This window comes from Vulpes vulpes, chromosome 2, assembly GCF_048418805.1.
Source record: "Vulpes vulpes isolate BD-2025 chromosome 2, VulVul3, whole genome shotgun sequence".
Lineage (NCBI taxonomy): Eukaryota > Metazoa > Chordata > Mammalia > Carnivora > Canidae > Vulpes > Vulpes vulpes.
The window spans coordinates 164,648,567-164,715,898 of NC_132781.1; the positions used below are offsets into that span (position 1 = coordinate 164,648,567).

The window sequence follows — 67,332 nt, forward strand, 5'->3', positions numbered from 1 at the left end:
CAGAGGTGGAGTTCAGTGGTTCATCAGCTGGATTTAACACCCAGTGCTCATTACGTTACGTGCCCTCCTAGTGCCCATCACCCGGTTACCCTGTCCCCCCTGCAGCAACCCTCAGTGTATTTCCTGTGGTTAAGAGTCTCTTACGGTTTGTTTCCCTCTCCGACTTCGTCTTGCTTTATTTTTCCGTCCCTTCCCATCCCTTCCCTGTGCTCCTCTGTTTTGTTTCTTAAAATCCACACAAATGTCAATGAGGATGCAGAGAAAGAGGAAGCCTCTTACCCTGCTGGTGGGAATGCAAGCCGGTGCAGCCACTCTGGAAAACAGGATGGAGGTTCCTCAAAAAGTCAAATATACAACCACCCTAGGACCCAGCAATTGCACCGCTAAGTATTTACCCCAGAGATACAAAGGTGATCCGTAGGGGCACCTGCACCCCAGTGTTCACAGCAGCAACATCCACAGTAGCCCAACTATGGAGAGAGCCTGAACGTCCATCGTGATATCTTTTTTTTTTTTTTTTTTTTTTTTAGGGTTTTATCTATATATTCTGGAGAAATAGAGAGGCAGAGACACAGGCAGAGGGAGAAGCAGGCTCCACGCAGGGAGCCCAATGCGGGACTCGATCCCAGGACCCCGTGATGAATGGATAAAAAAAGATGTGATCTATACATAGAGAATATTACTCAGCCATCAAAAAAATCTTGTCATTTGCAATGACGTGGATGGAACTAGATAGTATTATGCTAAGTGAGATAAGTCAGTCAGAGAGGGATACGGCTCTCCAGGCTCCGGCATCAGAACCCTTGGAAGCACCTAGGATTAAGGCTGTGCTGTCAAGTTCCCGACTTCCAAACGTCAACTGCCTCCACTCTAGCCACGTGTGACTCTGAACAAGTCCCTTAATCTGCGGATAACAGTATGGGGCGGCCCGAAAGCTGGTTTTAAGGTCGAGCTCATCCACGGGGGGCACAGAGCACGGCCTGGCAGGTGGTGTCGGGCTGACCCACGTGGAATAAGCTCAAGAACACGTGCTGTTCGGCCGAACCGGGCTAGTCCCTGTTGTGCTGGGTGCGGTGTGGGGCGCGCGGGAGGGGGAGGGTGGGTGGACGCAGGCTTCCTGCGATAGGGTATCGTGGGGCGCCCGGGGGCTCGGGGGCTCGGGGGCTGAGCGGCAGCCTTCGGCCCAGGGCGCGACCCCGGGGTCCTGGGTTCGAGTCCCGCGTCGGGCTTCCCGCGTGGAGCCTGCTCCTCCCTGTGCCTCTCTCTGTGTTTCTCCGGAATAAATAGATAAAACCTTAAAAGAGAACAAAAAAGATCGTGAACAAGAGACGGGCTGACGTTCACCGCACGCGTTCGAAGCCCCGGAGTCCGGGGGCCCAGCGCCGAGCGCCCCGACCCGCGGCGACGCTGCCTCCCTCGCAACAGAAGCTCCTCCCGGGTCCGCTGAACACGCGAGGCCCCAGCAGGCGCAGCACGTGCTCCCCGCGGTGAGGCCGCGACCCCGGCTGGGCCGTTAGGAGCCGGGGAGCGGACAGGTGCGGGGGGGCACTGGCCTTAGCAGGGCGGGAGCGCGGTCCCCGAGCCCCGCCGCGCCCGGACCACGAGACGTGGGGCCCCGCGGTGGGGCCCGGGCCAACAACCGGCTCGCACGCCCCGCCGCTCGGCCCCGGAGCCAGCCCCGCACATGCGCAGTGGCGCCCGGCGCGGCGGCCTCGGCGCTCTCGCGAGACGAGCCCTCAAGCCGGAAACATGGCGCCTCCCAGCCCGCGAGAGCCCGCGGCCCCGGCGGCCACGAGCGCGGCGCAGCCCGACGGGGAGATGGTGCTGCCGGGCTTCCCGGACGCGGACAGCTTCGTGAAGGTGAGCTCCGGGCCCGCGGGGGGCCCCGGCCGCGAGCGGGGGTCCACGGGCGGCTGCCGGCGCCCCCGCGGCCTCTCCGGGCGCAGATCGCACGCGGGCTCCGGGCGGCCCCCGTCCCAGGGCGCGGCGCTGGTCCTCACGTGCGCGCCAAGCCGCGTGGGGGTGTCGGGGGGCTGCCGACCCGGGGCCCCGCGCCCCCGGCCGGCCCTCGGCTGCAGCGGGACGCGCGGGGCGGTGTCTCCCCCGGCCCCGCCCCCCAACCCCGTCGGCGCCCCAGGCCCCGCCCCCGCCGCTCCGGCCCCGCCCCCGCCGCCCCCGGTCGGCGCCCTCCACCCCGGCCGCGGCCGGCCCCGCCCCCGGCGCCCCAGGCCCCGCCCCTGCCGCTCCGGCCCCGCCCCCGGCGCCCCAGGCCCGGGGCGGCCTTGGTCTCGGTGTCCCCAGACGAGGGCCCTGCAGCGGCGCCCTGGGTCCAGGACCGGCCCGTCGGCCCCGCGGCCGCTGCCTCCCCCCGCCTCCCCCCGCCTGCCCCCGCCTCTTAGGAACAAATAAATAACATCTTCAGACAGTAATAGTAGGGCCGGGTCAGGGCGGGGCGTCCACCTCCGTCCCGGGGTCAGGCCCCGGCCCCCGCCTGCAGCCTGCCCCCCCCCCCCCCCCCGGGTCCCATCAGTGAGCCACAAAGTCTCTTTTAAAGCAAATAAATCATGACGATGACTTGCCCGAGACCGAGACCGCAGTCAGCAGTCGCACCTGGACGCCCGCCCGGGCCGCCCCGCCTGCCGCCGCCGCCCTTGCTCGCGCTCCCCCGACTGCGGAGCCGGAGCCGGAGCCCCACGACCCGGTCGGGCCGCACCGATGCTCAGCCCGAGCCGACCTCACCGTCCAGCACAGTGTGCCGTGTGCGCCACATGTTTTTGTTCTTTAGATTTTATTCATTTATTCATAAGAGGCACAGAGAGAGAGAGAGAGAGACCCAGGAGGAGGGAGGAGCCGGCTCCATGCGGGAGCCGGACGCGGGACTCGATCCCGGGACCCAGGGTCAGGCCCTGGGCCGAAGGCGGCTAAACCGCGGGGCCCCGGGCTGCCCGGGTGACTGGGGACGGGTGTTTAGAGCAGCTGTTTCTCTGGGTTTTGACAGTTTGCTCTTGGGTCGGTGGTGGCAGTGACCAAGGCATCCGGGGGCCTCCCGCAGTTCGGCGACGAGTACGATTTCTACCGAAGTTTTCCTGGCTTCCAGGCATTTTGCGAAACACAGGGAGACAGGTTGCTTCACTGGTGAGTACTGTATATTATTTTCTCATATTGACAGATATAAATACAGAAAAATAGGTAATTTCCCCTGAAATTGGTTCTCTCTTAACTGTATTTTTCTGTGCTATAAAGAGCTATAAGGGTCGGTGGCTCAGTTGGTTCATCTGACTCTTGATTTTGGCTCAGGTCGTGAACTCAAGGTTGTGCATTTGACCCCGTTGTCAGGCTCCACACACAGCACAGAATCTGCTTTTCTCCCTCCCCTTCTGCCCCCCTCCTCCTGCAATCACACGTGCTTGTACTCTCTCTCTCAAATGAGTCTCAAATCTCAAATAAAAAAAAAAAAAGAGCTATAAGATATAAAAACGAGACAGTGGGCTGGCTTAGTACAGCATACGACTCTTGGGATTGAGTCCAAGCCCCTTGTTGGGTGCAGAGAGTACTTAAGAAAAGTAAAATCTTTAAAAAATAAATTAGACAATGTTTATTTGGGAAATGTTTTTTATTTTGATTAGGGCAATGTTATTTGGTAAATCTTGAGCTTAACTTTTTAAAACTATATTATTGACAGGGCCCCTGGGTGGCACAGACAGTTAAGCATCTGTCTTTAGCCCAGATCATGATCCCCGGGTCCTGGGATTGAGTCCCACATCGGGCTCCCTGCTCAAAGGGAAGCCTGCTTCTCCCTCTTCCACTCCTCCTGCATGTGTACTTTCTCTCTTTCTCAAGTAAATAAATGAAATCTTTAAAAAAATAAAAATAATAAATATATTGACTTTTGCACCTATTTGTGGACAGTGAATCTTTGAGTTAATGATGGGACTTGAAAGCCTAGGCCAAGATTTCTCTCACTCAGCTTGCAGAGCCATGGGTATTAGCTTTTTAATAAGTGTTTGAGGACAGTACACGAATAGTGATTTCGTTTAACTGTTGCATGACAGATTTAGAGCATCTGGGGGCGCCTGGCTGGCTCCGTGGTTGAGCGTCTGCCTCCAGCCCAGGGCATGACCCTCGGGGTCCCGGGATCGAGTCCCACATCGGGCTCCCTGCATGGAGCCTGCTTCTCCTTCTGCCTGTGTCTCTGCCTCTCTCTGTGTCTCTCGTGAATAAGTAGATAAAAATCTTTAAAAAAAAAAAAATTAGAGCATCTATTTTAGATTTTATGATAAAGCAATGAATGCAAAGCATATTATTTACATAGTATGTTATATTTTTTAGAATTTGAAGGAAGCTTTGAGGTAATTTCTTCCACCCTTTCAATTAACAGACGAAGAAAGGGAGTCTGAGTGAGATTTAGGGAATTGTCCAAGACCACACAACTAGCAATGCTTCTGCTATGACCGTACAGGTTTTATTAGTTTGATCAAAAAGTATCTGGGGAGGTGCACAGTCAGTTAAGCCTCCACCTCTTGAATTTAGCTCAGGTCACGATCTCATGGTTGTGAGATCAAGCCCTGCGTTGGGCTTCACGATCAGTGAGGAGTCTGCTTCAGGTATTCTCTCTCCCTCCTCCTCTGCTCCTCCCCTCCTCTCTCTCATGTGCTGTCTCTCAAACAAATAAATAAGATCTTAAAAAAAAAAAAAAATAGTGGGAACAGTCGGAGCCCAGCCTTTCAAGCTTTCTCTCAGATTGGGAACAAATGGAATAAAGTATATGAACTAACGTTGGTTTTTCTGTCCTTCCTAGCATGAGTAGGGTAATGCAGTACCACGGGTGTCGAAGCAACATTAAGGACCGAAGTAAAGTGACAGAGTTGGAGGATAAGTTTGATTTACTAGTTGATACCAATGATGTCATTCTGGAAAGAGTGGTGAGTGTTTCATCTTACTCTTGAGATAATTAACAAATAGGGGCTCCTGGCTGGCTCAGTCAGAAGAACAGGTGACACTGGATCTCGGGGCTATGAGTTTGAGCCCCACATTGGGCATAGAGATTACTTAAAAATAAAATCTTAGGGGATCCCTGGGTGGCGCAGCGGTTTGGCGCCTGCCTTTGGCCCAGGGCGCGATCCTGGAGACCCGGGATCGAATCCCACATCGGGCTCCCGGTGCATGGAGCCTGCTTCTCCTTCCGCCTGTGTCTCTGCCTCTCTCTCTCTCTCTGTGACTATCATAAATAAATAAAAAAATTTAAAAAAAAAAAATTAAAAAAAAAAATAAAATAAAATCTTAAAAAAGAAAACAAATGAAGAGCTTTTACAGTATTAAAATATGGAAAGAAACCGGAACATCCGAGGAAATGACAAGTTTAGCATTTCTTGTTCCAACAACATTCCCTTCCTGACAGCTGGCTGCTTTTTCCCCAAAGAAAAAACTACAGTTGTCTCCAGATATGTTACCTCAACCTGTCACCGCTCAGTGGAGGCCTGTTACAAATCTGTGTTCCAGATATGCAAATCCTATTGTATGGCAAGGGAAGAGGCCAACCAAAATATAGTCTTTTTTTTTTTTTACTGTTATCTACAATCTGCTAAACAGCCCGCCTTGTGTGATTGGGAGGAAATGCGCATCATATGATCTAGCTGACTTCTACTGCCTCCTCTAACTCTACAGCAGAACATTATTTACAGAAATACGTAGAGATCATCCAAAATAAAGCTAACCCCCAACCATGTCGGTCCTGCACATGTTTAAATCATGCTCTCCTGTCCCGTGAAGTCATCTCTTCCACAATCTAAATGCCCACAGGTCTTTCAGCGGTTTCTCATATTTTATGGTTTCAAGTCCTGCCATGTTACTCCTTGTGACCTGGACGCCCAAACCGATACCGCATGTCTGCTTCGATGGGACAGAGTAGATCAGAACACCCTCATTCTCACTCTGGGTACCAGCCTTTTGTGTTGAATAGCTACAGTCTAGGGTCTTTTTCATTCTTTTGGTGGGCCACAGCACACTGTAAGTCACTTTTGCTTTGTCAGCCCAACCAAGAGCTGTAAAGGGAGCTGATCAGGGGTGGGCAGTGGCCAGTTTCTGCCCCATCTTTGAGCAAATAATGCTTTAATTACTTTGGATGACTCTCTCAGGTATGTGTGTGTGTGTGTGTGTGTATCTGCTAAACATATGTATATAATATAGATATAATTAATTAATTAAATATAATTAATATAATATAGTATAATGTAATGTAATATAATATAAAATGTTCTTACATGTCATTCTCTGAATCTGTTTCTTAAGAATTTTAGGTAATTAACTTGTTAACCCTGAAAGGAAGATGCTAAACCATTTATGTCTTCTGCCCTTAGGGTATTTTACTGGATGAGGCATCAGGTGTGAATAAGAATCAACAGCCTGTCCTCCCGGCAGGACTGCAGGTTCCCAAAACAATAGTGTCCAGCTGGAACCGTAAGGTGAGGGCTTCTTTTCAGATTGGCTGGAGCTTCAGACGTCAGCTATATAGTAGGGCCTTTGCCTCTTCTGTTCTGATTTACTGGACACAGAACTGGCCATTGCACAACTTGTTCTCATAAACAGACACGACCTAATTACGTCTTGTCTCCTCTGTACCCCGCGACCTCACATACACATACTTACTTAAATGAATGCCCGCAGAAGGCATAAGTGGGAATTTACTTTTCTAATTCATCAAGTTGCTATGTTATAAACTCCTTGTTGTCACAGGCAGGAGAATATAGCAAAAAAACAAAATCTGAAACTTTTCGGTTGCTTCATGCAAAAAACATCGTCCGGCCTCAGCTTAAATTCCGAGAAAAGATCGACAACTCCAACACTCCGTTTCTTCCCAAGATCTTCATCAAGCCCAATGCTCAGAAACCCCTCCCTCAGGGTAAGGCATGCAAACTCTGCCTAAGGACAGAGGAAAACCTCTCCCTCCCACCTTTCTGTCTTCGAAAAGAGCCAGTTAGCCACTTTGTGACGAGTTAAGATGTGAATGTTTTCACCTCTTTTTTTTTTTTTTTTTTTTTTTTTTTTTTTTTAAATTTTTATTTATTTATGATAGTCACAGAGAGAGAGAGAGAGGGGCAGAGACACAGGCAGAGGGAGAAGGCAGGCTCCATGCACCGGGAGCCTGATGTGGGATTCAATCCGGGGTCTCCAGGATCGCGCCCTGGGCCAAAGGCCGGCGCCAAACCGCTGCGCCACCCAGGGATCCCTTCACCTCTTTTTTGATGGTGGTGTTGTCACTGCTTGGGTCTCCAGCACTCTCGAAAGAAAGGAGAGAGCGCCCACAGGATCGTCCGGAGGACCTGGATGTCCCCCCTGCCCTGGCTGATTTCATCCATCAACAGAGAACGCAGCAGGTGGAGCAGGACATGTAAGTATCTGCTGCTGGAACTTCCTGCTGTGGCTCCTGAACCTTTATGCCACATTCTCACTCGGTTTCATTTTTGTGAAATACGTAAATGAAACAAAGAATCTGAGGAATGGGTGATTGCTATCCTTATCCTAATGTGGATCTCTTTGGTAAAACCTCCGGCTTGTGTTCATGGAGGGCCTGCACAAACGGTGTCTTGGGTAACCCTCACTGCACCCCTGGGAAGCAGCCACCACACTCCCCCACTGTATAGAGGCAGAAACAAAACAAAGGGTGCTGACTTCCCATCCAACCAGAACTTGAACCCCAAGTGTTCTTAAAACCGTCCTTCCTCCCCTGCCGCTCTGCCTTTCTTACCGGGTACGACTCATACAGTGAGGGAGGGGCCCGCTCATAAACTCAGCAAGGAAAAGGCAGTTTTCACTGGCAGCATAAGCATCTTAAAAAAAAAAAAAAGACACTTGCTTAAAGTAGACAAATGGACCTTGCACGAGGGAAAAAGACGGTAAGAACTTTGCTAGTGTTGGTCTTTTCCTCACGCGGAGCCAGAATCGGCCTGAGCAGCATTCCTTCGGGCACAGCTCTGCACCATGAGGCCACAGGCCAAGTGCTAAAGAAATATAGGTGATGAGAGGCAGCCCTGCCCTCAAGGAACTCAGACTTAGGATTTTTCTGCAAGTAGAGACGATAGAGGAACAACAAAAAAATATATATATATATAGCATTTGGCATCTGCCCCACTGAGATATCTGCCCCACCCTCTCTCACCACGGGTTGTGTTTTCCAGACCACAAGAAATTGCACATTGCATGTTTTTGTATCATCCGCAATGGCAGCCACGCAGTGTTTTGAAATAGGAGCTCAAATCTTTATAGATGAGTAGAGTTTTAATGATCACATTATAAGCATGAACCAGCATGACCTTTTTTTGATGCCCTTGAATTATTAAAATAATGGTGCTTTTTATAGCAAGAAAATGTTTTCACAATGGTCTCTCCTCCTTTGCTTTTACAGATTGGATTAAAGCATCGTTTCTCCCTGAATCACAGAATTCATCAAAAGGATTTTTCTTTTTGTTTTATTCAGGTTTGCACATCCTTACCAGTATGAACTAGATCACTTCACTCCTCCAGAGTCAGTCCTTCAAAAACCACAACCCCAGGTTAGCACCCAAACTTGGCTTGTGGATGATATCCAAGTAGTCCAGGAAGAATCAAATCAGTGCAATTTTGGCTTTCCTTAAATAACTTTAAAGTAAAAGGTTGCAACCTCGGATCATTTCTTGAATTCCTAATTCATTTTGTGCTTTAGTGAAGGATGATTCATAACGTTCCTCTCTTTTTCTACCTGTGCTTTCATGCTCCAGTTATACAGGCCTGTGGGAGAGACGCCCTGCCATTTTGTGTCCTCCCTGGACGAACTGGTGGAGCTTAATGAAAAGCTCTTGACTTGTCAGGAGTTTGCGGTAGACTTAGAGGTAAGTTGACCTTGAGTGAAATTTTACATTCTCTGTGGGCTCACTCCCACCAGAGGATTATAAAACTGAGACTAGCAGATGCGTGTTTTGGTAAAAATTAGTCGTACAATTTTGCTTTTATAGCCGCCCTCCTGAAATCAGTAAAGGAAAGCCTGGTGTAATCATTTTTCCCTCTTCTCCCCTCTTTCTGGGTTTTAGCACCACTCATACAGGAGCTTCCTGGGGCTGACCTGCCTGATGCAAATCTCCACCCGAACAGAAGATTTCATTGTCGACACCCTGGAGCTTCGAAGCGACATGTACATCCTCAACGAGAGCCTCACAGACCCCACCATCGTTAAGGTCAGCCAGCCTTTTGTAGCTCATTTGTCTGTGCATGAGATTTAAGTGTTGCTCAGTTTACTGAATCATTATTTCAACACAGACCTGGTGAAGTTGAGAGAAATAATTGTAATTTCCTACTTTCCGGTCCCGCACGCTAAACTGCTTTTATTTCTAAGCCCCAATTAGAGCAGCTTAAGCTGTAGCTCGTTACCACCCGGCGACACGTTACATCATGTTAATGACTACGGCAACGAGCCCGAGCCATCAGGATCCTTTGGACTTAATGACTATCCTTGTAGCTAGTAGAGCTGCCTCCTTAGAATCACTGGCTCTTGGCAGTCTCAGACGTTAGGAGTGTGCAGTTAGGAGTGCAGAAGGCCGTTGATCCAAATTAAAAGGAGTTTTTAAAACTGCACCCATCTTAATCCTCCTTCTGGCCTCTAATTCCAATGTTGTAATAACCTAGAGGCAGGGTTTGTTTCAGAGCACAGTGGCCTTGTACACACTGTGCCGCATGGCTCCTGTTTTATCTCCAGGTCTTCCACGGTGCCGATTCAGACATAGAATGGCTACAGAAAGACTTCGGATTGTATGTAGTGAACATGTTTGATACCCATCAGGCAGCGCGCCTGCTCAACCTGGGCCGGCACTCCCTGGACCATCTGCTCAAGCTCTACTGCAGTGTGGAATCAAACAAGCAGTATCAGCTGGCCGACTGGAGAATACGGTGTGTGCTTGGTGGGGAAGTGTGGCCGGCAGCGGGAAGCGTGGGTGCTCACCAGCCTCTCGGCCCCACGGACCTCTGCGCAGGCTGTGACGTTTAGCTGAATCTTGAGTTGAATGTCGCTAGTCTTTCCTGCAGCTGTTTTCAGCAACATAAGCACAACTGGAAGTCTTAGGGTGACGTGTGGAGTGTGTGCTGGGCTATCACACCGTGCTTCGCGGAAACAGTGGTTGGAAGAGGCGTGCCTTGTCAGTATTTATGTCCCTGTTAGTCTCTCGTTTGACACTCGGATCCCTAGTGGACGGATGGGGGTGTGTGTGGTGATCTCCCAGAGGTCCGAGAGAATTCTAAGGTACATAGGTGATTGCACCTTGTGATGAGTGCGTAAGAGCGTGGTGTTCCTGCGACACTTTCTGGAGCTTGGGCTCCACTCGATCACTGTCAGGTGGCTAGCTTCCTCCCCGAGGTTGCAGCTGTCATATGAAGAAGCCACTCAACTCCCCTCCAGGTCCGCATGCCAGAATTTCTAAAGAGAATCTGATAAAGCAGAAATAGAAAATGAAAATTGACAGAAGTCTAAACGCCAGCCCCTGTTACCGAGCCATTGTCACGTGCCAAGCACTGAGCTAAGAGCTTCAGGGCTGTTGTGCTGGGTGGTCCCACGGCAGCCTGTGAGGTGCCTTTCGTTCCCCAGGTGAGGCAGCTGAGCCCAGAGACCTTAAGTGACTTGTCCAGGGACAGGTGTGCAGAGCTGAGGTTCAGACTCAGGATGGCAGGGCCTCCCTTTTCAGCCACATTGTTATCCTGCTGCCCTCTCTTCCCAGCTGTGGAAACAATGGCTTGTCATATTAGATGGAGGGTATATTGATATACCTGTACCATTGGCTGTGATATCAAAGGGATCATTACGTCGCTGCTCCTCGCAGCAAAATAATTTCCTTTGTTGCAATTCTAGACCTCTGCCTGAGGAAATGCTCAACTACGCCCGAGATGACACCCATTACCTGCTTTACATTTATGATAAAATGAGGCTGGAGCTGTGGGAGCGAGGCAACGAGCAGCCTGTCCAGCTGCAGGTGGTGTGGCAACGCAGCAGGGACATCTGCCTCAAGGTACAGCCTGGCCGGCCACGGCCTCTCTGTCTCTGACTGGGTCCTCGTTCTTTGCTCTGGTCTTTACGTTCCTGAAAAGAGCCAAGTGTTTTGAAGAGCCCAGGGCACAAGCCTGATGCCCATTGATCTTGAATGTCCTGTAATATTTTACAGAAATTCGTCAAACCTCTCTTCACGGATGAGTCCTACCTTGAGCTATACAGGAAGCAGAAAAAGCATCTCAACACACAGCAGTTGACGGCCTTTCAGCTGCTGTTTGCCTGGAGGGATAAAACAGCTCGTAGGGAAGATGAAAGTTACGGGTAAGGGATCAGACATTCTTTTAATATCTGCTCCTAGACCGAGCAGCTCGGGTAACAGGGAAATAAAGGCCTTTATTCTTTTCGCCATGAAAGTTGGTTACGTTTTCCCTCGGGTTGTAGCCTTTAATGGGGTTTTCTGGCAGAATTTAACGTGATCCCACTGTGTGTTTTGTTCTAGATACGTACTGCCAAACCACATGATGCTAAAGATAGCTGAAGAACTGCCCAAGTGAGCCTGAGAACTGGTAGCTATGTCCCGACTTTCTCAGCGGACAGATTTTATCCTTCAGAATCAGTTTCTCTGATAGTTCTTACCTCAAGGCTATTGACTCAGAGAAGATTAGTGCTCTAAGGAAGTTCACGAGTCCAAGGAATGTAGAATTTCTGCCCTCTGGCTACCCTGTAGGAACTAAACCTGAGCTGCAGCCATTTCAGTGGTTATGCCTCAGATGGGGTTCAGTGTAAATCTGAGCCTCCAGCTCAGAGAGGAAAGGATCTCAGAGTCTCTGAGCTGTAATTTGTTCCAAACCAAGACATCTTAACGATTGTGAATGCTTTTTGGTGTTAATGGAACAATAACCAAAGAATCTAAATTCATAATCTTCTGTTGACCCCGTTGCAGCACCATGTAGAGCTATGGGGCTCCTCTCCAGCTCTCCCTGCTAGCCGGAGGCGAGCGGCAAGAGGTGTCTACTCCAAGCTTGGTGCAGTAAAGCTCACCTAGAAGCCACTCGCCCAGGCTGCCCTGATAAGAATGTGTTTCCCGGGTCTTCATCTTAGTTGTCGTTCTCTGTTCTCGTCTGGAAACCTCAGGGGACCATGTCCCTAAATGACGAGTTGAATGTGTTCTTTCTTGTCTTCAGGGAACCTCAGGGTATCATAGCTTGCTGTAACCCTGTTCCACCTCTTGTGCGGCAGCAGATCAATGAGATGCATCTTTTAATCCAGCAGGCTCGAGAGATGCCCCTGCTCAAGGTAAGAAGCTTTGCTGCTAAAGGTTCCAGGTCGACAGGCCTGTTCTCTCTGCAGGCACCTGTGGTCTTCTCCATACACGATCTGGTCTCCATTCTAAAAAACCCCGAGAAAATCATAGGGGTTAGGAAAGGCAGTAGACATGTCTTCTTCTTTTTTAATCTTTAAAGATACAAAAAAATAAAAAATAAAATAAAAAATAAAAATCTTTAAAGATTTTATTTATTCATTTGAGAGAGAGCACAGGCAGTGGGAGGAGCAGAGGGAGAGGGAGAAGCAGGAGAAGCAGATTCTCCACTGAGCAGAGAGTCTGATGCGGGTCTTGATCCAAAGACCCTGAGATTATGACCTGAGCTGAAAGCAGATACTTAGCCAACTGAGCCACCCAGGCACCCTGACATGTCTTCTTCATGATGGTCAAAAGCTAAACGTACTCCTTGTTACTTTTTTTTTTTTAAGATTTCTTTTATATACTTATTTTAGAAAAGAATGTACGCGGGTGCACACCATCGAGGAGAATGGGCAGAGGGAAAGGGAAGGAGAATCTCAAGCAAACTGCACTGAGCCTGGAGCCTGACATGGGGCTCAGTCTCACGACCTGGAAGTCATGATCTGAGCTGAAGTCAAGTCTGGTTGCTTAACTGACTGAGCCACCCAGGCGCCCCATTCCTGCTTGTTTGTTTATGATCTTATCTTCGATAATCCATCATCAAGGAAAGTCTAACGACTAGGCCAGTTAGCTATCCTTTGGAGGCAGTTAATCTGGTGGAATAAAATGGATTGGGGGTCACAGCGCCTGGCTGGTTCACGCAGAAAGGCTGTGCCCCTTGGTCTTGGGGTGAGGAGTCTGAGCTCCACGCTGGGTGCAGAGGTTACTTAAATAAACTCGAGGGGCGTCTGTGTGGCTCTGTCAGATAAGTGTCCAACTCTTGATTCTGGCTTAGGTCATGATCTCAGGGTGGTGAGATTGAGCCCCACGTTGGGCTCTGCTCTCAGCAAGGAGTCAGCTTCTCTCTCTCCCTCCCCTTACCCCCTCCTGCTCCCACTCTATCTCACTCTTAAGATAAACAGTTAAAAAACAAAACAAAAACAACCTTCAAAAAAAGAGTGGAGTGGGGTCTCGGTACCAGGAGCATGTTTTGGAAGCTCTGATGTAAAATGATAAGGTCCCATGAGTTTGGTGGTCATGGAAATTGAAAGGAAAAGAAGGAAATGAGAAGCACTATCAGAAGAAGGGGTAATGTGACTTAGTAACAGACGTGAAAGTTGCTGCTGGTTTTTTGAGAACTTTGCAAGGTGACTCCAGAACGTTCTCTGAACAGCAAGCAGATTGGAGGATGATAGAAGTGGAGTCAAAGACAACCCACTCCCAACATAAAGCCTAGGTGGCTGGGAAGATAGAGCCTTGGCTAGAAATGGGGAATTCAGGAAGAACTAATTTTATGAAGGAGACGCTAAACCTCCGCAGACTTGGTGAAGGCAGGCTGTGCAGCTCAAAGTCCAGACACGCGTCTCCACGCACGCGCGGTGCACAGGTGCGACCAGCAGCCTGGGTGCACACGCGCACCTCTGGGGATGGGACTGCGTGCTCGGATAGATTTGCGTGCTTCAATTGGAATTTGGGGGGACAGTTTTATTGTGTTGCCCCGGTGGTGATATTGGTGTATAATAAATTGTATTAGCAATTTTTTGAGAGATTATGAATCCAGAAAGACTTAAATCAGTTCCTTTAGGGCGATAAAGAAGAAACTCAGGATATACACATTTCAGTCTTCGTGTTAACGTTGCTTTAAAAAAAATATATTTGTTTTATTCATTCTACAGTTTGGGCAAGTAAAGAGAGAAGCCCTGGTTTCTAGAGGAGACTCTCTTTCAAGCTCTCAGAAATCTGCATTGGGTCTTGTGATAGAGACATTCTTTGATTCATTCTTTGATTCAACAAATAATTGCTGAGCACTACGTGGTTACAGTGCCAGGCACTGTAAGGGATGAAGGACGGCACAACGTCTGCGGGCTCTTGTAAGGCGCGTCCGGTGGAGGGACGCAGTCTGTGCTGGGGAACTGTGGTCGCCACGTCTAGGCACCTTTCCTCAGATGCTCTTTTGTTTTTCCCCAGTCCGAAGTCGCAAGTGGCGTGAAGAAGAGCGGCCCACTGCCCGGTCCCGAGGTAGAGCGCTGTGTCTGTCGTCTCTGTTCTGGGGGAGGACACTGGTCGGCACCAGGGCGGGATGAGCCCCCTGTCAGAGCCAGCCCCCGGCCGTGCAGCAGAGCTGCCGCATGCTTGCAAGTCTTTCACGAGGCCTTTGGGTTTCTTTTTGCTGCAGAGATTGGAGAATGTTCTCTTTGGACCTCACGACTGCTCCCACGCCTCTTCGGACGGCTACCCTATGATGCCAAGCAACGGTAATGTAGAGGTCTCTGGAATGTCCCGGAAACCGCCTCACGTGCACTCCACGAGGCTTTGACTGTACTGACTTCCATCCCTCTAGGGCCTGTGCCAGCGCAGAAACAGGCAAGCCTCTTCCCCGAGCAAAGAGAAGAGGAGGCCCTGCCAGATACCGGATGCCTCATCGCCACTGCCGTCATCACACTATTTAACGTGAGTGCTAGGGGATGGCGGTGAGGTGACGCAGACCCGTAGGCAGTTACTGGGTTTATCAAACAGGCTGCCCGGCCTGCTGCATCTGCATTTGAGATTAACGCCAGAAGTAAGAGCCAGCAGCAGTGGGGACAGCCATGGGGACAGATCTGCCAGTGGTCCATGAGAGGCGGGTGGAGGGTTCTCTCAGGAGAAGAAACCCCCGAAGAAGGGTTGACATCTGGACGCTGGCTAATGCCTAGTCGGGAGGAGGGCGTGGGCTGCGGGGACATAGAGGCAGGACCTTCCCTTTCAGCTGCAGGGAAGGCACAGCCCATCCTCAGCCCCTGCTCAACGGGGCTGCGTGTCCCTTTACAACACAAGTCAGCGCCTTCTACACGTGCTCAGGCTGAAAAAGAGGAGGCTTTGAACAGCATTTCTGTACAGCGCGGCCGAGTAGGGACAGTGAAGAGCAAGATACGAAGGCGCCAGCACGTGGGTAGAAACGTGTTTCCCGTCCCAAAGAGCGGCTGCGTCATGGTAGACAGTGGCCCCGTCTGGTCCGGGAGCGCGTGTGGCCAACCTGGGCCCAGCTGTGCTCCTGCACTCGGCAGCGGGTGGTGACGGAGCCGTCCCGGTCTGTCCTACCCAGCAGGTGTCTGTCTTATTTCTGCCAGGGCTTGAACTACGGGCTCCCTACAAGAGGAGGACCAGGGTGCAGTTGTTGGTCACGATGGGTGGATACTAAAATGACCAGCTTGAAAGGAAAATGCACAGATAAAACTCTGACTAGTGCAAACAACAGATGTGCTAAAGGAAAAAATCACAATTTCTAGAAAGAAAGAGAAGCAGGCATCCGATCTGTATGGATAAAGACGAGTATCCAGCTTAGCACATGTTCACGGGAGAAACAGCTGGTGGTTCAGTAGGTTCCAGGATCACAGGTCACAGCTGGTCCATTGTGCCAGAGCGCGGGGCCAAAGCCAGAAAGGCAAAATGCCACCTGCAAAATGTACTACCCGAGAGTTAACTTTTTTCCCCCACTTAATCGCATACATTTAGATGGGGCCTTGCTTCGGTAATTCCTGAGCAGAGAAGTCCGGGAGCTTTAACTGGGCCAAAGAGGTGCCCGGCAGCTAGATACGAGCATGGGGTTTGGGCTGCATGAGCATGGGAGCGCTGTGCTTGGGTGTCCTGTGCTGTGTGGCAGGACTGTCGCCACGGAGAAAGCAGAAGGAAAGCACGTTCTGAACCCAGTTGGAAGCAACACCCGGTTGCCTGATTTTACTGATTCCCCATCACGGCTTCTGATTTTTAATTTGCAAGTGTCTGCTTACAACCTCAAGTTCTAGAGCCACCCAGACCTGGTTTCAGTCTTCATCCTGCCCCGTTAGCTCTCAGGCTCTGCAAGACATGACCACACTGTGCCTCAGTTTCCTCATCTGTAAGACGGGGAGAATAATACCACACACCTCATACGATGTAAGGGCACCCTGAGAATTCGCTTGTTCAATAAATGTGCTAAGACGCCTTCCTGCGTGCTGGCCCACGCTGCCAGAGGGCCCCTACGCGTGAGAGGCCCGAAGAGTGGCGGTTGTTCTGCTGCCGCCACGAGGATTCCGCGGCTTCCGTCGTAAAGCCACTCGGCGGTCGCGCTGATAAGTTGGTCCTTTTCTGCCCGTCCCTGCAGGAACCCAGTGCTGAGGAGAGCGGGAAGGGCCCGTTGACAGCTGCACAGAAGAAAGCCCGGAACATAATGGAGTCCTTCGAGAATCCGTTTAAGATGGTGAGGGGCGCTGTGTGCCGGGGCTGACGGGGGGCCCGGCCTTCTGCGGCTCGTGGCGCCTCCTGCCCGGAACAGCAGCCGGGAGCCCTGGAGGGGAGCTTCTGGGCCCGGCGTGTCGGCTGCGCCTGGTGTCCGGGTGGGGACGGAGTCGGGGTCCTCTAAGACAAAAGCTGCAAGGACGCCCCTCGGGTGCCCGGAGCCGTGGCCGCGCCGACGCACGGACCAGGCCTCCCACGCGCAGCCCCAGGAAACCCCGTCCGGGGCCTGCGGCGTTTCAGTGACCGCTTCCTTCCATTCCTCCAGTTCCTGCCTTCCCTCGAGCACCGCGCTCACATTTCTCAGGCGGCAAAGTTTGATCCTTCGTCAAAAATCTATGAAGTAAGTGGATTTGTCACCCTTTCTGAGAGGGACTTTCTAAGACGGGGGGACTCCTTGATTATCTGAACCAGGTCTCTGTTAAGCCCATCCTGAACCTCTTGAAGAGGAACACAAAAGACACTTCACGTATAAATATACAGAGACATATGTGAGCAGCGTTTCTTTTTTTACTTTAAAGATTTTATTTATTCATGAGAGACACAGGGAGACGCACAGACACAGGCCGAGGGAGACGCAGGCTCCCTGCAGGGAGCCCGACGCGGGACTCGATCCCGGGACTCCAGGATCACGGCCGGGGCCAAAGGTGGTTGCTCAACCGCTGAGCCACCCGGGTGTCCCGATAATGTTTTGAGGGGGGGGGGGGCCAGAACTTTATTCTGATTTTCAGAAGCATTTGGGAACCTGAACGGGCCTTTGGTTTTTGTGTTTGGCTTTTCATTGAAGTTTAGCCTCCGTGCGTAGGCGTCCCGTGTCGGGCTGGACGTTCCAGTGTCCTTAGGGCTCTCAGGTGACAGCTTACGTGGTAAACACTCTGTCTTCCGTTGTTGGTTGGTTTTCACAGCATCATGAATAAGAATAAGGAAACCCCTTCCCCGGAGCCCCGTGAGATGTTCCTGGGGGCCCGCGTGCCAGTCGTTAGCCTTCCTGCGGGAAGTGCCTGCTCGGGTCGGGTGGGGCCTGGCTCCCGCTGCCCGACGCTCTCTCCTGAGGCAGCAAGTGCAGGCGGAACCGCACGGGCCTCCCGGGCCTCCGGTGCTAGTGTTAGCCTGTTGTCTTTAGCGGTGGGGAGTCCAGTGGATTTTTTGCCTCCTTTCTCCCCCGCTGGCTGTGGCCCGCTCCCAGGCACACCTTCCCACGCCAGCCGTCGTATCTGTGAGCTGCGTTCTAACACCGCAGCCAAGGGGGCTATCCCGGCAGCACTCTCGCCCTGAGAAGTCCTGCCTTGGAGCAGCTCTACCGTCTGCTAACCGTGTCCCGGCAGAACGCAGCTTCTCAGAGCCTGTTTCTGTCTCAAAGTGGGGGTGACGATAATGCCTTGTTCCCGGGATCATAGAAGGGACTGGGTGAGAGGATGAGCAGGAAGGCGTCTGGCCCTGTGCCGGGAATACTGTGGTGCTTTGTCCTCTTGATCAGTATTTTATAGAAGCCAGCAGGAGATTTTACTTTTTGTGCCCTCAGACTTGGAATCTGTGACTTGGAGTGTGCGTGGCTGCTAGGTTAGCACGCCCGGCATCGCCTCGTTAAAAAAATGAAGCATTCCTGGGCGGCTGAGTTTTGGAGTGTTTTTGTTTTCATTGTAGATCAGCAACCGTTGGAAGCTGGCGAGCCAGGTACAGGTACACAAGGAACCTAAAGAAACTGCCAAGGAGAAGGCAGCGGAGCAAACAGGTAGCACTCGATTTCTTGCGACTGAGCCCATCGGAGTGTCTGTCGGAGGACGGGCCTCGTACATCCTTCTGTTTGTTCCACAAAGTGCTGGCGGGACAGGGGGCGAAGCACAGCCCCTGCCGCGTGCGCTGGCCTCTTCCTGGGGGATAGGGTCAGGGACCCGTGGTGTATGTTGCCCAGACGGCGCTTCCGCAGGGAGCGGGGTAGGAAGTGCTCGGGGCGGGCAGGAGGCCCGGTGGCTGCTTCCACGTGGCGTTTACAGAAGCGGGTCTGATAATGTGACAGTCGCAAGGACCGCGGCTTCTAGGGGAAGAGTGCTCCGTCCTGTGGGCCCACCGAGTGTAAGGCCTGTGGTGGTTCCTCGCTGGGCGTGCGCAGAGGGTGCCCCGGGGGACAGCGTCGCTGCCGGGGGCACAGGACCCGGTGCCGGGACGCGGCCTGTACTCTGAGCGGGTTGGGAAGCTGTGGAGGGTTTGAGCGGAGCAGTGACAGGCACTGAGCTTCAGAAAGGCCCCTTGGGGACCGTGGAGGGTCCAGCAAAGAGGGCGAGGGCAGGAGGCCAGGTGAGGGCCTCTGTTGGGCAGCGTGGTAGCAGAGGTGGGGAGAGGTGGCCCGAAGCCGATGGGCCCCATGGTGACACTGACAGCGCGTGAGGACCGATTGGCGTGTGGCCCAGGGGAGGAAGGGGCAGCCGTGGGGGCCAGAAGGGCTGGTCCTGAGCCACTAGACGGGGTGGCCGGCCGCAGAGTGAGCGCGCCCAAGAGCCCGCTGGGGAAATGGTTTTGTTCTGGTCCTTGGTGCGTTTTGGTTGCCGTCCCTCTGAAAGGTCCTGGGAGAGGCACCACCGGGCTGGCCATGTCCGGTTTGGGTTCCCGGGGTGGGGGCGGGGGCGGGGGGGTGCCCCGGCCAGGTGAGGGGGGAGGCTTGGCTGCTGGGGGCCGCAGCTCCATGGACCCTGCTCTCTTGCAGCCGCCCGGGACCAGGCCAAGGAAGAGTACAGGGCGACCGTGGAGCAGGCCGTGTCGGTCCGACAGCAGGCTGCCGTACGTGCTGGCTCCTCTGCTTTTTCTTTTGAGAAAGGAGTTGCCCCTGGTCCCGGTCAGGATTTTCCCCACGCATCAGGAGGGCTTCCCTGCACTTCAAAATAACGCTTATTCGTCTTTCTAGCTCCTCTTGGTTATCAGTCGGTGCCTCCTCATTCCCCTCAAAAAAGATTACATCCGAGCTCCTCTTAGGGGATTTGTTTTGCTGGATTTATAGTAAATAGACCGTCCCCCTGACTCTGGTAGGAGACAAGGGACCGAAGCTCGTTAGTGGCCAAGCCCGTTGTGCGTCCCGCTCTGCCCCGCATGTGTCCCGTTCTCCCTGGATTGCGTAGCCCCTGCCTGTCAATGACCTGGTGTCCTTCTCCCGCGAGGAGCTTGTCCCACCTGGCACCAGCCCCGCCCAGCTCTCGGCCACCAGCACCCTCTCCCTGTCCGCGAGCCCACAGGTGCCAGCAGGGTGGGCAGGTGACCCCCTAGTGGTGCGCAGGCCTGGGGGCTCGCAGGCCTGTCCCCTCCACGCCTGTGCTTCCTTCCCGTGGTGTGTTCCCACCTACAGCTAGAAAGTGCCGCCAAGAAGAGGGAGCGAACCACAAGTGACCCGAGGACCACAGAACAGAAACAAGAGAAGAAACGACTCAAAACTGCTAAGAAGCCCAAAGACCCAGATCCACCAGAAAAAGATTTCACCCCTTACGACTACAGCAAGTCAGACTTCAAGGCTTTTGCTGGTGAGGCCGGGACTGGTGCCCTTTAAGGAGTGTCGGGCCGTGTGGGGGCGGGGGCGGGGGCAGGGGGGGGGGGGAAGCTGGGAGTGAAGACGGCAGGATTAGGCACCCGCACGGCACCCGCACAGCACCCGCACCGCGCAGCCCAGGGCAGGCAGGGCTCACCAGGGCTCACCAGGGCTCACCAGGGCTCGCACCGTCCAGGGAACGCGGGGCCGGACAGAAGGCACCGCCCATGGCGCCCTGCGCTGGAGCTAAGTGGCCGTAGCCACCCTGGTAGTCGAGCAAGGTGCCGTCCTGTCCAGTAGTGACTCCTGTGTCCTCACGGTAGCTTGTGCCCAGAAACGCGTTTTCTCAGACAAACACGGCAGAGAGTTACCTGAAGAAACCTGATGCCCGGGAGGTGCTCTGTGGTCCCTTAGCCCTGAGTCCACCCACCTTGGAGGAGCCCCTGTCTGGAGGACAGTGGGGGCAGGGCAGGACTGTGTTGGGGGCCCCGTGACTGCCAGTGGCACGGAATGGCCTGTGTGCAGGGACCAGCACGGATGTCCCTGGAGTAAGAGGAGCTGGCGCTTTAGCACCCACCCTGCGCGGAGATAGACCGTGACAGACGAGCCTGCTGCAGGCACTGCCTTCGGGACAGAGCCCACGACACGTGATCCGCGTCAGCCTAAGTCCCTCGCGGGGGCGCGTGTGCCTGCCCAGCAGTCGGCCTCGCTGCGCTCACTGGTATCGCCTCTCTTACCTTCCAGGAAACAGCAAGTCCAAACCTTCTTCCCAGTTTGATCCAAATAAGGAGGCCCAGCCCGGCAAGGTAAGAAACATGCCCGACACGTACAATTAAGGACGTCGTGTATGTCAGCCGTGCGTTGCCTAAAAATTCAGAAACAAAATACAAGTTGCCACTAAAGAGAAAAGAAACCCGTGAGAACTGCCACCTGCTCGCGTGCCCGCGGTGCTTTTCCCCTCTTCCTCAGCCGGGGAGCATGTCCCCCTCTGCACATCCTTTCCCTCCCGTCACCTGTCCCCAGTACGCGCAATACCCATCAGCTATCCCAGCAGTAAAAAGGAACCTGAAGGGCTGTGAAGGCGGGTGTGGCTTGCACGGCTGTTTTCTGTCTGCTACCAGGGATTACAGCTGCAGGCCACACACCCTAGTCGGCGCCCGCACAGGCCTGCATCTGCCCCCGTGGGCGTTGCTGCCGGTCGGAGCCAAGCGTGGCCGCAGGTTTGGCTTGCGGAGGCTGAGGCGTGCGTGGAGCCCTGTTCCCAGCAGTAGCTCCTCCTGACGGCCCAGCCTTCAGAAGCGCCCAGAAACGTCCATTTGCGAGAAAACCAGTCACACCGGTGGCGCCGGAGTCTTGACGGGCCAGCTGGGCGCATGTGTGTTTCCCGTGTGTCCTGTGGTCAGGTTGTCACTGGGCCCAAATGGCTTTTTATCTTTTTCAGAAATGCGCCGCACCCAAAAAACTTAAACAGTCGGGAAACAAAAGCATGTCCTTTCCAAGCGGAAAGTCCGACAGGTACGTGGTGGAGGCCAGCGCGGCCCCGCGGACCCAGACGCCTCCTGTCACTCTGGGAGCTGAGGCAGGCGGAGGGGAGGGCCTTGCCGAGCGCCACCCCCGACCATCGCGCGTCCCAGGACGCGGACCCGTCACTCACTTCGGCTCAGAGCTTTCCCAGCCCTGCCCGTGTCTGAGGAATGAGGGCAAAGCTCCACAGTAAATGCGGGTTGACATTTAAGAATGTTTCCATTAAAAACATGAAACCCGCATCCTCAGGGCAAAGCCTGGAGTCGAGGACTCACCCCTAGGGTGTGGCCTGCGGAGGAGGGAAACCGCCCTTCGATCTGTGGCGCAGCCCCGCTCCGGGGCCCCAGGGCACTTCCCCAGCGCACTCCGTCCCGGCGTGGGGGTCACGCCGCCGCCCAGCCCCGTTCTGCAGGAGCCTGAACGCACGATGCCTCCCTCCGTGGTTGTGGGTTAGTAAGGTTCGGGCACTTTGTGAACGAGCCGAGAATAAGCCTCCAGCCAAACTGGAAGACGTGACTCTTGTTTTCCCGCTGTCTCTGCAGGGGTTTCAGGCACAGTTGGCCAAAGAGATAGTGTTGGAGGAGACCCTTGGAGTTCCCCAGTGGACCGGAAGCACCAAATGGTGGTGCTGGTTTTGTACAGACTCATTTTTAAGCCATTAAAAATAATTCTTACTGGAAGAAGGGGGATTCCTGACTTTTCCTTTGCTGCCACCACAGTCCCGGCAGGAGAGGACAGACCCCACCCTGTTCAGGTCGCCTCTTCAGTTGCCTGTGGGTAAGTGTGCCCTTGAGGACGCTGCGATCTCTGGAGAAATCCAGGGTCTCGGGAAGGGCGCGTCCACGAGGCGGGAGCACGGACTCTCCGTTGTCAGGACGTCAGGGCGGCCTGTCACGTGCCTTCAGGTCCTGCCAGTGAAGCCACAAGGTACAAAGCCCCAGAGGATTTCCTGGTGGAGCTCTAGAGCCGGCTGTGGCCTCCAGAGGGCCGGCTCTCCTCCCTGTTCCTGTCTCGCTCCCTTTTGCTTTTTTTCTTTTTTTTTTTTTAATTTTTATTTATTTATGATGGGCACACAGTGAGAGAGAGAGAGGGGGGGGGCAGAGACGTAGTCAGAGGGAGAAGCAGGCTCCATGCACCGGGAGCCTGACGTGGGATTCGATCCCGGGTCTCCAGGATCACGCCCCGGGCCAAAGGCAGGTGCTAAACCGCTGCGCCACCCAGGGATCCCCTCCCTTTTGCTTTTAACATTGTTTTTCCCAATTAAAAAAGTAATAGCACATTCGCTGGAGGAAATGAGGAGAAGAGAAGAACCGCGGCATCTGTGGTCCCGCCGCGCCGAGGGCAGCGTTCACGCTCTGGGGTCCGCGCTTTGTACCCCGCGTATTTTTGTTTCTGAACTGGGGTGTCTGTTTCTACAGGTTTTCACTTCCCAAGGTTCTACCTTTTCTCATCCCAAAATTCACTCCAGCCCCACCACCATTTTGAGCACGTGGGTTTCCATTTTGGTGTCCTTCGTAGTAACGAGGCACGGAGCTTGTTCAGGATTCCAGGACTTTAACCCTGGGAGGGCTCTTGAAGCCAGAAAGCACAAAGTGATGCCATTAGTTTTGTTTTCACAGACACTTAACGTATTTTCTCAGAAGCTTTTGTCACAGATGAGTGAGGGCTGCTGTGCGTGCAGTGCCCGGGGGGGCAGGGGTCCCGCCGCGCCCTGCTGCCAGCGAGCGGCCCAGGCCCAACACGGGCTGCAGTTTGGACTAGTCAGGACTAGACGGTTGCAACGGACAGAAAAGCCAGACTCTCGGTGACTTAGCAAAGCAGATGCTTTTCTTCTCTCTTCAGTCTCAGTCCAGAGCTAGTGTGGCCGCTGGCAGTTCCCACTCTGGCTTGTTCCATTTCTGTCCACACCTGGAACCCGGGGCACCCACCTCATGGGCTAGGTAGCTGGCCTAGCTCCGTCCATCACATCCACATTCCATTCAGCTGGAAGGAAGGAAGGAGGAGATGCGCACCTGCTCTCCCTTTAAAAGGACGCAGCCCGGGCAGCCCGGGCGGCCCAGCGGTTTAGCGCCGCCTCCAGCCCAGGGCCTGATCCTGGGGTCCCGGGATCGAGTCCCACGTTGGGCTCCCTGCATGGAGCCTGCTCCTCCCTCTGCCTGTGTCTCTGCCTCTATCTCTGTGTCGCTCATGAATAAATAAAGAAAATCTTAAAAAAAAAAAAAAAAGGATGCAGCCTGTTTGCACTTCCGTGGGCCGGCGCAGTCACGTACCAGGCAGAGGCTGCTGAGAAAGTCATTTCAGTGTCCACGAGCCCCTCTGGGCCCAAGGTTCTGGTACAGAATTTGGAGAGAAGAGACATGGAGGCACAATAAGCCGTCTGCCCCCAAAATGGCAGAGTCCCTGCTAGATTTAAAAAAAAAAAAAAAGGACAGATGGGAATTTTTAAGAGTGAGAAATGGTTTTCTCCTGCGGGTGGAGGGAAAGCCTGAGGAGGCTTCATGAAAGGTCCGTCTGGGTTGGACCTTGACGAGCAGGGGAGAAAATCCAGAGGACCTTGTCATTATGCCACTCAAGAGTGTGGACTCTGCCAGAGACCTGGCGGGAGCTGCTTCAGAAGGCGGAAGCCGGGCTCCACCCCACCCCTGCCAGGGGATGGCGGCACCGGGGCCCCGGGAGCCGGGCTGCGCACGCTGTGCCGTTGACAGGACTCGGGGAGCCTCCAGAGTGGGGCCGGCCGTGTGCCCCGGGCCCTGCTGAGCAGCCCTGGCCGGAGGTGACACAAGCGCAAGGAGACCGCGTGTTCAGCTTCTTACAGAGGTTAGGGGATTCCTTGTCCTTAGTTGTTGGTTTCTTCTCCCTGAAGATTTTAGTTATTTATTCACGGCAGACACCGAGAGAGAGAGGCAGAGACCCAGGCAGAGAGAGGAGCAGGCTCCCTGCGGGGAGCCCGACGTGGGACTCGATCCCGGGACCCCAGGATCACGCCCTGGGCCGAAGGCAGACGCTCAACTGCTGAGCCACCAGGCACCCCATTTTTTGTCCTTTGTTTGGAGTTTGCCCTTACTCGTTTTGTCTCCGTGGCAGTGTTTTGTGTTTTTTTTTTTTTTAATTTTTTATTTTATTTATGATAGTCACAGAGAGAGAGAGAGAGGCAGAGACAGGCAGAGGGAGAAGCAGGCTCCCTGCATGGACCCCGATGCGGGACTCGATCCCGGGTCTCCAGGATCTCCGCGGCAGTGTTTTGTGTTTGTTTTATAAAATGATGAGGGATCCCTGGGTGGCGCAGCGGTTTGGCGCCTGCCTTTGGCCCAGGGCGCGATCCTGGAGACTCGGGATCGAATCCCACATCGGGTTCCTGGTGCATGGAGCCTGCTTCTCCCTCTGCCTGTGTCTCTGCCTCTCTCTCTTTCTCTGTGACTATAATACATAAATAATAAATAAAAAATAATAATAATAATAAAATAAAATGATGGGAGCCATGGACAGTGCTAGGTGAGGCCTTTCTAAATGTCTTTCCTTGCAAAGGGAAGAGTCGGCAAACTGATGTCGGTCCCCAGATGGGTCTTTGACATGTTACTGGCCCCTGAAACCCGAAGTCCAGGACGGCTGAGCCACGGGATGGAGACAAGAGCCTTGGGGACGTTTGGAGACGAGCTGTAGGGCCTCACGGGAGTTCCAAGCCCGGGAGAGCGCCTGGATCCCGAGGCCCTGGGAGAGGGGTGCGGAGTCCACGGGCTGGAGGCGGACGGAGACCGCGAGGGCCTCTGCCCACCGGGGCGCGCCGCTGTCCGGTGCCTCGGCTCTGCCACAAGCGTTTTCACCAAGTCCCGCCGCGCAGTGGCCAGGCTGACGCGCCGCCGGCCCGGCCGAACACGGCGCTCGGCGCCAGCTGCTGGAGTCTCCCCGTGACCGACACCCACGCCCGCCCCCCTCCCGTCGCTAAGTCCCCACGCACTGACAGGTTGGGGTGCTGACCGCGGCCTCACGACTCCGCCTTCGCTGCGCGTGGGTCTGAACTCGGGGAGGCGTCCCCTTCCGCCTTGGTTGCCTCCGAGTCTGCCGTGTCACTGGGCTGTGGTGGGAGGCTCGGCTGCTCCTGGCACAACCATAGGCGTCTGTTCCTTGTGATCAGAAGTCGAGTGACATGTACGGGATCGTGGCCCTGTACATCTAGGGACTTTCTGCCAGGACTTTTCTTCAGGGTCTTTGTTTTCTTTGGACTCGGGAGGTCTGAGCCACTGCTGACACCGTCCTAGAGATCCCGTTCCCTGTTGGTGTGGAGGCCAAAACCGCGGCTTCACTCCTGCAGGACGGGGTAAGGTGTCGTTTATGGTCCTCCTCTCCCGAGCATGGACGTGCTGGAGCAGCTGTGTTCAGCTTGCAAGAGGAGTGGGATGGACTCGGTCTCCCACTGCCCCCCACCCCCACCCTGCTGTGGGGCCACCCCGGAATGCCAGGGCCCGCCTGGGCTCAGCTGTGCAGTCCCTGGAAAGCCAAGGCAGCTGACTACAAGGTGCCGGGACCAGCGCCCGGGCCTCCAGCACCAGCTCAGCCTGTCCGCCGGCGCTCGCCCCGGACACCATCCCAGCCTCCTACAGTCTGGCTGGGGACGCAGCGGCCAACAGGCCGTCACAGCTCAGAGGGGTCAGTGTCTTGAGGCGGAAGTACAGGCTGTGATGCAAACACCCTGAGGCAAGTAAGTGTGGGACTGAAGCGGGACAGGCCTGCGGGAACTGGGCAGGGGGGCTGTGTCCTACCTGAATGACCCGGCTCGGAAAACAGCCTCGTGTGGGGCCTGTGCTAGTGGCTCTTTTATTGTCCTGGCTCCCCTTCCCGTAACAGCAGCTTAGCTCCAGCAGGTTACACTGCAGCTGTGAGCCCGGGGTTCGCACTCACCCACACCGCGTGTAGTCGGGGCTCACGGGGACGGCTTCCCGCCTCCAGGTGCAGTCCCGTCGCCGTCCCCGTCCCTGTCCCGTTCCCGTCCCCAACCCATCCCGTCCCCGTCCCTGTCCCATCCCCGTCGCCGTCCCGTCCCCGACCGGTCCCCGTCCCCGACGCCGTCCCCGTCCCCGTTCCGTCCCCGTTCTCGTCGCCGTCCCGTCCCCGTCCGGTCCCCGTCCCCGTCCGGTCCCCGTCCCCGTCCGGTCCCCGTCCAGTCCCCGTCCCCGACGCCGTCCCTGTCGCCGTCCCCGTCCCGTCCCCGTCCCCGTCCCGTCCCCGTCCCGTCCCCGTCCCCGACGCCGTCCCCGTCCCCGTCCCGTCCCCGTTCCCGTCCCGTCCCCGTCCCGTCCCCGTCCCGTCCCCGTCCGGTCCCCGTCCCCGACGCCGTCCCTGTCGCCGTCCCCGTCCCGTCCCCGTCCCCGTCCCGTCCCCGCCGTCCCGCAGCTCACGCCCGGCGTCTCCCTCCCCCGGCGCGGGCGACGGCGCGTGCAGAGCCGTGGACCTTGGTGCCGGGGGTCAGCGAGCGGGCGGATTCCGAGGCGGCTGCGCACTGTCCTGAGAGCAGCACGTTCCCGCCCACCCTCCAAAGGCGACGCCGTTTCTAGAATAAAAAAAATAAAAAAAAAAAAAAACCCGCGTGCCCGGCTCCCGCGGCTGGACGTGCCTGCGCCGGCCCCTTCCGGGCGCCGCTGGTAAATATAGAAACTGGGGGGCGGGGGCGCTCGGGGCGGGGGCGCTTGGGGCGGGCGGGGCGGGGCGGGGGCGCCCAGGGCGCGGCGGCCGCTCGCGGGCAGGCCCCGGCGGCAGCGGCGCGGCCCGGCCCGGCCCCACGTGGCCCCGGAGCCGCACTAGCCTGCTGCCGCCACGACCGCCCGCGCAGCCGCCGAGCCCCGCCGGCCAATGGGCGCGCGCCGGACGCCGGGGGGCGGGGCCTCGGCGGCGCCGCGCGCCCGCGCCCGCGCGCCCATTGGCGGAGCGCGCCCGGCCCCGCCCCCGCCGAGGCCCCGCCCCGCGCGCCCGGGTTAGGTTGCGGCTCGGGCGGCGGGCGGAGCTGCCCCGTTGTGCTGCGGCTCCGCGCGGCCTGCACCCGGGCCCGCCGCCGCCGCCGCCGCCATGGAGCCCCGCCCCGACGGCCCCGCCGGCCTCGGCCCCGCCGACATCCACGAGGGCTGGTTCCGCGAGACGTGCAGCCTGTGGCCCGGCCAGGCCCTGTCGCTGCAGGTGGAGCAGCTGCTGCACCACCAGCGCTCGCGGTACCAGGACATCCTCGTCTTCCGCAGGTACCGCCCGGCCCCGCCCGCCCCGGCCCCCGCCCGCCCCGGCCCCGGCCCCGGCCCCCGCCCGCCCCGCAGCTCCGTCGGGCTCCGGCGCGCGGCCCCCGCCCCCCGCCCCCCGCGGCCCCGGCCCCGGCCCCGGCCCCGAGCTCGGGCGGCCCCGGCGGGAGCACAGCGCACCCCGCCGGCCCCACGCGCCGCGCTCCACGTGTCGGCCCCGGACACGTCAGTCGGACCCGCCCCGCCGCCGCCACGTGTCCGCGGGGCCTGGTGCGGGCCTGGTGCGGGGCCGGTGCGGGCCTGGTGCGGGGCCGGTGCGGGGCCGGTGCGGGGCCGGTGCGGGGCCTGGTGCGGGGCCGGTGCGGGGCCGGTGCGGGGCCGGTGCGGGCCCGGCCCGACTGTCACTCGCCCGCAGCAAGAGCTACGGGAACGTGCTGGTGCTGGACGGCGTGATCCAGTGCACCGAGCGGGACGAGTTCTCGTACCAGGAGATGATCGCCAACCTGCCGCTGTGCAGCCACCCCGACCCCCGCAAGGTACCGGCCCCGGCGGGGGTGGGGGGGAGCCCGGGGGTGGGGGGAGCCCGGGGGCGCCTCCGACTGACCGAGCCCGTCCCAGGTGCTGATCATCGGGGGCGGCGACGGGGGCGTCCTGCGGGAGGTGCTGAAGCACTCGTCGGTGGAGTCGGTGGTGCAGTGCGAGATCGACGAGGTGAGGGCCCGGGGGCAGAGCCACGTCCTGCCCCAGGGGTGGCCACTCCGGTCCATGGCTCGGCCTCTTTGTTCGCCTCGGAGGCACGTTGGGAGGATTCGCTGGGGCCTGGTGCGCAGTCGGCGTGGCCCGGCCGGTCCCTGGTGCGACCCCGCGGGGTTGTCGGGGAGGCGCCGGGCCTGCCCGTGCCACGCGTGGGCTTTTAATGAGCGTCTGTTCCATGGCAGCCAGTGCTCAGGGCGCGGGGTACAGTGTGACCCTCAGGGCCGGGTCCAGTCGCTGCGCCGGTCCCTGGACGTGATGGGCCCATAAGGGCGAGCCCGGGCAAAGGCACAGCGGGCCCAGGGCTCAGGGGTGAAGGCGGGGCAGTGCACAGCTCAGGGGGTGGCAGGTGGTCTCAGCGAGGCCTGGATGAGAAGCAGGTGACCGTGGGCGGCCAGAAGGTCCTCCTCCCTCTGACGCAGCCAGAAAGTCACTGGGAAGGGACAGGTGGGCGGTGGGAGCTGGTTGCCACAAACCGTTGGCTTGCCCGAGTGGGTGGGCCATGGGGGCGGCTGCGGGTCCCCCCAGGCCCAGCCGGGTCCCTCCTCCGTCCCCAGGACGTCATCCAGGTCTCTAAGAAGTTCCTGCCGGGCATGGCCGTGGGCTACTCCAGCTCCAAGCTGACCCTACACGTGGGCGACGGTTTTGAGTTCATGAAGCAGAACCAGGATGCCTTTGACGTCATCATCACGGACTCGTCAGACCCCATGGGTGAGCGGGGCCGGCCTTCCCTCCGCGCCCACAGTGGATGACAGACGGCCCAGAGCCAGAGCTGTGCCTTCCCGTCCCTGCTGTGTGGCCAGCCCCAGACACGGCCCAGCCGAGGGGGAAGCACACGCCACCGCCCCGAGGTCACACACTGATGGGGGACGGGGGGCTCTGGCCGTGGCCCACCGAGGCCCCAGCTTTCTCTCCAGTCTCCTCTCTGCTCTTAATAGGCAGCATCGGGGCGCAGATGGGAACTAGTCCCCACCCAGGGCCCAGGGTGGACAGTCCCTGACACCTGAGGAAACCCCGGGAATGGGATGGAAGCATGAAGCCCCCCAGGCAGCGGCCAGTGGACCCCCCTGCGCTCCTCCCAAGCACCCCCTTGGTGGTCGGTTTCTGAATCCACAGAGCAGGACACAAATCCTGGCCCTGCCCCTGTGGCAGCCGCGTGGGTCTGTTGTGGGGCAACAGCGTGTTCACTGTCCCTTGTCCCTCCCGCCGCAGGCCCTGCAGAAAGTCTCTTCAAGGAGTCCTATTACCAGCTCATGAAGACAGCCCTCAAGGACAACGGCGTCCTCTGCTGCCAGGGTGAGCGGGCTGGGGGGGCGTGAGCGGTGGGGACGGGCTGGGGGATGAGCTGGGGGCACACGGTGGGGGTAATGGGGGTGCTGACTGGGGGTGAGCAGGATGGGGGGATGGGACGGGCTGGGGATGAGCTAGGGGGACACAGGGTGGGGGGACGGGCTGGGGGACAGGCTGGGGGTGAGCGGGCTGGGGGGCGCCGTCCTGCAGCCTGGGAGAGGAGGGGCGGGTGGCTGGCGCTCAGGCCCCTGCTCTCGCAGGCGAGTGTCAGTGGCTGCACCTGGACCTCATCAAGCAGATGCGGCAGTTCTGCAAGTCGCTCTTCCCCGTGGTGGCCTACGCCTACTGCACCATCCCCACCTACCCCAGCGGCCAGATAGGCTTCATGCTGTGCAGCAAAAACCCGGTGAGCTGGGCGCCCTCCTGGGGCCGGGAGGGGACTGGGTGGGCGCCGGAAGCGCCCCCCTGATGGCCGCGTGCCCCGCCCCAGAGCACCGACTTCCAGAAGCCCGTGCAGCAGCTGACACAGAAGCAGGTGGAACAGATGCAGCTGAAGTACTACAACTCCGACGTGCACCAGGCGGCCTTCGTCCTGCCCGAGTTCGCCCGCAAGGTGGGCCACGGCGGGGCGGGGCAGGGGACCCGGGGCCCCCCGCGGGCCCACCTGAGCCCTCACGCGGCTCGGCGTCCTCCTGATGAGGCTCTGTGTCCCCCCAGGCCCTGAACGACGTGAGCTGAGCCCGGGCGCCGCTGCCCGCGCTGCGCGGGAGCCTCCGGGGTGCTGGGCACCTCGAGCCCTGGACGTGACCCCCGCCCGCCGGCGTGCCCACCAAGAAGTGTTACAGGCCCCAGATGCTGCCCCGGCTGCCCTGCTGGGCGGACTGTCCGTCTGTCTGTGGCGTCCACCTCCGAGCCTCGACCAGCTGTGTACAGCACCTTCTCCACCTTCTGTCGCCCTCAGTCACCAAACACGTGTATTTATAACAAATTCGAATCGTGTGTCCCCAGACCTTGAGTGGGGCCATCGGCCTCTGTTGGGCGCGGCGTGTGGGGCTCCGAGCCGGCCGCCACCTGGCCTCTCAGTGTCCACCCCACGTCCCCAGGCAGACCCGGCCCTCCCTGAGGATCCTTCGGGATCCCTGGGCTGGTCTCTCGTGGCGCCAGGGGCCACAACGGTCACCAGACGGAGCCTGGCCGTTCCTTTACCCAGCCCCACGGAGGATGGAGGGACAGCCTGGCCCGGGCTGCGGGCTTGAGATCACGGTGGGGCCCCCTCGGGGACTGTGTTGTCTCCGAGGAATTGGGGTCACTTGCAAGGTTGTCAGGGCCCATCCTGGGGGTGGCGGTGACGCTGGAGGCCACTGGGGGCCACCGCTGCTGCGTGGCTGGGGTCCCATCAGCTGGCCCTGACTCAGCCCTGATCCTGCCCCTGTGCGCTCCCCGAGATCCAGCGGCCCCCAGGGGATGGGGCGGGTGTGGGTGTCGGCCGGGCCGCAGGGGGCCGAGCCCTCTCCAAGGTCCTGAACCTGCACCTCGCCCTGGGCCCCGCCTGCATTCTCCTGACCCTGTAACCTGCCCTGGTTCAGGCCCCGCCACCTCGGGGTGCGGGTGGCAGGGCCCAGCCCACGCGTGTCTTGGGGTCTGCAGGAGGGGCCCTACTCTCGGGAAAGCTGGCCTCCCCAGCCCTTCACCTGGACGGCTTGACCCCGAAGACTTGGCAGGAAGGGGGGGGTGGCCCCAGCAGGGGGCAGGGCCCGGGACACCATCCACCCGCACCTGCCCCGGGAACCACTGCACACCCAGCGTCCAGGGCCTGGGACCGTGGCTGTCGGGGTGGGTGGCGCCGAGGCTGCACGGCCCACGTCCTGAGCCGCTGCCCTCCCTGGGCTCCAGGCCCCCCCCACGACCTGGAGCCCCCTCTGGCCCGTGGCAGGTGAGCTTCGTCGTTCTGCGCCCCAGCCCTGGAACAAGCTCAGCCCCAGGCTCGGGGTGGACGCTGCTCCCGGGTCTCCCCACCCAGGGGTGTGAGGCAGAGGCTCAGCCTGCGTGGGCCGCACGCCCGGGTGTCCGTGGAAGGAAGACGTGGCGGCCGCTTGCGGGCCGTGACCCACGCAGCTGTCCTCCCTCGAGCCCGCAGCTGCCCCTGCGGAGTAGCGGCCACCCCGGACCCAGCAGGGCCACCACCGCGGCCGAGGGCGCTGACCCCAGGGGCTCCGGGCCCTGCCACCCTGTCCCTCGGGCCCCAGGAGCCCAGCCGGGCGGAGGGAGGGGAGCGGCGGCCCCCAGGGGGTCGGGCAGAGCCGGCGCAGAAGGTGCCCATAGCAGGTCTCCCTGCGGCCCTGGCTTTCAGGCCAGCCTCCCCGAAGGGGGCGCACAGGGGCCGACGCCCCACAGCCCGCGGGCGCGGTGTAGACACAGGCTGACGCTGAAGTGAGGCAGGGCCCTGGCCCGAGGTCCCAGGGATCCCAGACCCCGAGGCCGTGACCGGCCCCACCTACAGCTTCTCGGGGGTTTTTTGCTCTAAGGTTTGCGCCCCACGTGGAGCCCGAGCTCGGATCCCAGCGCCCCTGAGCCCTGCGCTTCCAGGGCCCCGGCAGTGGGGGGGTCGTTGGAAGGAAGGTGCCCGCGCCCCTCGGCCCGCCGACGCCTCTGGCCTCCCCCACGTTGGTCTCCTCTTCCCCCCAGTCTGGTGACCCTCTGCGGGGGGCTGGGGTCCGTCCTCTCTGTCCCTGAGCCCACCCTGCCCGTGGCCCCTTGGCTGCCCCACCTTAGCTCTGGCCCAGGACCCAGACACCCCGCGTCCTGCTCCGCTTCTTGTTCCCCCAGAGGTGCAGCTTCGCATTTGCATCATTTTTAATAAATTCATCACCAGCTCAGCCCTGAACTTTTTACCAAATCTCAAAAACTCTTTAAAATCTTTGGACTCGGGATCCCTGGGTGGCGCAGCGGTTTGGCGCCTGCCTTTGGCCCAGGGCGCGATCCTGGAGACCCGGGATCGAATCCCACATCAGGCTCCCGGTGCATGGAGCCTGCTTCTCCCTCCGCCTGTGTCTCTGCCTCTCTCTCTCTCTCTCTGTGTGACTATCATAAATAAAAAAATAAAAATAAAATCTTTGGACTCAGGGACGTGTGGGGGGCTCAGTGGTTGAGCATCTGCCTTCCACTCAGGGTGTGATCCTGGGGTCCCGGGATCGAGTCCCACGTCAAGCTCCCTGCATGGGGCCTGCTTCTCCCTCTGCCTGTGTCTCTGCCCCTCTCTCTCCCTCCGTGTCTCTCATGAATAAATAAATAAAATCTTAAAAAAAAAAATAAGATCTTTCAACTCTACACATCATAAATATCTGCACATAATGCTAATCAATTTTTTTGTTACAAGATCCTAGTATTCACCCCATTATAATTTACAGTTCATTCTGATCCCACTTAATGGAATATTCACTAACAGGAAGTATTAATATACATAATGTGTGTTTCTCCGTCATGATTTATTTTTTTTAAAGATTTATTTATTTATGATAGACACAGACAGAGAGAGGCAGCGACACAGGCAGAGGGAGAAGCAGGCTCCATGCTGGGAGCCTGACGCGGGACTCGATCCCGGGACCCCGGGTCACAACCTGGGCCAAAGGCAGGCGCCGAACTGCTGAGCCACCCGGGGATCCCTCCATCATGATTTATACCAGAAAGTATGTCTCATTTAAGGAACAAGAACTACTGAAAGATTTTTAAGAACTCTTAAGTTCTAGTAGCATTCTGTCCTGAGCCGCCACCTTTTTTTTTTTTTTTTTTTTGGATTTTATTTATTTACTCAGAGAGAGAGAGAGAGAGGCAGAGACCCAGGCAGAGGGAGAAGCAGGCTCCGTGCAGCGAGCCCGACGCCGGACTCCATCCAGGGTCTCCAGGATCGGGCCCTGGGCTGAAGGCGACGCCAAGCCCCTGAGCCCCCCGGGCCGCCCTGAAGGCTGTTTCCTACTTTTGTTTCCCTTTTCCCTCTGAACCTCGTAATGTTTGCCCCACTTGGGTTTGGGGGGCTTCCTCCTCCCGCTCCGGGCCTGCACGCGCCGCCTGCCGGGCTCGCTCGCTCCGAGGTTTCCCTTCAGGCTCTGCTCCTGCGGGGGAGCCCGGCGCGGCCCTCACCCTGGGGGCCACCCAGCCCTTCGCTGCGAGAAGGTTCCCAGGGGGTGTCCTTCCCCCTGGTCCAGGCTGGGGGTCCGAGCCAGGGGTTTCAGGCCAGGGGGGTCCAAGCTGGGAGGGTCCAGGGTCAGGGGGGTCCAGGCCAGGGGACGCCCGCCCATGAACGGGGGCTGCCGGCTTCTCGGACTGGAATCGGGGGGAGGCTGGGCCTCGACAGTCGTTCCTTTGCACTCAGCCTTGTGCTCGTCACGCGTCCCTGTGCGGTGGCCGGGCCTCGTCCCAGCTGCCTGGGCTCCCGCGGGGGTCGGCGCGGGACCCCGGGGAGGCGGCAGCTTCCCACGCTCCGGGGAGGACTTGGGGCCTTGGCGATTCCCGAGCCAGTTCCCAATTCCACTGCCGACCTGGAGTCGCTTCCCAAGGCCGGTTCCCAACCCCCCCCCGGGGCCATCGTTTCCCATTTTCCGAGTGGTGACGCCGCCTCCTGCCCCGTGTCCCCGTCCCTGTCCCGGGGGAAGTCGATGCAGGAGGGGGAGCAGAGGCGCCCGTGCTCACCTGCACCCAGAAGCTCGGCCCGCCTTGACCGTGGCCCCCACCCCGCGGCCCCAGGAGGCCCACCGGGGGCTCGTGGCCCGGGTCCAGCCCCCGCCTCCCCGCACACCCTGTCCCCACGCCTGACACGGGCCCGCGGGGTCACGGGGCCAGTTCCCGGAATCCCAGGCGGCCCGGCGCTGGGCAAACAGGGCAAAGGTGAGGCACCGAGCGCGGCGGGACCATGAGGTGAGCGGCCCGGGGTCCCCCGCGGGTGGGGGCTCCCCGCGCCCCCCGCGGCCCTCACGCGCCCCGCCCGCAGGCTGCTGCTCTTCCTGGGCTTGCTGTGCAGCTGGGCGGCCGCCGCCCCGGGCCCCGCGTGGCCGCAGCCCCTGTTCGGCCGCCTGGCGTCCCCCGGCTTCCCCGGGGCCTACGCCAACCACCAGGAGCGGCGCTGGGCCCTGACGGCGCCCCCCGGCTACCGCCTGCGCCTCTACTTCACCCACTTCCACCTGGAGCTCTCCTACCTGTGCGAGTACGACTTTGTCAAGGTGCCGCCGGGTGACTGCGACCCTGTGGGCGGGGGACGGGGGCCTGGGAGCGGGGCGTGGGGGGAGGGGAGGCCGGGAGGAGACCACCACGACCCCCCCTGCAGCTGAGCTCAGGGACCGAGGTGCTGGCCACGCTGTGCGGCCAGAAGAGCACGGACACCGAGCGGGCCCCGGGCAACGACACCTTCCGCTCGCCGGGCTCCAGCCTGGACGTCACCTTCCGCTCCGACTACTCCAACGAGCAGCCCTTCACGGGCTTTGAGGCCTTCTATGCGGCAGAGGGTGAGGCGGGGGGGAGGGGGGAGACCTCGGGCCGGGCCCCCCACTCTGCTCCTCGGGAGGCTGCGCGGGACCCGGGGCACCGCGTCACAGCCCCGCTCGGCCGTCTGACCGCGGCTCCTGCCGCCCACTGGCGCGGTGACCATGAGCGGGACACTTGGGCTCCCACATCCACCGCCCGGGGAGTGTCCTCGGGGCCATGTGCCGACCTGGGCCCGTAAAAGGCTTGGCCGCGCGGCAGCCACCTTCGAGGACCAGCAGACACCTGCCCCCGGGCCCCAGGGCGGCCTCACCCGCCGCCTCTGACCGCCCGGCTGACCTGTCCCCGCCCAGACATCGACGAGTGCCAGGTGCCCCCGGGAGAGGCCCCGCCCTGCGACCACCACTGCCACAACCACCTGGGTGGCTTCTACTGCTCCTGCCGCCAGGGCTACGTTCTCCACAGGAACAAGCGCACCTGCTCAGGTGAGCTGCACCTGCTCGGGGGAGCCCGGCTGGGAAGGTGCCCAGCCCCCACCTTGGCCCCAAGCAGCTCCTCAAGGCCACACCGCTCTGCCCGGGGGCCTGGCGGGACCACTCCCGCCCCTCTGTCCCCTCCTGCCCGTCCATCCGTCCACAGCCCCTAATCCCCCCGGCCCCTTCCATCCTGGGCTCCCCGTCCTTGCCCCTCAGCGCCCTCATGGAGTCCCCGTGCTGCCCCCTGTGTCCGGCTCTGGGCCCTGTACTGCCACCTGCCCCCTCGCGCTCCCAGGTGGAGGACTGGGGAACGGGCTGGGCTCAAGCTTCCCGCACAAACCCCCCGGGGGGCAGGCCGTGCTCCAAGGCCCCCCCTCGGCCCCTCCCGCCTGCCCCCCCCCACCCCCTGCAAGCTCCTGCCAGGTGCCAGGTGCCCCGATGGGCAGCCCGGGGGGCCCTGGGGAGGCGGCAGCCCCAAGCCTCGGAGCAGCCCCGCCTGCCCCGCTCCGCGTCTCCCCCAGTGTCTCTCCCTGTCTCTGTTCTCTCTTCCAGAGCAGAGCCCCTAGTCTCACGCCGGCTCCCGCCTGGGTCGGGCGAGATCGCTGCCACCTGCAGCCCCCCCCCCCCCGCCCCCTCCGCGGACCTAACAATAAACCTGCCTCGCCTCGGCCTCCAGCAGCTGCTTCGTGTCTCGGGTGGCGCGGTGGGGCGAGGGCAGTGGGGTGCGCCCTGGCCCCTCCCCTTCCCCCGTCGCGCGGCGTGAGGCTTAGTTGGTGGGACCCCTCCGTGGGGCCACAGGCCGGGTTGCCAGAAAGGCTTGCCCGGCACCCCCAGTCCATTTTGGAGACGGGCCCTGAGGCCCGCACGGGCCGAGCTCGCAGGGAGGCCCGAGTGCTCCCCGGTCCCGGGGCGGGAGCCTGCGCAGGGGAGGACTCCGGAGCCCGGCCCACGGCACAGAGCCCGGGGGCAGCCACGGGGGTGCGGCCCGGGCCCCCACGTCCCGGGGCAGCAGCCAGGGGGAGGACGGCCACGCCTCCCTTCCAGAAGCTTCCCTGCTCAGCTCAAACGCTGGCAGCCTGGGGCGGGGCGGGCGGTGGTGCGAGCCGTGGCCGGGGAAGGGGCATCGGATGTGCTTTGCTCCGCGTGAACTTGAAATTCCCTCGACGAACCCCCAGGGCCGGGCCGGGTGCAGGGTGGGAGGGGAAGGACCCAGGGGGGCCCCTCTGCTCCCCGCGGGCACCCAGGAAAGGTGGACTGGCCCGAGCTGGGTGCGGGTGCGCGGGGAGCCCCGTGGAGGGTGAATTTGGGAGTTGCCGGGTGGGGGGATGAGGGCCCCCCTCCGTCCTGCCCCCTTGGGGAGTCGACGTCGCTCACTTCTTCACCCCAGAGCCCCCGGGGTGTGAGAGGCCCGGAGCGCGTGCCTCGGAGGGCCGCCCGTTTCAGCCAAAGCCAGGAAGCCCCAGACACTCTAGATGGTTCCTTCGGCCCTGGGGTGGGGGCTCCGGTGTGATTTGGTGCCGCGAGCCAACCGGCTCACGGCGGCCCGTCCCCTCAGCCCTGTGCGCAGGTCAGGTCTTCACCGGCCGGTCGGGGGTGCTCAGCAGCCCCGAATACCCGCAGCCGTACCCCAAACTCTCCAGCTGCACCTACAGCATCCGCCTGGAGGAGGGCTTCAGCGTCGTCCTGGACTTCGTGGCGCCCTTCGACGTGGAGACGCACCCCGACGCCCTGTGCCCCTACGACTCCCTCAAGGTCAGCTTCCGGGACCTCGGGCCTCATCTGGCCCGGGAGGGTCCTCGGGTGACACGGCCCTTTGCGCTTTCAGGTCCGAACAGACAAAGAGGAATATGGGCCGTTTTGCGGGACGACGTTGCCCCAGAGGATCGAAACCCAAAGCAGCGCCGTGGCCATCAGCTTTGTGACCGATCAGTCGGGGGAGCACGCGGGCTGGAGGATCCGCTACAGCAGCTCGGGTGAGGGCCGGGGGCGCGGGGCAGGGTCGGCTTCTCCGGCCTCTTAGGGTCCTGGGCCGGTCTCAGAGGTACAGGGAGAGGGCGGGTCACCGGGAGGCGGGAGAGCGACATCCAGGCTGCCGCAATGGACGCTCCGGGGTGGCGGGGCCCGGGGGGCCTCGCGGGGAGCTGAAGGCCCAAAGGGAGAGTGAGGCCCACGGACTCGTGTGTGGGGTTTGCAGAGGACACAGTCGTGGGAAGAAGGAAAGTTACGGCAAATGTAAACGGGGAACAGTTTGTTACGGTGCGTGTGTCCTGCAGACGGGGGAGATCCCCCGGGACACGGGGACCCAGCACTCGGGCGTCAGGACCGGCTTCAGCTAAAGACAACAGAGAGGGGGCCGGGGAGCCCGCTGGGGGGGCGGTGAACGGAGGGAAGGTCGCCCGCCGCCGGCAGGGGGTCGTGGCTGTGCCTCGTGGTCCCCCTGCTACGGGGACGGAGCGGCTCTCGCAACACGGACGTTTCCTTTGTGAATAGAAAGTCCCTTTACAAAAGGAGAACTTCTCCTCTGTGTTCAGAGCTTCTCCTGCATCTGCTATTTCTGAAAATATCAGCTCAAAATAACCCTTGCGCCAAAGAGGCACTTTCTGTTTATTTTTTTAAAGATTTTTATTTATTTGATAGAGAGAGCAAGCCCAGGCAGGGGCTCTGAGTCTCTCACTTATTCATTCATGAGAGACAGAGACAGAGAGAGAGAGAGAGAGAGAGAGAGAGAGAGAGAGAGAGAGAGACAGGCAGAGGGAGAAGCAGGCTCCATGCAGGGAGCCCGATGCGGGACTCGATCCCGGGACCCCAGGATCACGCCCTGGGCTGAAGGCAGGTGCTAAACCGCTGAGCCACCGGGGCTGCCCTAAAATATTTTTTTAAAAAGAAAGGATTGTTCTGGGCAAGATCACCTTCTCTTAGGGGAAAGAGCACCTCTCCTTTTTTTTCTTTTTCTTTGGCTCCCTTCTTGTATCCATCCATTCATCTATCCATCTTTTCATCCATGCTTCCTTCCTTCCATCCATCAATCTGTCCATCCGTCCTTCCACCCACCCATGCATCCTCGTCCATCCTTCCACCCATCCATTTCCTTCCCTCCCTCCCTCCCTCCCTCCCTCCCTCCCTCCCTCCCTCCCTCCCTCCTTCTCTCTAACCAGCCATCCCCCCAGGGAGGTCAGAGCTCAGGTTTGGGTGTCCAGCCACACACCTGTGTCCCAGCTGTGCGATACCGAACCTCTCACATAACTTCTCTGAGCCCTAATGTCCCAATTATTCTAAGTGAGGAAACGTCTCCTTCCAAAGGTGACACCTGTTTTGCATGGGCTAACGCAGGGAAAGCCCTGGGTGCGGGGTGTGGCACAGGGAAGTGATAATTGGATTATAGGGATTGGAGTAGTTTTTTTAAGTGAGAAAATTGGATTTAAAAAGATTAACCGTGGGGCCACCCCTGTTGGAAATGTGGGAAGGGGCGGGACTGGCTGGGAGGAGGGAGTCCAGCAGGGGGGACACCGTCTCCTGGTCAGTTTGGAAAGTCTTCGTTTTCCCGGCGGTCGGAGCAGTAAGACTTCCAGGGCTCAGGTGCCGGTTTCAGCGCCACTTGCAGGGGCATCAGGTTTGCGGGGGGCGGGGGGGGGGGAGGGCCAGGCCGGGCCTGAGGCCGCTGGGGGCAGGGAGGTGCAGGAGGGAGGCAGTGCGGGCGGCCCGCGGGGCTGTGCCTGCAGACGGGCCTCGGGCCTGCAGGGGACCGGCTGCTGGAGGGAGAAGGGGACTCACGAAGGCCCACGCCGGCGGCCGGGCTGGAGGCCGCAGGGTGCAGGGGGGCGCGGGCCTCTGCGGGGCGGCTGTGTGCACCCCGGGCCCGAGGGCCGTTTGGGGGCCGCCCGCAGCCGCTCCCGCCCGGCGCTGGAGACGGCAGCTCAGCTGCGCGGCCTCGGCCCCGGGAGGGGCTGGTCTCGGTCCCCCGCTTACAGAGGCGGCCACCGAGGCCCAGGGCGCTGGGGGCCGGGCGCTCCCCTCCGGGGGACACGCTGCCGGGTGGCCCTTAGCCCGCGTCCCCGCAGCTCGGCCCTGCCCCAGTCCCGCGGCGCCGCCTAACGGCCGCATCGCCCCGTGCAAGCCGAGTGCGTGCTGGAGGACCGCGTGGCCGTGTCCTGCGACCCCGGGTACGAGCGGCTCCGGTAAGTGGCGGCTTCTGGGCCGGCGCCGAGCAGCGCGGGCGGCCGAGGCCTTCATTCCCGGGCTCGGGCCCTCACCCGAAAAGCTTCCGAAAGGCCCGAGGGAAGCTGCTGATCGCCACGGACGCTTCCCTGTGGCCGCCGCGGCAGCTCGGGGAGGGAGGCCGGGCGCGGGCACCTGCTGCGGCCGCGGGCAACTGCAGGCTGCGAGGTTATAAATAGTGACCTCTGTGCCGGCAGGGGGAGGACAGTCGTGAAAAATGCTTAGCAAGTTGCTTTAGGGGCGCAGGTGGGAGATTAACGCGTCTTTATGTTCTTCAAAATTGTCACTGAATCCCGGCGGCAAAAAGTAATAACACGGAGGCGCTTGATAGCGGCCGCTCAGCCCGCCCCGCGGAGGGGCCAAGCCACAAAAAAAAAAAAAAAAAAAAAAAAAAAAGGCACTTTCCCCGCCGTGCAGAGTGTCCGGCGCAGGCTCCTTCCCGTAGCCCCTGGGACCGCAAACCTCTTCAGTGTCTGATCTGGGAAAAGCCCTCGGCCTGCTGTCCCGTGAGGCATAAAGACCCCCCCGCCAAGGTGACGTCTCGCGGCCTTTAGAGCAAAGCGTCCCCGTGCCCGTGCCCGTGAGCGATGCCAGCGATAAGCACGGCGCACCTGTGAGGGCCACCGACGTATTTTTAGTGACTGTCCTCCAGGTGACGGCCAGGCCCTAGGAAAGCCCCGGCACTTCTGCCCTGTTGGAGGGGGTTGGCCTTCTCCAAATTTCGGCCACCACCCGGTGGCACCTTCTGTGAAGAAATGGTGGCAAATGCAGCAGGATCTCGTGAGGCCCGATTGTCCTTGGATTCGGTGGAAAGCGGGGACGGTCATGAATCGCTGCAGGGGCCGACATCCGGTTCCTATGGGGCCAGCGGCACCTTGAAAGGGCGGCTCTAGCCACAGGGGACAGACCCTTGGGGCGTGGGACAAGTGAGCACAGACACCGGGCACAGGGGGCCGTCGTGGTGGAAACCAGGGAGGTCATGTCCTCTGAACGCCCGTCCAGGGTTCCTCGGCCCCGGAATCCTTCACCGCCGTGTGCCGAGGGACGGTCCTGGGACCGCCGCCGCGCTGCAGCGGTAAGGCCTCGGCCGCTCCCGCGCCCTGTTCTCCGCGGCCGCCGCCTTCTGTCCCACGCGGTCCGCGCGGGCTCGATTCCCAGCTCCCGGCCCCTCGTGGAGGGACCACGTAACCAGGCAAAGTATTGCCTTTGGAGAAGTGTGACCTTTAAAAAATACTTTTCCCAGCGTAAAACATTCGTTGAGGACGGGAAACCGAACACCAGACCCCCCAATGCCCAGAATGCCACTACCACGTCCCTCCTCACACGCGTCTCGCACACGCGTGTAAACACGTACAGGCGCCGGCTGCAGGGACGGGGCTCACCAAGCTGGGGTGAGCGCGGACATTCCCATTCTGTGAGAATCACGTCTTTTCAATATTTTTTTCTTAGAAAATACATGTAAATTGGAACAAATCCACAAAAACATGGGGAGAGCCTCTTGCCCAAATCCCCAACTACCACTGAGGCGGCGGGGCCCGTCCCTGCACTCCGAGGCGGGCACACGAGCCCACTTCACTCGTGCAGAGGCTTCCAGAGAGCTGCTGGGGACCCTGAGTATCCTCCTATCGTGAACCCACACTCACCAGGGCGACGGTCCCTTCTTAGCGTGAAGGCGGCGGGGCTGGGAGCCGAGGGCAGTCCGCGTCCCGGCTCGGCCCCCCGACGCGCGGCGGCTGCAGCAGCTCACCCACGGGACCAGCCGCGCAGCCCGAAGTTGCGGAAACCTAAGCGTGACCCTAACGCCCAAACACGTGGGTTTGCAGAGCGCTGCGCGGGGCGCCCGGGCCGTCCGGGCCGCTGCCTGCTCCCGCTGGCAGTCCCCACAGTGGCTCCATCCCCACGAGCGCCCGTGCCCACGCGGGTGCGAGGTGCCTAAGTATCTCTGGGGGGAGCCCGAGCAGCAGCCAAGCCCTTGCTGGTGCAGCCAGGCGCTTCCCGACGGGGGTGGGGGGGGGGGCTTAACATCGTGCCAGGGCCACGGCCGTGCCGCTCACCGGCCCTCCCGTGCCAGCCGTAGACTGCGGCCCTCCCGACGACCTGCCCGCCGGCCGCGTGGAGTTCCTCACAGGCCCCGGGGCCACCACGCACAGAGCGGAGATCCGCTACCACTGTAACGGCGGCCTCCACGCGATGACGGCCGGCGACGGTGAGCGCACCTGTGGGCGGGCGGTCGCTCGCGGCCAAGGCCCGCGCGGTCTGAAAATAAACGGGAGCATTTTCGGCCCAGGCCACACAGAAGGTTGAGGCACTTCTCCCACCCGCTGAGTGAGGTATCACAGCTGAAGCGACTTTAATGTCAATTTGCAGGAATCTGAAAACAGATCTTATCTAGTAAATGACGACTACAAACACACAATATATTCCAAATGGTTTAATTTAACAAGTCAAAACCTTATCATTAAGCACTTGAGATCTTGATACATATTCAAGTTACACGTCTAAAAGGTTTCCACTTTGCAAGCAAACATGGTTAATGCAGAGACCTCCTATTTATGAAATCATGTAAAATGGTTATTCAGACGCCTCTATTTCCCACTGATGCTCAAGAATCAACATTTTTCAAGGGGGTATTCAAGCAAATGACAACCACCTTACGCACGCAGTTAAACATTTCTGCTTTTCCAATGATTTGCAGGTAAATATGTGTGTGAGGCTGATGGATTCTGGACGAGCTCCAAAGGAGAAAAATCGCCCCCGGCCTGCGAGCCCGGTAATGGACACGTTTGCGCGAGACTCGTAATTGATGGAAAGTGGAAGCGGGTGGGAGACGTGGCGGAGCTGCCTGCGCTTTCGCTGCGGTGGGCAGAAATGAACTTCAGCACTTGGCTCTTAGACCAAGTTGTTATTTCCAAATAATACGTTCTCATTACCCCCCTTCTGGGCGGAGGGGCTGCTAGGTGCTGACTGCGTCATTCACTCGATTATTTCTGACCTTACAACTAGGCAAGCATAAAAAATTAAATGATTTTAAAAATTATCTTGAACCATTTATACATTTATAAACACGAGTTCTGCGGAGCTGCTTTTCTTCTCTGTAAAACTGCTATTAAAACCCAAAGCTAATAACTTCATTATTTCCCTAAGCAATTGTTTTCAACGACATCTAGTCTTTAAACATTAATGCAATTTGCCTTTTAATGGTACTTAATTTTTTTTTTTTTTTTTTTTTAACTAGAATTGGCTCTGGAGATATAGTTGAGTTCAGTGATTAAAAAAATCAGAAAGGTAGTAACGTAGTCATTACCCCTGTGTTGTCTGGCTTAGTTCAAAGAAAGACCCTACATCTTAGCTGACACCACATCCGGGGGGTCCTATCCAAGTTCTCTGCCACGAGGAGAAACACAGTTGCTACGTTAATGAGCAGATACACAGTAAAATTTAGTTTGGAAGAATCAACTAGACCAAAAAATAGGAATTCCTGGACCTGGAGGTTCCTGGCTACAAGTGCAACATTCTGATTTTTAAAACATTTAGATGTTCAAAGGTGCAAGGAATTTTCAAATCCTGGGATAGCGACTTTAGTTCCTTTCCCAGAACTACAAGGTAAATACCTAATTTTACAAGTGGGAAAACAGAAGCAATGAAAAAGGTCATTTCCTTTTACTTTCTAATCACATCACCCAGTACATCAGCTCAGACAATTCCTGTTTGCCCTATTAAGTAATTTTCCCAATCGTGTAGACCAAATTATTTTAGCAAAACAAATTAGTTCCTAAAAGTTAATTTCCACTCACCTCATTTTCTGAGGAGCTAATACCAAGAGGTTTTACCGGGTCTTTGAACGGTCTTAGAGCCGCCTCACTTGCCTGTCTAGGTGGATGCCCAAATAACCGCCTGCAACCTCTGGGTGACGTCAGACCCGAATCCAACGAGGCACTAATCGTGGGGAGGTAAGGCCCCCGGGTTACTACGAAGGCTGTGTATCTGCTTCCTTCCCCAGTTTGTGGACTATCCACTCGCACCACAGAAGGTCGTATATACGGAGGGCAGAAGGCCAGGCTGGGGGACTTTCCCTGGCAAGTCCTGTTACTGGGTCGGACTACGGCAGCGGGCGCCCTCCTGCGGGACAACTGGATCCTGACCGCGGCCCACGCGGTGTATGCGCAGAAGGCAGCTGCCTCCTCCTTGGACATCAGGATGGGTACCCTGAAGAGACTGTCGGCTCAGTACACCCAGGCCCAGGCCGAGGCCATCTTTATACATGAAGGCTACGCTCCTGACGCTGGTTTTGACAACGACATAGCACTGATTAAGTTGAAGAACAGAGTTGTCATCAACAGCAACGTCCTGCCTATCTGTCTGCCAAGGAAGGAAGCGGAATCCCTCATGAGGACCAATGACATTGGAACCGCATCTGGATGGGGATTAACCCAGAGGGGTTCTCTTGCCAGACATCTGATGTTTGTTGACATACCGATTGTCGACCATCAGAAATGTACCGCTGCGTATGAAAAGCTGTCCTACCCGGCGGGGAGGGTCACGGAGAACATGCTTTGCGCTGGCTTAGGAGGTGGGGGCAAGGACAGCTGCAGAGGGGACAGTGGGGGGGCATTAGTGTTTCTAGACAATGAGACACAGAGATGGTTTGTGGGAGGAATAGTGTCCTGGGGCTCCACTAATTGCGGGGAAGCCAATCAGTATGGGGTGTATACCAAAGTCATTAACTATATTCCCTGGATCGAGAACATAATTAATAATTTTTAATCTGTATGTCTGCACAATCAATTGATTTAATCAACCAATTCTTTAGTTAAAACATCCCTGTTAAAGATCTTGGCAGCACCGTGACCGGAGAGACGTGAACACCCCCAACCACCCCCAACCACCCCACGGGCCAGACCGTCATTACAGGTGCTCCTCACCTGCCAGTTTTCCCACCCACCCCTCTTTGATCCAAGGGGATACAAACGATTAAGTGGCATCACCTTCCCCAAACCAACAGAAACTCACTGGTTAAATCTGCATCTAATTACTTACAAAGTCCAGTCTTTGGTACCGTATACCTACATTTCTATAACTGCCTGTTTGTGTTCTCTACTTCTCCACCATTTGGGGATGCTTCTCACTGATCTCTAACACGGCTTTGTGTACTATAGCAGTACTGGCGCAGGAATAACCTTGGATGGTGATTTTTTTTTTTTTTTTTAATTGGAAACATCTATACTTTAAGCTTAGGTATTGATCGACTCCCAGGTTTAAAAACCAGTATCACAAATTGGTGAGATACAATTTTTCACTCCTCAAATTGGCAGACGAAGAGAACATGGAACAGCACTACTGCGCATTGTTAAAGAACATCTTCTAAAGGACAATCTGGCCATAGATCTGAAAAGCCTTGACAGCATGCATGGTCTCTGACCTAGTAATTCCAATGTTAATAATTTAATTTAGCTGTGAGGATGTTCCTGGTGCTTGGAAATAACCTAAATAATGTTCACATACAGAAGACAGCGGAATCAAATGTGGCATTTCCTTAAGAAGAAACACATTAGAATTAAATGGTGATATTATTATAGGCAGATCTAGCGGGTTTTTCTCCCCTTACAATAAACATGGAAATACTTGGGCACGCTTAGCAACAACAGAGCACAAATCATACAACAGCTGAGTAGAGAACTCACACAGTGAAGAGCTACTCACCTAGTACTCAACAACAAAGGACTCTAATTATCACATACATCATCTTTTTTCCTAAGGACACAATTTAGGTTCTGGTTTAACCTTTAAGATCTCATGTCACTTTCACTGGACGTTCCCTCCTCAACAAGTTTTAATAGGTGACCTTCAACAAAGGGTTTCATTCTAGCCAAATAATTACCACTCATGTCAAAATTCATTGTGAGTTTTGGCCCAATTTCTGTTGTGCACGTTAAAGGTAACTTTCCATCACCTTTGTCACATATAAAAAAGAAATTGTTTTTTTTTTTTTTTTTTTCCAGTAAGACTCCAGACACTAAACTGTGGTGGCAACAAATTTTTTATTCAACGGGTTCAAAAAAATCTTGAGAATGAATGCATTGAGATGACCAAATAGACTTTTAAAAACAAATCTTTGCCAAATAGTTTACTTTTAGACTTCATTTTCGTTTTTTCTTTTTCTTTCTTTTCTTTTTTTTTTTTTTTTAAGTTTTTAGGGTAGAATTAAATACCCACAGCTACTGGTACCACAAACATGTTAACAGAAGGCTGCTCCACATTGAAAGCCTTCTAAGACTGGTAACTAGATTTACAACAAGTGTAAATAAGGGATTAAAACCATGCCATTGACAAGTGAACTTACCCCTGGGCTCCTTGGAGGCTTGTCAGTTTAGTCTTTGGAGGTCCCCGAATACCATTTTAAGTGTTACCATGTTACTGCTGCTGAGTAATAGTGCAAGTGCTAAAATGCAAAATTCAGATGGTACAGGGTTTGGAAATCATGCAACTTAGATGCAGAAAAAAATTAAAACAACGCAAGATCCTTTTACAGAAGAAACTGAATAACGAAACAACGTGGCGATCACAAGTCTAAAGGACGACTTCATTTCTAAAAGTTTAAAACACGTAACTTGCAAAATGACAAACCTATTTATCATACTCTAATCAGATAAGGGCATCAGGTAAAGCTACCAACACAAAAACTGTTAACATTCTTCCATCAGAAAACAAGCTCAACTCTCACAGTAGTTACATAAAAAGTACAACAGAGGATCAATAGATTATTGCTTTCACATTCTTCACAATGCGTCGTGAGAGTCTAATCTGAGTTTGTAAACGGTTTTGTCCAACATTCCTCTATTCCCCCACCTGTGGAGGACAGAGCCCACTCCACTTAACACTTCCAGACAGACGACCCACCCTGCTAGTTCTTAAAGCTATCAGGCTTTGTAATGGATTTCAGGCACAAGATAATTTGTGGTTTCTTCTACTTTATCCCTACTGCAATTAATTCCACTTTTCAAATCCCAAACTCGAAAGGTGCTGGTATTCCCTTCTTTTCGACTGCTATGCTTTGCTACAAAGCATTTCAGAATAATTGTTTTTTTCCCACTCCCCCAAATAATAATATTTTTAGAAGGCAGGATTCCCAATGGAGATTTATACAGGCCATGTAAATAGAACATCACCCAAATGCACAGAGGCACTAATAAAAAGCTGGAGGGTACTGCTTACCATTTTAGGTGTGGTCACCCAGACTTATTAAAAACTAGATTTAAAAAGAAAAAAAAAAAAACTTTTTCGCTTTGGACAATGCAAGAACAAATAGCAATTAAGTCTGGGTATCAGGTGTCAATGCATGACAGGTGATGAATCCATTTGACTTGAGACAACTTTTCAAATAAGTTTATTTGAAGCAAAATAAACTATTGCCAAGAAACTTTATGAAAGTTCCATCTCAAAAGGGTCAAAAAAGGGGAATTAACTGCTATGAATTCTTTGCATTCAGGGCTGCAAAACAAAGACACATATTATTTAAATCAGTTTTATTTAAGAATTTCCAACATTGACAACTCTTATAAAAAGCATCCAAGCACAGGACACAGAACTGCCTCAGACAGCATTCTTAGGGGAGCTAACAGACATTAGGACTTCCACCCTTCTGTGCGACACCCCGAGCTCACTGGTGAACTCTGCTTCCAAGTACTCCTGCAAAGCACACCACAAGCTCAGTCCATGTTCTCAACCCACCAGCTTCAGGTCACATGAGCACACTTACAGATCAGTAACAGAGGAGAACACACACCATACAGCATTCACAGCCGTTGACAAAGGGGTGGGGAAATACAAGTATCGTTTCACTTAACACATTCAACTAACGTGGGTTACCTAGGAACAAAACTCACTGAAAGTCTTCCAACAGATGTGGATGTCCTTTGAATGCAAAAACATTCGTACATTATTTGCTATCATTGCTCTCTGCACACTCTCTCACCAAAGCCACAGGATTGAGAGACACATCTCGCCAAGTTAAAAAATATCCATTATGCACCACCAAGTCTCTGCACGCGCTCTCGCCTTTTCTCGCTCATACTCGCCTTTCATGCCTCGGCACCACCATCAATCCCACACAAGGTTTCAAAAGTTCAAACAGCCTTCTGGTTCCATATCACAGCCTTGCGTTCATAGCGTTGATACGACTCCATGAAATAAAGAGTAGCGGATAAAAATGGGACACCCACCGTCAAAGACGCGGCCTGTGCAGCGTGCTGACGAGTTCTTGAATGAGAAAGCGTGCAGACAGAAGTATTCCTATGGCAGAACATTTACAGCACTACTTTCAATGAAGTGCTTCTTCCATAAACATTTGAAATGAGATGAACTGCAGAGATTAAATGAAGGCTTCATATTGTACTTTTGCATGTGAAGGGAGACAAGTGTTAAAAAAACAAAAACAAAAACAAAAGAACCAAACACTGTGACACCATGATCTCCAAAAAGGAGATTTTCCTAAGGGAAAAATCCATATGGTGGGGTTCAAATTAAAACAAGGAGAAAAGAATGTAGTTCTAATCAATGGTTTCCATTTGAACATGCAAAGAATTCACTTGACAAGTCCAGGGATAAAAGATTACAAGGAGAAACCTTTTGATATCAATTGTAGTGTGTTGGTTTTTACCCATCAGGCAAACAGCAGTTCACTTTCAAACACTCAATATTTCAACCCTTTATGTAACAAAACTTATAAAATTCCTTTAGCTTTTCCTCTTTTTCTAAAGAAAAATGTCAAAAATACTGCTGAATATACTCCACACTGAACAAACCAATTTTGAAAATTCTTAGTACATATGTATTTTACAATATACTTACCATGTGTTTAGAAAAATTTGAATTCCCACCAGTCTCTACCAACCCCACTGTCTACATCCCCCAGCCAGAGGATTTAGAATCCATGCTTGAGCCAAAGCCTCCATTAAAACCGCTGCCTGACCCTGCATTTGATGCGGATCCCCAACCAATCGCTGCACCTGAATTAGAACCGCTATAGGAGTTATTTCCAGAACCAAAGGCCTGATTTGGCTCCCTCTGCATGTTGCCTTGGCTTTGGTTGTTACCTGATGGGCCCGACTGGTTCTGCTGACTGGCTAACATGCCCATCATGCCCCAGCTGCTCTGCAGCGCTGCCTGGGCCGCAGCCATCATAGCCGGATTAATGCTAAAAGCACCAAAGTTCATCCCTCCACCCATATTACTACCTTGATTGTTTCCCAAACCAGCTCCACCCCCTCTACTGTTACCAAATCCACCCTGATTCCCAAAGCCACCTGGATTACCACCAAATCTTCCACTTCTTTCTAACTGTCTATTGCTATTGTGCTTAGGTTCAGCATTGGATATATGTACGCTGATTCCTTTAATGATCAAGTCCTCTCCACAAAGAGACTGGGCAACCTATAAGAAATAAGGGGTGTAAATAAAGGAGATTAAACCACTGACTCACACAGCAAAAGCAGCAATAACACTTAGATTTCAAGCCATTGACTAAGCCGGAGGAAAAATAAGCAATGAACGCTCACTTAATTTAAACGCATAAAATCGCCTTTAGCTCTAGTAAGACAACAGGGATTTTTCACCTTATTTTCAAAAGATGTAAAACAACACTCCCAGTTAAATGCCAGGTACTCAAGAAATATCTCAAGTGTCTATCACAACTATCTAAACCTACGTATCCCACAGCTCACAAGGCCAGAGAGCTCAGCTAAGGATGGCAATTAGCGGGGTGGGAGAAATTCAAGACAAATTACCTAAATAGCTGGGACAAAATTATTAAAGAGAAAAATACCTGATCATCTGCAAATGTAACAAAGGCAAAGGCCCTGAACGGTTTGGGAATGAAGACGTCTACCACTTCTCCGTACTGGCAGAAGAACTGCCGCAGCTCGTCGGCGGTCATGTCCTCCGTACAGCGCCCAACAAACACCTTCCTACTTCTCAGAGGCTCATCTGGGCTTTGCTGGTCAAATCGAAAGAAAAGAAAAACATGAAAAGTATTTTATGAGCGATGAAGAGCATTATATGATAGAGGATATAACATCAAAAGCTATCTGCCTTTTCTATCATTAAAAAGTAGGTACATTCTTAGTTTTCTGCATTAGCACTTCTCTTTAAGACTTCAAGGAAGAATAATATTTACTTTTCAAGAGACCTTATTTTTAAGTAATCTCTACACCCAGTGTGGGGTTTGAACCCACAATCTCGGGATCAAGAGTAACCCGCTCTACTGACTGAGCCCGTCAGGTGCCCCCAACGCTTTAAAGTTTAAAGTTCAAGACCGTATGTTTGGATTCAGCAAAGTCAATGACAGAAATGCCCTGGTAAAGATGCTCGCTCTCCAAATCAGCCTTGCCTGCCTGGAACAAGTCAGGCCATCCCGACAAGATTACCGGATTCTAGCTGTCCTTGAATTTTAACATGTAACTACCCAAGAATCTGTTTGCTCACTAGAAATAACAATAAAATGAACAAACTTTTAGTTTCAAGGGGGAATAAACTAAACCTTTCAAACATAAGATATTCGGCATGCATGACAATCGTACGGTTTTATTAACAAGGCAAAAGGCTTCAGGACTACATCCTGCCACCACCTTTTCCAAGGGAATTTTGTGCAACATTTTACAGTGTCTTCTAAGGGAGTTTGTCAGCAAAATTTCCCAAAGTATGGGGAAAAGAGCAAAAATACCTTAGAATTAGGAAGTTTACAATCACACCACCGTCCATCTATCATATGTCGCTGTGACATTACTTTAACCTGGGTTTCATACTCCGTAAAACGAACAAAGCCAAACCCCTTTGAATGACCAGTTTTAATATCTTTCTTGACCTAGGGGGAAAAAAAAAATCACTGAAATTTACTAGAACCACACAAACCAAATCAGTTTCTTGGTCATTTCAATGGCTTCACCTTGATGGAGCCGCTTAATTAAAACTTAAACCAAATTATTCTTGAGGTAAAAGCAACAGGAGGGTAATAAATGTCAAATCCAGATCATGTAATAATCCTGTTACAGAATCTTAACAATGTTTTAGAATCCTAAAATAAATTAAAATAAATTTTAAAAAATCTAATGTCTACAAATCTTAAGTGGGAAAGGCAGAAAATAAGTGGGTTTTTAAAAAAGTTATCAATTTTTTTATCAGAAGATTTTATTTATTTGAAAGAGAGAGAAAGCATGAGTAGGGGGGAGGAGCAGAGGGGGAGGAAGAAGCAGGCTTCCTGCTGAGCAGAGCCCCACGTGGGGCTCAATCCCAGGACCCCAGGATCACAACCTAAGCCCAAGGCAAATGTTCCAATTGACTAAGCAATCCAGGCACCCTTAAAGTTATTTATTTTAGTAATCCCTACACCCAATGTGGGGCTCCAACTCCTGACCCTGAGATCAAGAGTCACATGCTCCCTGGACTGAGCCAGCCAGGCACCCTCCCCACCCCACTTTAATAGTAAGTGTTTTTTAATCTCCCAGCAATTGAGGTTAAAAAGAAATAGGCTAATGTCACCTTCTTCCCTTAAGCCCTTATGCAGTATGGTTTTATTAACAATAAAAGCAAAAATACAGGATATATGTGTAGAGAAAGAATATGACCCAAATTTTGTCTTTTTTTGTTTAGGGAGGCTCTAGGACCAATACAGGGCTTGAACTCATAACTCTTGAGATCAAGAGTCATGTGCTGGGTAGCTCTGGTGGCGCAGCAGTTTAGCGCCGCCTACAGCCTGGGGTGTGATCCTGGAGACCCGGGATCGAGTCCCAAATTGGGTTCCCTGCATGGAGCCTGCTTCTCCCTCTGCCTGTGCCTCTCTCTCACTCTCTCTGAATAAATAAATAAACCTTAAAAAAAAAAAAAAGAGTCATGTGCTCTACCCACTGAGCCTGCTAGGGGCCCCAACCCAAATTTCTTTTCAGGATCCCCTATGTGCATGTAATAAATAAAAATACTGTCTGCTGGGAAAGCCTGGGTGGCTCACTGGTTGAGCTCAGGACGTCTCAGGATCAAGCCCCGCATCGAGCTCCCTGCAGGGAGCCTGCTTCTCCCTCCGCCTGTGTGTCTGCCTCTCTGTGTGGCTCTCATGAATAAATAAAGTCTTTAAAAACAAATTACTGTCTGCTGAACATGAAGGGCAGTGTTACCAAACTATAAGAGTTCTGGATGTTCATTCATCAGAAGAAATTATTATGTAAAATCAAAGTTTACCTGAACCATAAGAACTTCTCCAAAGGTACTAAAATATTCTTTTAGATCCTGTTCAGTCGTTTTCCACGGAAGACCCAACACTATTAAATCAGAAGTTTTCTGGACAGCTCTTTTCACTTTCACTGCTGAAGAAGCATCTGTCTCATCCATTTTTCGTTTGTTATCTAAACAAAATGAGAAACCTTTCAGAACTCCTCATGTAACAGGTCTAAGAACACATTAACCCCTATACCTAACAACGATAAGCAAAAAGATGATGAGCTCTCAAAGACCGACAGAGGGACTAAGGAAGTGGCTGAGGGGCTTTGCTGGTGCAAAGAAAGGGACTCCCACTTCGGGTTTTGTGATATCTCCAGGTTATGATGATCTGTTCTCCTCTCTCAAAAGGTACATCAAAACAAAAATAATTCTACTTCATTTGACTTTATAAAAGTCACATACCAAAAATGATCTTGGGTTATTCTAAAAAACCTGTATTTGTAAAGGAAAAAGAAGAACTAAATAGACATTTTAAAAAATAGACTTTAGGGTGCCTGGGTGGCTCAGCTGATTAAACATCTGCCTTTGGCTCGGGTCATGATCCGAGGGTCCTGGGATAGAACCTTGTACCGGGTTCCCTGCTCAGCAGGGTCCACTGCTCTCTCTCCCTCTGCCCCCCTTCACCTTATCTGTGCTCTTTCCCCTGCACTCTCAACTAAGCAAATAAAATCTCTAAAATATATTAATTAAAAATGGACTTACTTATTTTTTTAAGTATTTTATTTATTCCTGAGAGAGAGAGGCAGAGACACAGGCAGAGGGAGAAGCAGGCTCCACGCAGTGAACCTGACGTGGGACTCAGTCCTGGGTCTCCAGGATCAGGCCCTGGGCTGAAGGCGGCCCTAAACCACTGAGCCACCGGGGCTGCCCTGGACTTTATTTTTTAAAGCAGTTTTAGGTCCACAGCAAAATGGAAAGGAAAGGAGAGATTTCCCAACATGCCCCTTTACCTCCGCAGGTGCATAGCTTCCCCCATTATCCATATCCGCCCCATCCAGGACAGTACAGTTTGTTATAACTGATGAACCTACACTAACACATCATCTAAAAAACATTATTTTAAATTTGGAAAAGTATTAATCTACAGCCAATGGCTCAAGAAATAACATACTAAAAAAACCCAAGCTGATGCTGTTAAAAGAAAGATAGTCTCAAAGTGAAGTCAATGTCTTACACGCTAAGCAAATAATACACTTTGTTGCAACATCAAGTTATAATAAAAGTAACACATGGATCAACTAAAGCAACTTGTTAGTGCTAAAATGTGCTTCCTTGGCAAACTTCACTTTTCCTTTTTTTTTTTTTTTTTTAAGGTTTACGACATCAGCGATGACAGGCAGTGAGAAAATAAGACCAAATCCCCAAATTTTAATTGCACTAGTTCAGGATCTGGGTGATTGCAACTGATATTCACTTAAGGGGGGAAAAGTCAGATTAACGGAATGGATGGTAGAAGCCTGCAGGGACAAAACCCAGAAATGTCGGGGCACTTCAAAAGAACCTACTCACTACCACAGACTGATCGTTGCAAAAGTATTCTTGGTAGCTCCTTAAGTTTGGCATTACCCGGGCGACACTCGCTCAAATTAAGTACAGTTTTCTCTTTAAAAAAAAAAAAAAGAAAAGTGGGGATTCCTGGGCGGCTCAGCGGTTTAGCGCTGCCTTTGGCCCAGGGTGTGATCCTGGAGTCCCGGGATCGAGTCCCGCGTCGGGCTCCCTGCGTGGAGCCTGCTTCTCCCTCTGCCTGTGTGTTCATCATAAATAAATCTTAAAAAAAGAAACTGTTGTGTATTTCCAATTTCCATTAACCAGTCTGACAGCAGCGTTTAAAGAAGTACTTGAAGGCAGCCCGGGAGGGGGGCTCAGCGGTTTAGCCTTCAGCTCAGGGCGTGACCCGGGGGGGGGGGGGGGGGGGTCCCGGGATCGAGTCCAGCGTCGGGCTCCCTGCCTGGAGCCTGCTTCTCCCTCCGCCTGTGTCTCTGCCTCTCTCTCTCTCTCTCTCTCTGTGTCTCATGAATAAATGAATAAATAAAATCTCCAAAAAAAAAAAAGAATAAAGAAGAACCCCGGCTGCCTGTGCGGCCGGGCCGACCCCGTGCCCCCAGCGCCGCGGGGCCCAGGGCTGCGAACCTTTGGGGTAGTTGACCACGTACACCAGGTTGCCCCAGCCGGCGTCGGGGGCGTGCAGGATCCCCTCCACCAGCCGCACGCCCCGCATGCACTGGGACACCGGGTTCCGGTAGCGCAGCCCGCACGCCCCGGGGAACTGGGCGGTGACGGTGGACAGCAGCACGGTGCCGTCATCCTCCGACGGGATCTCGATGGGCTCGTCGTTCTCGTCCTCCGTCACCCGAATGTACTCGGACATCTTCTCTCTATTGCTCTGAAACGGGAAAAATCAACACCCGTGACGCACGCCCGTGTCCGAGCAACCGTCTCCCCCCTCCCCCGCCCCCGGCTCACCGCCCCCGTCGGGGCTCCGGGGCCTCCGGGGAACGCGGCCGCCGCGCCAGGTCGTGCCGGGGCCCGCCTCCCAGCAGCCCCCGCGCGGCCCGGCGCCCCCCGGCGCCCCGCCCCCCCCGCCAGGCCCGGCCCCGCCGCTCCCTCCCCGGGGCGGGCGCCGCGACAGGCGTCCGCGACTCACCCGCGAGCCCGCGGCTGGGAGGCCCGACAGGGAAACCGGAGCAGCGACCGACCCGCGAGCAGCCCCGCGACCGCTTCGCTCCCACAAAATGGCGCCAGGGCCGCCGCCTCCCCCCGCCGCCGTCGTCCTGTCCCACCGGCCCCGCGTCCGGAGGGGGGGGCGGCCGCGCGGGGCCACGGCGACCGCCGCCCCGGAGACCGGGGGCTCCCGCTCGCAGGCCGGGAGGGCGGCGCGCACCGAAAGGCCGCAGGAGCGCCAGCACCGGGGCCAGAAACGTTGAAAATTGAGAAAACGCGGAGGCCCAGGCCGTCGGCTCCCCCCACGCAGCGTAACAGATGGTCTCGCCCGACCAACCGTCGGCCCCCGGTCCCGGCCCGAGCTCGCGCACTCGGAAAGTGCGCGAGACTAGCGCGGGGGCGTGGCCGGGAGGCGCGGGGCGTGGCCAGAGGGCGGGTCCAGGGGGCGGGGCCACGCCGCACGGGGGCGTGGCCAAGCAGGGGCGGGGAGCCGGGCCTTCGGGAGGCTTGAGCCTCGCACCCTTTGTTTAAGCAGCCAGGTGGGTGCATCCTCCCCGCCCTCCCCCAGGCAACCTCCACACCTGGGAGCAATGACTTTGTTTCAAATAAACAAATGACAGCGCCTGCGACGTACCAGGTGTTCTGTAAGTCCTTAGAGATCTCACTGCCCCTGTGGTCCTGCAGGTGGAAGGGACTGTTGACACTGTCTGCATGTACAGGTGGGGAGGAAACCAGACACGGAGGAGTTAGGCATCTTGCATGAGGTCACCCAGGCCATCAACGGTGGACCTGGGATTCGAGCCCTAACTTTTTTTTTTTAATAATAAATTTATTTTTTATTGGTGTTCAATTTGCCAACACACAGAATAACACCCAGTGTCGAGCCCTAACTTTAATGCTGACATGTTCCAGCTACAGGTCTCTAATATTCCTATACTTCTCCCTCTCTCTCTCTTTCTCTCTCTCTTTTTTTTTTTTTAAGATTTATTTATTTATGAGAGACACAGAGAGAGGGGCAGAGACACAGGCAGAGGGAGAAGTAGGCTCCCTGCGGGGAACCTGATGCAGGACTCGATCTCAGAACCCCAGGGGGGTGCCCTAAGTCGAAGGCAGACGCTGCACCACTGAGCCACCCAGGCGTCCCAATGCTATACTTCTACATTAGGACACGCCTTGGCCAAGCTCATAGGGCCAGTAAAGGGTAGAACCAGGGTTTGCACCTAGGCAGTGTGGCTCTGCGGTGGAGAAGCTGCACTGCCTCGTCCTCACAACCTCCCAGGGAATAAATATTTAGGCCGGCAGGTCCAGGTGCCTGCTGTTCGCATAACCAGATTATGCCTGAATCAGTTTGCAGAGGTAAGGGAAGAGAGCGTGAAGAAGGCGGAACGAGGAACCCTTACCTGCCTCCAGGGGCAGCCCTCCGTGCAGAGTTGGGCACGTGGCCCCTGACGGTCACGAACATTTTGAAGCACTAGAGGAAGCGTGGAGGCCCCAGTCATCTGAATTAATCCACTCAGCCAGTTTTTGGGGGGGAGGGAAGGGAGAAGTTAGCTTTATTGTCTCTCCATTTTGCAGAAGAAGAAATGGAGGCTCAGAAGCCGTGTGACTTGGCCGAGGTCACACACTTCCCCCGCATGCCACCCAGCCCGGGAATTGCTCTCTGGGTGTATGAGCCCCCGAGGCTGCGTCCTGTCCTCCTCCCTGGGCCTCTCTGTGCCGGGGTTGAGACTGAGGCATCTCGTGTGGGCAGCTCCGTGGGCCTTGGATGCCAGCCCTGGGTGGGGGCAGCTGGGCTGCAGAAACTGGGAAACGTCAATCGGGGACAAAACCTTGAGAGACCAGCGAACTCGGACTTCAGGAGAACAGCCTCCTGCGGGGAGAGAATCAACGATGAGGCCGGAGGGAGGCCGGCAGTGGAGCCGGCCCCTCTCCCTGGAGCTGTCTCTGGGCCTCAGCCCCACGCGGGGCCTGTCAAACGTCCTGCACGTCTGAGCTGTGTCCTGTAGGTCCTCCCGGTCGCCCACCGGCCGTTCGCAGCCGTACACATCCAGCTGGCGGATCGGTGAAGGCCCAGCATACCCGCTCCTACCCGTCCCCTCTCCCGAGCATTTAGGAACTGCTTCCTGAAGACAGTGGATGGGAAAGGCCACACGGAGCTGTCCCGCCTCATCCGGCACTTGCGCCCAAACTACGGGGCAGAGACACGCGACAAAGATGAAAACCAGCCCCGGCGGGTGCGGAGCGTCTGTAACCCGGTGCGGGCAGGGACGGAACGATTGGAAGACGATCCCGGGAGACATAAAGGCCGCGAGTGTCGGTGCTAGGCAGGTGCTGAGGGACCAAAGGGCTCCCCGCCAGCTCTCTGGGGTGCTGGCTCCCAGGATACGGATGAGGAGTCTCAGCTGGGAAGAAAGAACACCGGGCAGGGAAGCAGAGTGTCTGGGAACGGGCTCCAGTTGTCACCAGGTCCCACCTCCACCTCCCTCTTCCCCCATCAGCTTCCTGGCTCTGCCCGCCCCAGAAGGTGTAAGGGCCGGAGCTCTCCATGCCTTCTTGAACGCTGCAAGAAATACCAAGATAATAAAAGTATTTCAATAAGAGCGACTTTATCAAGATTTACTTTCCTCTTAGTCCATGTGTGTTTAGGTCCCACCAAAATTAGAAGCTGCCTCTCCAGCTGGTCTAGGTTTAACTTAGATTTTTCTAAGATTTTTTACTCTGAAATAATTTTTTTGTTTACATATGTATGTGCATATGTACATAATCTCTACACCCAACATGGGGCTTGAGCTCATGACCCAGAGATCAAGAGTTGGGTACTCCTCCGACTGAGCCAGCCAGGCACCGCTCTGAAATAGTTTAAAACCTAATGATAAAGTTGTAAGAATAGTTGAAACAACTCTTGTGTAATCTTTGGACAGATTCACCAACTGCTACAAGGTGTCACATTTGCTTTATCATTCCTCCTCTATACATATAAAACAATATACATAAATCACAGCGCTGTTAATAATAATAATAGATGTATTTTATATATACACACAGCATTACAACTTCCAGATGATACTTTGGCACAGGCAAATATCCCATTTGGCTACAGCCTTTCACTTAATGGGTTAAGCATCCCCTGATGTGGTGCAGGTACTTCATTGGGGTTTGCAAACTGGCAAATTTAATTTAATTAAATTAATTAATTTATTTATTTTAGATTTTATTTATTTATTCATCACACACACACACACACACACACACACACACACAGAGGCAGAGACACAGGCAGAGGGAAAAGCAGGCTCCATGCAGGGAACCCGACGTGGGACTCAATCCCGGGACTCCAGGACCATGTTCCGGGCCAAAGGCAGGTGCTAAACCACTGAGCCACCCAGGGATCCCCACAAAATGGCAAATTTTAAAATGCTGTCACTCATCTACATTCTTTTTTTTTTTTTTATGATAGTCACAGAGAGAGAGAGAGAGAGGCAGAGACACAGGTGGAGGGAGAAGCAGGCTCCATGCACTGGGAGCCCGACGTGGGATTTGATCCCGGGTCTCCAGGATCACGCCCTGGGCCAAAGGCAGGTGCCAAACCGCTGCGCCACCCAGGGATCCCCTACTCATCTACATTCTTTTGTAAAGAAGAACTTCATCAAGTTCTTGGGGATGAACAAGAATTCCTTGTAAATACCTTTTTATCAACTTTCAGGATAGGTTGACGTGATAGTCACCTCCAATGCTAACACAAAATTTTATTCTCTCCTTTTTAAAAAAAAAAAAAGATTTTATTCATTTATTCACGACACACACACACACACACACACACACACAGAGGCAGAGACACAGGCAGAGGGAGAAGCAGGCTTCATGCAGGGAGCCCAACGTGGGACTCGATCCCGGGTCCCCAGGATCAGGCCCTGGGCCCAAGGTGGCGCTGAACTGCTGGGCCACCCGGGCTGCCCTCTCCTTTTTTTTTTTTTTTTTAATTTATTTATGATAGTCACAGAGAGAGAGAGAGAGGCAGAGACACAGGCAGAAGGAGAAGCAGGCTCCACGCACCGGGAGCCCAACGTGGGATTCGATCCCGGGTCGACAGGATCGCGCCCTGGGCCAAAGGCAGGCGACAAACCGCTGCGCCACCCAGGGATCCCCCCTCTCCTTTTTTTAATTAAAAAAAATTTATTGGGCATGGAACCTGCTTCTCCCTTTACCTCTGTCTCTGTCTCTGTATCTGTCTCTCATGTCTCTCATGAATTAAAAAAAAATTATTTAAGTACTCTCCAAATGCAGTGAGGAGTCCAACATCGGGCTTGAACTCATGACCCTGAGATTAAGACCTGAGCTGTGATCAAGAGTCAGAGGCCTGGGGAGCCCCTTAAGCTAGCTTTGGGTCCTTTTAATGTGTCCCTATTAGCCTCTGAGCATGAGCTCTCTGGCACAAGATGTTCCAGGCTCACCTTATACTTTCCCTGCACCATCCCTGGAATCAGCCATTCCTCTAAAGAGCTCTGATTCCTTTCAGTCTGAAAAGGTATTTAGAAACTAGAATTTGGGCATTTGGTATACTCATTGGTACTATGGTTATCACAAGCATTTTTGAAAGGTAAAAATGTATAATATCAAGGCAAGCTATTTTTTATTTCATCACAATTTACTTTCTTTTTAGTCTTAGAACCTGCCAAAGTTAAGGTATGCCTCCCTGTATGGCCTAGGTCTTAGGCTTTTTAAATTTTTTTTTTTTGTAAACAGCCAATTAGTACAAAAATACCAACAACAAAAACTGCAGTCCCTTGTTCTCTTCATATATATACTTACATATATTTAGATAATGAATCTATTCTGTAACGTTTTGATTCATTCATTTTAGAGATTATCTGTTGACTTCTTTTTATGATCAGTGAGGGTTTTCATCTCACAAACACTCCTGAATCATTTCCTCCGTCCTCTTAAGGGACACCTGGGTGGCGCAGCGGTTTGGCGCCTGCCTTTGGCCCAGGGCGTGATCCTGGAGACCCAGGATCGAATCCCACATCAGGCTCCCGGTGCATGGAGCCTGCTTCTCCCTCTGCCTATGTCTCTGCCTCTCTCTCTCTCTCTCTCTCTGACTATCGTAAAATAAAAAAAATAAAAATTAAAAAAAATATATATCATAATTTTTAGTTAAGTACTCCTTCAATGTTTTCATTATTATAACTAAATAAATTGTATTCAATACTGAGCCAAGAAGTATTCTTTCTTGTGCAACTTTTCCTTTTTCCTGGAGTTAATAATTGCCTTGTTTTTTCCACTTGTTTTGTTGTGTTTGAACATCCAAATCTCCCTACACCCTCAAAAAGCCGTATAAATCTCTCAAGGTTTTCCTTATAGCCAAATCTGTCAACTGTCCTCCAGGGACATCTTTACATGTCTGAGAATGGCTTTATTCCATGGTCACACTTGACTGATAGTCTGGTTGCATATAGAATTTTAGGCTGAAGGTCACTTTTTCCTCAGCACTTTTTTTAAAGATTTTATTTATTTATTCATGAGAGACAGAGAGAGAGAGAGAGAGAGGCATGGAGAAGCAGGCTCTACACAGGGAGCCTGACGTGGGACTTGATCCCGGGACTCCAGGATCACACCCTGAGCGAAAGGCAGGCACTAAACTGCTGAGCCACCCAGGTGTCCCTTTCCTCAGCACTTTGAAGACATTTTCCACCATGCTGTAGCTTCTCTCGTTTTGTTTGAGCAGTCTGTTGCATCCTTGGTCATTCATATAATCTGCATGTTCTTTCTGGAAACATTCATAGACCTCCCCTTATCACCCACAGCCTGAAATTCAAGACAATGACTTTTTTTGTTCATTGTCCTGGGCATATGGTGATCTTTTCATTCTTTTTTTTTTTTAATCTTTTCATTCTATATATTCTTGTTCTTCGGTTCTAGAAAAGTTTGTTCTAGTATTACATAAACAATTATTTCCCTACTGTTTTTTAAAAATATTTATTTATTTATTTATGATAGACATAGAGAGAGAGAGAGGCAGAGACACAGGAGGAGGGAGAAGCAGGCTCCATGCCGGGAGCCCAACGCAGGACTCAATCCCGGGACTCCAGGATCGCGCCCTGGGCCAAAGGCAGGCGCCAAACCTCTGAGCCACCCAGGGATCCCCTCCCTACTGTTTTCTTGGTTCTCTCTTTCTGGAATTTCTATTAGCTAGCTGCTGAATCTCCTGCAATGATCCACCATTTTTTAAAAGAAAATCTTTTTTCTTCTGTTGTGCAAATTTTCCTTTTCATTCTACTTTCTGTGGAACTTCTCAACTTTACCTTCAATCCTTCTATCGGCTTTTTATTTTATTTTTTATTTTTTATATTATTTATTTATTTATTTTTAAAGATTTTATTTATTTATTCATGAGAGACACACAGAGAGAGGCAGAGACACAGGCAGAGGGAGAAGCAGGCTCCATGCAGGGAGCCCGACATGGGACTCTATCCTGGGCGGGGTCTCTAGGATCAGGCCCTGGGCTGAAGGTGGTGCTAAACCGCTGAGCCACCTGGGCTGTCCTCTACTGGCTTTTTAAAAAATTTTCGGGGCACCTGGTGGCTCAGTCAGTTAAGTGTCTGCCTTTGGCTTGGGTCATAAGCCCAGGGTCCTGGGGTGGAGCCCTGCATTGGTCTCCCTGCTCAGCAGGGAGCCTGCTTCTCTTCCTGCCTCTCCTCCTTCTTGTGCTCTCCCCCTCTCTCACATGCTTTCTCTCTCTCAAATAAATAAATAAATAAAATATTTAAAAGAAATTTTCAGCATCTATGTTTTTATTTTCCCAAAGATTTTTCCTATTTGTTGATTTCTCCCCAATTATAGCGACTGTTCTTTTTGCACAGAAGTGATACTTTTATTTAACTCTCTGAGAACATTAATGAGTTTCCTTGATGCTTTCATGCACACAACATTATGTCTACTTCATCAGGATAATTATTTCCTGTTTGTTTGTTTTGGTCTTGTCTTTCGTGTTAGAGGTTTTCTCAGCAGAATTTTTGCTCAGAGTCCACAGCCACCTCCTGGGACATTTTGGAGTATTTCACAGGGGGTTTTTGTTCTGACTCCTTTTATCACTTTTCCTGGGGCAGAAATTATGAGTCCAGCATGATAACAAAATAATTTATTTGAGCACTTAGATGGTAGGCCCTGTTTTGAATAATTCTGACCTCAAACCTATCAGGGAAGTACTACTATTATCAACATTTCCCAGCTAAGGAAACTAAAGCACAGAGAGGCCGTGTATCTTGGCCAAGGTCACACAGCCAGTACTTGGCAGAGCTGGGATTCTTGGCTCCAGAACCTGTCCTCTTAATCCCCTCTAATCACCTTACTTGGATCGCTGGGGAACAATTGCTTTTAGTTATTTATTTGCCTTTACTTATTGTACAGTTGACACACGGTGTCACGTTGGTTTCAGGTGTACAACATAGTGATCGGACAAGTCTACACTACGCTGCGCTCAGCCGTGTAGCTACCATCTGTCACCCTGCGGCACTTTTCAAATACCCTTGACTATATTCCCTGTGCTGTGCCCTTCATCCCCATGGCTTATTCATTTCTTCATAGGAAGCTTGGACCTCTCACTACCTTCACCCATTTTGCTCACCCCCCCAACAAGTTTTTCTCAACTCTTTTTTTTTTTAAAGATTTTATTTATTTATTTATGAGAGACACACAAACAGAGAGAGAGAGAGAGGCAGAGACACAGGCAGAGGGAGAAGCAAGCTCCATGCAGGGAGCCTGACGTGGGACTCGATCCCAGGTCTCCAGGATCATGCCCTAGACCCAGGGTGCTAAACTGCTGAGCCACCTGGGATGCTCTATTATTATTATTATTTTTTAAGATTTTATTTATTTATTCATGAGAGACACAGACAGAGAGAGAGAGGCAGAGACTCAGGCAGAGGGAGAAGCAGGCTCCGTGCAGGGAGCCTGACGTGGGACTCGATCCTGGACCCCAGGATCATGCCCTGAGCCAAAGGCAGACGTTCAACCACTGAGCCCCCCAGGTGCCCCTCTCTATTCTTTATAGAAAACAACCACAACATTATAACATTTATTGACCATTTACTAAGGGCTAGACATGGTTCCAAGTGCTTTGCCTGGATGGGTTCATGTAACCCGCCAATGGCTCTGCGAAGCAGGTATTGCCTTTAGTTGCATCATACAGAGAACCTTGGAGAGCTTAAACTTAAGCTGGTCACCGGATAGTGACAGCAATTTGGATTTCAAATTGAGGCTCCCCAGCATCAGGGCCCTCCTTTCTTTGTCTTTTCCATTTTCTTCCTGGGCCTCAGAAGTGGTGTTGAGTTTACCACCCCCTGCAGTTCATGATCCATCATCCTCTAACATTTGAGTAAAGTCTCTCTTATTTCATTATTTTCCCCATATATTCCTAATCCCAATCCCCTCCCACCTTGCCCCAGGACCCTCACTCAGGCGTCTGCTATCTGTCCTTAAATTTGTACCTATTCTTGCAAAACATGCACAGTTGCTCAGTGAGTGTATTCAGCAAAACCGGATATTCATACAGTGCTTGCCAGGTGCTAGGTGTGATTCTCGGCCAAAGGTCAACAAGCTATAGCCCGTTGTCAGCTTTTGTACAACACATGAGCTTAAAATGGTTTTTACATAGTTAATTCGTTGGAACAAAATCTAAACAAGAATGTTTTGTGATAGATGAAATTCAAATTTCAGTGTCCATCAGTAAGTTTTAGTGGTGCCTGGTCACGTTCACCCATTTATACGTTGTCTACAGCTGTTCTCAAGCTGCATCGGCTTCAAGGCACAAGGCCTAAAATATTTACTGTCTGGCCCTTTACAGGAAAAATAACTGCTGACCCCCGCTCTAGACGTTAGGGTACAGTAGTGAACATGTTTTTAATTTATAAAAGAAGAATGATGGCCTAACCAGGGGGAGGGGTGCATATAATTCATCACCGCATCTGGGGCTTTTGAGAGTAAAAGAGGGGCTATGAATTCGTGGGACAACTTGGGGTAAACTAGTCTGTCTCTGGAAAACTAGGGTGCGTGGTCATCTCTCTCCCTCATCTGCCCGACATCACCGGCTTCCTTCGCTGTGTCGCTAGAATGTGCCGTGTTACGGGTACACATCTAGAACAGGCTCAGCAAGATCTGGGCCGCGGCAGTCTGTGCAGTTTCTGTGCAATCGAAGGTCTTTAAATGGTTGGGGAGAAAAAAAAATCAAAAGAAGAATAATATTCTGTGACACACAAATTATATGAAATTCAAATTTCAATGTCCATGGTTCCCTGGGAACAGCCCCGCCCGTTCATTTGCATATCATCTAAGGCTGCAGCAGAGACCTCATGGTCCCCAAAGCCTAAAGTATGAAAGGATTTGCAGAGCTGTGCTCTGGGTGACGACTTCTTCTTCTTCTTCTTCTTCTTCTTCTTCTTCTTCTTCTTCTTCATCTTCTTCTTTTAAAATGTATTTATTCGGGTTCCTGAGTGGCTCCATCAGTTTCATGTCTGCCTTTGGCTTGGGTCATGATCTCAGGGTCTTGGGATCAAGCCCCTTGTGGGCTCCCCACTCAGGGGGGAGCCCGTCTTTCCCTCCCCCTGCCCCTCATGCTCTCTGTCTCTCAAAAATAAAAATCATTAAAAAAATGATATTATTGGGCAGCCCAGGTGGCTCAGCAGTTTAACACCGCCTTCAGCCCAGGGTGTTATCCTGGAGACCCGGGATCGAGTCCCATGTCGGGCTCCCTGCATGGAGCCTGGTTCTCCCTCTGCCTGTGTCTGTGCCTCTCTCTCTCTATGTCTCTCATGAATAAATAAATAAATCTTAAAAAAAAGTTATTATTTATTTATTTATTTGAGAGAGAGAAGATGCTGATGGGGGTGGTGGTTGGGGGAGGAGGGGGAGAGGCAGAGAGAAAATTTCAAGCAGACACTGTGCTGAGGGCAACCCCGAGGCGGGGCTCGGTCCCAGGACCCTGAGATCACGACCCGAGCCAAAATCAAGGGTCTGACGCTCACCCAAGCCCCCCAGGCGCCCCTGGGTGACCACTTCTAACTGCTGGGCTGTTGTATCCTGTGTCTCCCCTGCAAATGTCCAGGGTGTGCCAGGTTTACCCATCGTGAGCCCGAGGAGGACCCTCTCTGAGCCGCGTCTGAGTGAGAGAGCTGGCTCAGGCAGTGGACACACGCTTAATTTTCCTTCCTTCTGTGTTGCCACGATTTCCAAGATTTTCCCATTTTTTTCGGAATTTGACGTCGCATCAAGCAGGGCTGAGCTCTTTCCTCTCCCCATTCCACTCAAACATGTCTTTATCCAACCGTTAATGGAGCGCTGGCCTTAGAGTCCTCGGCCGTCCTGGGCACCGGGGTCCTGGTGACCTACAGTGGGGGCTGCAGGTGCCCCGCGCTGTGTCCGTGGGGCCCTTCGTGGCACGGGCGTCCTTCCCAGCACCCGGGCCCACGGCGGGTGGAGCCCTCAGGGCAATCCTGCCCTGTAGGAAGGTGCCCCATAGGAGCAGCTGGGAAATGCGGGGCGGGGTGGCTCCAGGCTGGGGCGCTTCCCGCCTGGCTCGCCTGCCTCTGCCCCGCGCCCACGCCCAGCCTCTCATCTCGGCCTTCCTCATTTCTCCTGTTCTGATGAGTGTAAAATGCTCCCTCCTATCGTGGCTTTAATTTACATTTCTCTGATCTCCAGTGAATCTGAATATTTCTGGAATCTGGGCTCTTGACTCTTAATTCGCTCCTTGAACTCTAGCCTATTTTCTAAACGAGGTGAAAGCAGAAGTTCTCGCAGAGAAACCCACAGACATTCGGGGCCTTCGTCCCTGGTTGCAACTTGAGGCTTATTTTCTAGAAAGAGGACGTGCAGACGACCCGAGGTCACAGTCCAAGCCGCTCACCAGCTGTGTGACTCTTGCCGGTCACCGGGGCTCTGGGCCCCGCGCTCCCCGTGGAGCAGGGGCAGTCACGGCCCTCCCCGCGGGCTTGCGGGGAAGTGAAGCGCTTGCACACCCACGTGCGGGGACTTGAGCTGCTGGTTAACCCTCTGGGCGCCTGAGGAAGGGAAAGCTCATGCTGCGATGGCAGGACGTGGCACTTCCCGAGTCTCCCTCGGCAGCCTGAATGGTCCTGGTTCTCCACTTTTTCCGAGGGGAAGGTTGCTACACTGGAGGATCCCAGGGCCCGGGAGGAGTGGGACGCGGTTGACAGCGTGACTTCACGTGGGGTTTGGACCCTGGCTCTCTCCCACTGTCAGGTGGGGAGGAGAATGTTCCAGTAGTTCGCTCAGGCTTGGGGCTTGGGGCCCTCCCCACCGGCTCTCGAGGAGGCCCCCGGGGGTTCCTCTGGGTCTCATGGCCCCGGGATCCTGGGGGGGCGGGTCTAAGAGAGGCTGAGTGAAGACCCAGAAATGGGAGTGGGGGGCGGGCGGGCCCCTCCGCCTGCGGACACTGACCCCTGCCTGGGGCTTGGGTCCCGGGATAGAAACGTCTTCATTCCCTTCAGGCCCACTGGAAGGACAGCGGGTGCCCAGGGGAGCCGGACTCCACGTCGTCTGAGTTCACTGGGGAAGTCACAGCATCCAGGGGGGCTCCGGGGGCTGAATGAGCTGGGCCTGAGGCCCGGCGGGGTGACCTTGGCCGTGTGCTTTCGCTTCTCTGGGCCCATCTTTCTAACATGTGTCTCCCTAGGCTTCTTCGCCTTGTGCGTGCTGCACCTGCGTCCGTCCGGTGGTTGGGGAAGCCCATGGACCCCGTCTCTAGATAATGTTTTAAAAAGCTTGTAATAAAACACATGGGACGACAGGGGTGCCTGTGGGGCTCAATCGGTTGGCCTTGGGCTCAGCCCCGCGTCGGCTCTGTGGGGAGCCTGCCTCTCCCTCTCCCTCCCCTGCTCCCCCTGCTTGTGCCCCTGAGGGCTGGCTCGCTCGCTCTCAAATAAGTAAATAAAATATTAAAAAAAAAAAAAAACAACCCGAATGGGACTACCAAGAAAACTAATCACGTCCAGTCCAAGCGTGTGGCGGTAGGTGAGTGAATAAAGTGTGGTCTACACACAGCAGCGGGTATCAGCCTTCAGGAAGTTGTCGCCCGGCGCCAGGGATGGACTTGGAGGACGCTACACCCATGAAATGAGCCCAGGCGCGGGTTTGCGGCTGGACTCGCGGGGAGCTCAGCCGAGCCGGTCACCCTTGGGGTCACCGTGGGTCCCCCCCCGCGAGCTGCTGTGGCCTCACCGCCACAGCCGCACGGA

At 54.7% G+C, this 67,332-nt stretch overlaps 4 protein-coding genes and 2 long non-coding RNA genes across 12 annotated transcripts; 3 read left to right on the forward strand and 3 right to left on the reverse strand.

Moving 5' to 3' along the window:
• Positions 1 to 1,339: 1,339 nt before the first annotated feature.
• On the forward strand, positions 1,340 to 22,412 carry EXOSC10 (exosome component 10). Its single transcript, XM_072751210.1, has 25 exons — positions 1,340 to 1,860; positions 2,999 to 3,135; positions 4,799 to 4,922; positions 6,357 to 6,461; positions 6,733 to 6,898; positions 7,273 to 7,387; positions 8,474 to 8,549; positions 8,754 to 8,864; positions 9,063 to 9,206; positions 9,725 to 9,915; positions 10,868 to 11,024; positions 11,178 to 11,326; positions 11,505 to 11,555; positions 12,190 to 12,301; positions 14,415 to 14,465; positions 14,623 to 14,701; positions 14,788 to 14,897; positions 16,567 to 16,662; positions 16,966 to 17,040; positions 18,342 to 18,429; positions 19,399 to 19,472; positions 20,032 to 20,203; positions 20,953 to 21,014; positions 21,650 to 21,723; positions 22,275 to 22,412. Exons 1-25 carry the CDS (start codon positions 1,750 to 1,752, stop codon positions 22,303 to 22,305), a joined length of 2,661 nt encoding a protein of 886 aa, XP_072607311.1. The 5' UTR covers positions 1,340 to 1,749; the 3' UTR covers positions 22,306 to 22,412.
• LOC140598020 (uncharacterized) lies at positions 8,256 to 10,736 on the reverse strand. The gene is made up of 2 exons (XR_012000187.1): positions 10,630 to 10,736; positions 8,256 to 10,449 (listed from the first exon to the last, which is right to left on the reverse strand). It is a non-coding gene; the product is annotated as an uncharacterized lncRNA (long non-coding RNA).
• On the reverse strand, positions 20,560 to 27,376 carry LOC140598019 (uncharacterized). The gene is made up of 2 exons (XR_012000186.1): positions 27,179 to 27,376; positions 20,560 to 21,073 (listed from the first exon to the last, which is right to left on the reverse strand). It is a non-coding gene; the product is annotated as an uncharacterized lncRNA (long non-coding RNA).
• Positions 27,377 to 27,708: 332 nt separating this feature from the next.
• SRM (spermidine synthase) lies at positions 27,709 to 30,987 on the forward strand. The gene is made up of 8 exons (XM_072751211.1): positions 27,709 to 27,956; positions 28,366 to 28,486; positions 28,569 to 28,661; positions 29,261 to 29,414; positions 29,916 to 29,999; positions 30,254 to 30,399; positions 30,484 to 30,606; positions 30,711 to 30,987. The coding sequence occupies exons 1-8, from the start codon at positions 27,790 to 27,792 to the stop codon at positions 30,729 to 30,731; spliced, it is 909 nt and encodes a 302-aa protein (XP_072607312.1). The 5' UTR covers positions 27,709 to 27,789; the 3' UTR covers positions 30,732 to 30,987.
• A 3,781-nt stretch (positions 30,988 to 34,768) lies between these two features.
• MASP2 (MBL associated serine protease 2) lies at positions 34,769 to 44,926 on the forward strand. Of its 6 annotated transcripts, none has more exons than XM_072751212.1 (10): positions 34,769 to 34,904; positions 34,978 to 35,206; positions 35,311 to 35,488; positions 35,819 to 35,950; positions 37,497 to 37,693; positions 37,767 to 37,914; positions 40,000 to 40,116; positions 42,228 to 42,362; positions 42,852 to 42,926; positions 44,157 to 44,926. In XM_072751212.1, the coding sequence occupies exons 1-10, from the start codon at positions 34,900 to 34,902 to the stop codon at positions 44,918 to 44,920; spliced, it is 1,980 nt and encodes a 659-aa protein (XP_072607313.1). In that variant the 5' UTR covers positions 34,769 to 34,899; the 3' UTR covers positions 44,921 to 44,926. The 6 variants fall into 6 exon arrangements, with proteins under 6 accessions (XP_072607313.1, XP_072607317.1, XP_072607318.1 ...); XM_072751216.1 differs by having other exon boundaries at positions 44,031 to 44,561; XM_072751217.1 differs by lacking the exon at positions 40,000 to 40,116 and having other exon boundaries at positions 44,031 to 44,926.
• A 1,249-nt stretch (positions 44,927 to 46,175) lies between these two features.
• On the reverse strand, positions 46,176 to 55,373 carry TARDBP (TAR DNA binding protein). Of its 2 annotated transcripts, XR_012000188.1 has the most exons (7): positions 55,065 to 55,373; positions 54,551 to 54,803; positions 52,382 to 52,545; positions 50,874 to 51,014; positions 49,977 to 50,147; positions 47,369 to 49,585; positions 46,176 to 46,595 (listed from the first exon to the last, which is right to left on the reverse strand). XR_012000188.1 is itself a non-coding variant. In XM_072751219.1 (6 exons), the coding sequence occupies exons 2-6, from the start codon at positions 54,786 to 54,788 to the stop codon at positions 49,055 to 49,057; spliced, it is 1,245 nt and encodes a 414-aa protein (XP_072607320.1). In that variant the 5' UTR covers positions 54,789 to 54,803; positions 55,065 to 55,373; the 3' UTR covers positions 46,176 to 49,054. The 2 variants fall into 2 exon arrangements, 1 of the variants encoding a protein (XP_072607320.1); XM_072751219.1 differs by having other exon boundaries at positions 46,176 to 49,585.
• Between the last annotated feature and the right edge of the window lie 11,959 nt (positions 55,374 to 67,332).

Excerpts from the sequence above, each read along its gene's own strand:
- EXOSC10 (XM_072751210.1), top strand. The coding sequence starts at position 1,750 with ATGGCGCCTCCCAGCCCGCGAGAGCCCGCGGCCCCGGCGGCCACGAGC. Across the intron at positions 7,388-8,473 it reads CAGCAGGTGGAGCAGGACAT|GTTTGCACATCCTTACCAGT; the intron begins GTAAGTATCTGC and ends TGTTTTATTCAG. Across the intron at positions 8,550-8,753 it reads TTCAAAAACCACAACCCCAG|TTATACAGGCCTGTGGGAGA; the intron begins GTTAGCACCCAA and ends TTCATGCTCCAG.
- SRM (XM_072751211.1), top strand. The coding sequence starts at position 27,790 with ATGGAGCCCCGCCCCGACGGCCCCGCCGGCCTCGGCCCCGCCGACATC. Across the intron at positions 27,957-28,365 it reads GACATCCTCGTCTTCCGCAG|CAAGAGCTACGGGAACGTGC; the intron begins GTACCGCCCGGC and ends ACTCGCCCGCAG. Across the intron at positions 28,487-28,568 it reads GCCACCCCGACCCCCGCAAG|GTGCTGATCATCGGGGGCGG; the intron begins GTACCGGCCCCG and ends AGCCCGTCCCAG.
- MASP2 (XM_072751212.1), top strand. Across the intron at positions 35,489-35,818 it reads GGCCTTCTATGCGGCAGAGG|ACATCGACGAGTGCCAGGTG; the intron begins GTGAGGCGGGGG and ends GTCCCCGCCCAG. Across the intron at positions 37,915-39,999 it reads GATCCGCTACAGCAGCTCGG|CTCGGCCCTGCCCCAGTCCC; the intron begins GTGAGGGCCGGG and ends GCGTCCCCGCAG.
- TARDBP (XM_072751219.1), bottom strand. The coding sequence starts at position 54,788 with ATGTCCGAGTACATTCGGGTGACGGAGGACGAGAACGACGAGCCCATC. Across the intron at positions 52,546-54,550 it reads CGTGGTCAACTACCCCAAAG|ATAACAAACGAAAAATGGAT; the intron begins GTTCGCAGCCCT and ends CATTTTGTTTAG. Across the intron at positions 49,586-49,976 it reads TTACATTTGCAGATGATCAG|GTTGCCCAGTCTCTTTGTGG; the intron begins GTATTTTTCTCT and ends TATTTCTTATAG.